Below are 72,089 nucleotides of genomic sequence, written 5' to 3' on the forward strand. Positions count from 1 at the left end.
TGTTCAGTTAAGGAGCTATAGTGCATAGAGTGCCAGGCTTGGAGTCAGGAAGATCCAAGTTCAAATCTGGGTTCAGACACTAGCTAGCTGTGTGAACCTGGGCAAGTCATTTAGCCTCTATTTGCCTCAATTGCCTCATCTATAAAATGGGGATAATAATAACATCTATCTCCCAGGATTGTTGGGAGAATCAAATGAGTTCTTATTTTTAAAACCTTTACTTTTTTGTCTTAGAATCAATACCAAGTATTGGTTCCATGACAGAAGAGTGGTAAGAGCTAGGTGTTTGGGGTCAAGTGAGTTACCCAGAGTCACACAGCTAGAAAGTCTCTGAGGTCAAGTTTGAACCCAGGGCTTCCTGTCTCTAGGCCTGACTCTCTATCCACTGAGCCATCTAGCAACCAAAATAGTAATTATAAAATGCTTAGGAAAATGGCTAGAACAAAACCACTAAAGATGTGAAATTATAATGACCAAGTTTGGTCTAATATTATATATGTGTATATATATATATGTATATATATATATATATATATGCACTCTACTCTTCTCACTTCTTTTCAGAGGTGCAAAACCATAGGTGTGTAATGCTTTTAATCACATCAATCTTTTTCTATAAGTTGATTAATATTAATTCTTCCCTTTTTTGGACCTTACTCTCCTTTATTCTTTTTATAAGAGAGGCATGAAGAGGGGGGAGGATATTGAGAAATGAAGTGACATAAAAGAAAAGATGTCATTAAAATTTTTTAAAATACTTATATTTGACCCATGTGACTAGGTGCCAGAGTACTAGGTCTGGAGTTAAGAAGATTCATCCTTTTGAATTCACATCTAACATTAGACACTTACTAGCTATGGGACTCTGGGAAAATCACTTACCCCTATTTGCCTGAGTTTCCTCAGCTGTAAAATGAGCTAGAGAATGAAATGGCAAACCGCCCCATTATCTTTGCCAGGAAAACTTCATATGGAGTGACACAGAATCAGACACAACTGAAGCAACTAAATAACAATTACAACAACAGCAAAATATCTGAACCTTTTAGGAACCAAAATGGATAGAAATTTTATCTTGAATCCCTCTTATCTTGCTTCCCTTCCTGTAAATATCATGTCAGGCTCTGTGCTGCTGCTTGAGAGAATTGAGACATGATGTAATAAGTCTATTGTCTTTCAGAGTCATCAAAATCCTGTGTAAAGACAAAAGTCAGGATGACTGGTAATGACCCAGGATGCAGTGTGTCCTCTTTAGTATCTGATCAAGCTCTAGGAGCTCCATAACTTCTCCTTCGGTGACCTTCATGGTCATTGGAACAAATGATTCTCACCAAATTCTTCCATTGGTGAAAGTCTTCACTTGCCCTAACTTTTGGACAGGCTTGAAGCCTGTCAGTTACTTTCAACCTGGTTTAGCTCATTTGATGAGAGGGGTTTACCAGAGAGTGAGTAGCCTCTGTGCATGTTGCAGCAGCTTCTTGGAGTCATAAGTGAGAGCTGGATGACAGGTGGGCACCAAAGGTGAATGAGCTGCCCTGAAAAGGACTCAGCAAGCCCTCACACCAGAGGTGCTAGCCTTCCCTGAACACCCCATACTCTCCATAATTCAGAAGGTAGAACTAGATCTAATGACAGAATTTTCAGAAGTATATTTTGACTTGATATAAAGAAAATAAAATAATATCTTTTCTTACCATCTGTGCTCTCCAAAAGTAGAATAAATGGGCTATTTAAGAAGGAAGCCAGAAGTAAAGCTGGTGGAGAAGATGTACATGTCAGGAAGGACAAGGGGAAACAATGGTATATGTAGTCAATGTGAGGTAAGGCAGTGCAGTGTAGAATACTGGCTCAGAAATCAGAAGACAGGCTCAAATCCTACTTCTATCCAGGGTTTACTCTTGAGTGTGTAACCTTGGACAAGTCACTTAACATGTCTTCTTGAGCTTCAATTTTTTATCTGTGAAATGAAGAAGCTGCACTAGAGCAGTTTCTTAATTTTTGTTGTGCCATAGATCCCTTTAACAATTTGGCAAAACCCATGATCCCCTTTTCAGAATAATGTTTTTACATGGATAAAATACATAGGACTACAAAGGAAACCATTTATATCAAAACAAAGATGTATTCTTTTTCCTGTTCAAGGTCATGGACCACCTTAAAATCTGTGTTGTTGTTGAGTCTTTTTTCAGTTATGTCTAACTCTTCATGATCTTATTTGAGATTTTCTAGCAAACATACTGGAATGGTTGCCCATTTTTTTTTCTCCAGCTCATTTTCTGAATGAGAAAACTGAGGAAAACAGGGAAAGTTACTTGTTTGAGGTCAAACAGCAAATAAGTATCTAAGGGTAGATTTGAACTCAGGACCTACTGACTCCAGACCCAGGGTTCTATACATGGTGCCACTCTAGCTGCCCTTTGCAATGTATACACAGACACAGGTTAAGAACTCTTGGACTAGAGGGATTCTTTGTGATTCTAAATCTATTTTCTAATTCCAGTGGTTGGGTCTAGTACTTGTCCAGAAGTAACAGGTTAATTCAATCAAAAGAAAAATCATGACTTGATCATTCAAGTACAATTTCAATCATCCAATTAATCAATACACATTCATTAAGCATTTACTGTGTGCTATGCTACCTGTGGAGGTGATCCATGAGACTTTGGGTCATTCTTTTCTGGATATATTTTTTTAAACCCTTACCTTCTGTCTTGGAGTCAATACTGTGTATTGGCTCCAAGGCAGAAGAGTGGTAAGGGCTAGGCGATGGGGGTCAAGGGACTTGCCCAGGGTCACACAGCTAGGAAGTGGCTGAGGCCAGATTTGAACCTAGAACCTCCCATCTCTAGGCCTGGCTCTCAATCCACTGAGCAACCCAGATGCCCCCCTTTTCTGGATATTTTTAGTAACTTTGATGTTGCATTTCCACTGGTTCTTCTAGAGTTTTGATAATATAACAGTATTCTTTCTGCCTCTCCCTTTCTTTAGCAGTATACAGGTAAAGGAAAAACAATATGGTGTCACTGAAAGGCAGCAGGATTTGGAATTAGAAAATCTGGGTCTCAATTACCACCTGTGCAGCCTTAAGTAAATTGCTTTCATACACTCAGCTTCAGCTTCTTCCTCTAGAAAATGAAGAAATTGGATTGGATGATCTTGAAGGTCTTTTCTAGCTACAAATCCTAGGATGTTGACCTACGGACACAATAGCCTTGGAGGAGGTGGTTGATATTGAATCAATTATCATCTTCGTTTTACTGAGGAGGAAATTGAGGCTCTAGGAGACAAAGGTGATTAGTATAGGATCACATGACTCAGACCCAAGTCTTTTAAAGCTCCATTCTAGCACAATTTGATACCTTGAGCCTCTATAGGAAAATATTTCCTTTAATTCCAGGTCCCAGGTGATGTTCTCAGGCCAAGAGAGACTATGTTTTGAAATCATCAATCTGAACAGGAATTGTAGCTAGGAAAGGTTTGGACAAATATGTTGTTGTTCAGTTGTTTTCAGTCAGGTCCAACTCTTTGTGACCCCATTTGAGTTTTTATGGCAAAGATATTGGAAAGGTTTGTTATTTCCTTCTCCAGCTCATTTGACAGATGAGGAAACTGAGTCAAATAAGGTTAAGTGACTTGCCCAGGGCCATACAGCTGGTAAGTGTCTGAGGCCATATTTGAACTGAGAAAGATGGAGACTTCTTGACTCCAGACCTATCTATCCATTGTGACCATTTTGACCCCTAGCTGACCCCTTGGACAAGTATAGGGTCACAGTAAAGGATCCAGCCCTAAGTGTGTGTGTGTGTGTGTGTGTGTGTGTGTGTGTGTGTGTGTGTGTGTGTATAGTAGTCTCTTGGTAACCGAGGATGACTATTGTCTTTGTGTGTTTTTGTGCACAAAGACACTTGTGCATAAAGATTTAAGTGGAAAAGCCGATCCACAGAGACAGTCCCACTCTCTCGGCATTGGAAGCCTGGGTCCAGTGGCACGAAAAATCATTACGCCTGGAGACTTCCTCAGCTGCATTGGATGGCCGTGTTGTCTTTTGTGCTCCAACATGCCCCAAGCACTCCACAGTGCCTTGCTGCATCGCCATCTCAGCCATTGAACCTTCTTGTTGGTTTCTTCCGTTTGTTCAGCCGAAGCAGTCTTCACATGCTGCACCGAGCAAAGCCCTAGTTCACCAGAGGTCGACGAAAACCCGATGGCTGCCCTCACAAGGTTAAGCTGGCCTGTCGAAGCCATTGCCCGGGGTGTGGCTGCTGCCGCATGCTAGCAGCTACTGGGAGCCACAAGTGAGAGCTGGGTGTCAGGAGGGGGTCAGAGGCTGGAGAGCTGCCCTAGAAGGGTACGACAAGCCCTCCATACCAAAGATACTACCCCTCCCTGAGCACCCCATACACCCCATATATATATATATATATATATATATATATATATATATATATATATATATATATATATTTGTATATATACTGTACATCTAAAGAGCATGGCCAAGTCTAGAGCTGGAGAATTCCAAAAGGAAACAGCATCCTAAGTGGGAGAGAAGAAATCAATGGGGCAGATTCCAGATAGCAAGGCCACAACCATTACCCCAGGGCCATGAAAAAGAGACTACTGACCTTTTTTGAAAAACAAAAACAAAAAGCCTCTTACCTTCTGTCTTAGAATAAACACTAAGTTTTTGCTCCAAGATAGAAAAGGTTTAATCACTGGGAGTTAAGTGACTTGCCCACAGTCACACAGCTAGGAAATATCTGAGGCCAGATTTGAAACCAGGACCTCTCATTTCTGAACCTAGCCCTTGACTAAGTCACCCAGCTACTCTAAGACCTACTGACCTTTGAAGAGAAACTCACATAATGGAATTGCAGAGCAGGGAACTTCAGAAATCATTTAATCTATGGGAGTTGAAATTGCTTCTAAAACATTCCTGATAAGGATCTGAAGACTAACCATGATGGAAAGCTCAGTACTTAAGGAAGCAAAGAATTCTACTGTCGTGCAACATATTAAATTTTCCTTTATATTGAATAAAATATATATTTCCTATGCAACAATCCCCCTGCCTCCTCCCTCAGTATTCCAACTCTACCTTTCTGGAGTCAAGTAGAGTAAATCTAATCTGCCTTCCAAAGAATGGCCCTTTAAATTCCTTGGAGACAGCTATCTTCTCCTCTTGCTAACCTCTGCCCTACCTCCACTCCTTCACTTCCCTTATATCTTTTTTCTAATTCCATTCCCAGTTCCTTCAATTACTTCTCAAACAGCAGCATATCCAGAAAAAAATGGCAGCTCTCCTCCTTAGGCTCTCAATTATCCACCCAGCCAATCCAGTCTTCCCAGCCCTTTTGCCTTATGTATTTGCACACGTTGGGCACTTCATAAATACTTAATAACACCAATTGAATTGTTTTAGCTGAGAGGAATAAATGTAACAAATATTTCCTATAGTCACAATTCTGCATTATGGGAGAGGCAAGGGGAGCAGAAGGAGGAGGGGGAAGAGAAAATTTGTCTCTCTGTCCTTTGGGAAATTCACATAGTGGCTAAGCCAGGGAAGGAAGGAGTTTACCACCTCCCCTGCTCCCCATCACCACCCTAGCCTGACTTCTCATTGCCTTAGGAAGAGACTACTAAAGATGGGAGGCCTGGGTGAGCCATATAACTCGACAGGAAGTAGAAAACCACAGCATTCCAGAAGGAACAGAGTTGCATGTCCGAGATCATTAAGAATGATTTCATTCCCAAGACCTGAGTCTCTTTAAAATCTTTTCTTCTATCCCTCAAAGGAGTAGCTTTTTCTCTGATGATCCATCAATGGGAGTGGAAAGCTCCATAAAGGATGTGGCCCACAGGTGGAGCCCATGCATTAAGTAAGAAAGGTCATTCTATATTTTCCAGCAATTGAGAATTGAAGAATGTCAGAGTTTGAAAGGGGCCTTCTTCCATTGAAAATAGAGGGTCTGATCTGTAAGATGTAACAGAACACAGAAAACCAGAACTGGAAGGGCCTTAGAAAAGTATATTTATATAATGCTTTAGAGGTGGAAAATATACATGATCTCATTTGAGCCTCACAATCCTGTGAGATGGGCATTAAAGGTATGATCACCCATTTACAGATGATAAAACCAAGTTTCAGACTAAGAAACTTGACAAAAGTTGCCCAGCTATGTTATCAGAAGCAGAACATCTCCTGAATTCAGGACTAGGCTTCCATTGGCTATTCCATTCATTTGCCCCTCTAAAATATAGAAGAAACACTATTGATAATGTAAGGAATCTTAGAACATGTAACATACAATGTCAGTTCTAGCAGTGGCAAGATGGAGAGATGTAGGCTAGATTATTAGGGTCAAACTCAAATAAAAACTCATATGTAAGGGACTTCTGTGGGCCATTTAGTGGTATAGTTTTAAAATGTGATATTATCTATGTTTTGTTATATTTTTATAAATCATATTTATTTTGATTTTTGTTCAATAGGCTATCCAGTAGGCATCTAAAACTTAACATGTCCAAAATGGAACTCATTCTCTTTTTTCCAAAACCTCTCCTTCTTACCTTACCTATTACAGTTGAGGACAACATCATCTTCCCAGTTCCTCAGACTTGCACCCGAAGTGTCATCCTCAACCTCTCACTGTCTCTCAATCACCATATCCAATCTTTTTCTAAGTCCTTCCTGTTTCACCTTTGTAACATCTCTTGAAATCGCATCCCTAGGGCACTTATGTTCAATACAGAAAAAACTTCCTCATGATTATAGCTACCTAAGGGTGGAATGGGCTATCTCTAAAGGCATTGGATTCTGGCTTCTTGAAGGACTTCAGCAAGGACTGAATGGTTACTCATCACAGATGTTGGAGAAAAAATTCTTGATTACAAACAAATTGGACTTCATTAACTAAAAAGTCCCTTCTGACTTTAACTATATATCCAAGTAATGTTGATCCCAAATGTAAACTTAGAGTATAGAAAAGAGTGGAAGGGAAAAGTACACTTACTATGCTGTAAAATGATGGGAATGGAACAGATGATTTTTATTAGAAGCAGGTAGGTGGTGGAGTGGATAAAGTGCTGGGCCTGGAATCAGGAAGACTCATCTTCTGAGTTCAAATCTGTTCTTAGACACTTACCAGCTGTGTGATGCTGGGCAACTCACTTAATCCTGTTTGCCTTGGCTTCCTTATCTGCAAAAAGAGCTGGAGAAGGACATGGCAAACCAGTTCTGTATCCTTGTCAAGAAAACCCCAAATGGGATTTGAGCCTGAAAAATAAATAAACCAAAACATAGACCTAGCACTGTGTAATAGAGGAAACATGTAGAATGTCAGCAATGGAAGGTTCAGAAGGGATCATTTTTATTTATCTCCTTGTTTTACAAATGCGAAAACTAAAATCCAGAAGGGAGAACTTGGAAAAATAGAAGACTCATATTAAAAAAAATCCACAAAGAAAATAAAATGAAAAATAGTATACTTCAATCTGTACTCAGACTCCATCAGTTTTCTCTGGAGATAGATAACAGTTTTTTGCTATAAGTCCTTCAGATCTGTTTTTGATCTTGTCATTGCTGAGAACAGCTAAATCATTCACATCTGATCATTGTACAATATTGCTGTTACTGAGTATATTGTTTTCTTGGTTTTGTTTACCTCACTTTGCATCAGATTATGTAAATCTTCCCAAGGTTTTCTGTTGCCATCTTGTTCGTAATTTTCTTTTAGCACAATCGTATTCTATCACAATATACCACAACTTGTTTAGTCATTAATTCCACAAAACGAGCTGCTATAAATATTTTTGTATAACTAGGTCCTTTTCCATTAAAAAAACTCTTTGGGGTATAGAGCTACCAGTGGTATTGCTGGATCAAAAGATATATATATTAAAAGATATATATGTATATATATAGATATAATTCTATAACTCTTTAGACATAGTTTCAAATTGCTCTCCACAATGGTTGGATCAATTTATAACTCTCCCAATAATAGAATTAATTTTCCCACATTCCCTCCAATATTTATCACTTTCTGTTTTTGTCATATAAACCAATCTGATAGGTGTGAGATGGTTCCTCAGTTGTTTTCATTTGAATTTCTCTAATTGATAGTGATTTAGAACATTTTTTTCAAATAACTAAGGTAGCTTTGATTCTATACCTGAAACCTTCCTGTTCATATCCTTTGACCACTTATTAATAGGAGAATGATTTATATTCTTATAAATTTGAGTAAGTTCTCTATATATTTGAGAAATGAGGCTTTTATAGGAGAGGCTGGCAGTAAAAAAAAAAATTCCTACCTGACCCATTTCCTAGAAGAGAGAATTTTCCCAAGTTTAAATCTGAAAGAGACCTTAGAGGGAAAGAAAAGAAAGGGAATACACATTTACACAACACCAAATGTACTCTGGCTACTATACTAAGAATTTTTACAAATATCTCATTTGATCCTCAAGACAATTCTGCAAGATAGGTGCTATTATTATCCCCATTTTATAGTTGAGGAAACTGAGGTAAACAGCGGTTAAATTATTTGTACAGGCTCACACAGTTGGTAAGTATTTAGGGCTGTATTTGAACTCAGGCCTTCTTGACTCTGGTCCCAGTGTTCTATCCACTGTACCGCTATTTGCTTCTAACACAGGTCATCTATTTGGGAGTTTAGAATTTTACCAGATCATAGGTAATAAGAGAAAGATCTAGAATTCAAACCCCTGATCTGCAAGTTCTAAAATGCTTCTAAAATGCCCCAAATTCCACAGGGTTTCAAAAAGAACATGAGGGTCATCAGCAATACCATCTAATTTAATGCAAGCATTTATTAAATACCTGTTATGTACCAGGCATGATACTTCACTCAACAAGTATAGAGTTGGGTAGAGGGAAGGTTGTTCCCAATGACAGACTGGTGGATGCTTCGCCTTCTCAGAAGCCTCTGAAGGTCACAGTTCCAGCAAGGGGATACTTTTGTTCCTGGGGGATAGTGAAATGTTAAAAGGCTTTATGATTATGCAGGAGTGGATTGCCAATTAGAAGTATTAAAAGTTGACAGGCAGCTGGGCTTGATGAATGATATCCTCGGATTTAAAGAGAAATCACACAGGTGGAATGAGAGGCTAGGCTGGGGAGTTTGGGTAGGTCACTCCAGACAAGCATGATAATCAGCCTGAACAGTGTTTAACTGCTATAATTACAGAACATGGAATATGGAGCTAGGAGAGACCTCATAGGCTATGTAGACCAGGCATTCTTAATCTAGAATCCATGAACTTTTTTTTTAATTTGAGAATTTTATTTCAAATATGCAGTATTTGATTTCCTTTGTAAACCATGCATATTTATGCATTTGTTTATTAATTATTCTGAAAAGGAGTCTATAGACTTTCCCAAAGTGTCAAAGGATTCTATGCAAAAAGATTAAGAAATCCTGATTTAATATAATTTCTTTATTTTGCAGAGGGGGACCTGAGACCCAGAACAGGGCAATGACTTGCCCAGAGCTAGAATTTAGAAATCAAATATTCTGAGCTCTGTGTTAGGCAAGAGAAATAGGAGTAAGGAGATGTGTGACATAGTTATTAAACCTAAAGGAGAAGGCTACTGAATCAACGTCCAGAGGAAATGGGCGAGGATGGGGAGATTTCTTTGAGAATCCTCTACCTTTGACCTAATTGTGACTTGAGAAAGGTTGAGGATTGGGGAATAGCCATTATTATTGGAAGAGAAACAATTTCATTGGGTTACTGGCTTTATAATGAGCTTATAGCCATTAAGGTGTGAATAGTTAATGATGGGTTAACAGGTTACCCTTTCAAAGGTGTTTGCTATCACGTGGGACTCCTGCCAAATGTCTTCTCCCAGAGGGATGAAATGTTCATGATGGAATGTCAGGAAGGGTGCCAAGCTACTGGAGGAGAGAGGTTTGGGCAAGGGCCCATTCCTAGAGCCCCTCAAATCACATCTTCCTTGCCAAGAGTACTGTGCTCCACCCAGTCTCACTGACTCAGACTCCCCACTGCCCTGGACCCCCTAATAAAAACTCAGTGACAAGTAGTCTGGGGACAAAGGGGAAGTTGATGGAACATCTGGGGCAGAGAGGGGTAAGGGAACAAATAGTAGGTGGGGGAGATGAGACAATACAAAGAAACCTTGGCATTGGGTATTTGGCAGATCCTTTGCTCACATGGAAGTCCTGCCAATCATCCAGGTCTGTTTTATTTATGGGCTGCACTGATAAGTGATGCATTTCTCCATCATTGAGCATTTCAAAGATGCTGGAAAGCTACTTCTCAGGGATGTTCTGAAGAAGATCCCTGATTCTGGCATTGGTTAGGCTTCTCCCTGGCTCTTCCAAAGCTAAGATCATTTTTCTTCTATTTACATATTTCGAGGTTCTAAGGGACTTTGGTGGTGATTATTAGACACTTATCAGGAACTGAGGTAGCTGGATTTGGAATCAGAACCCCAGGATTCAAGACCTCATTTTGTTGCTTATAATAGTGTGACTCTCACATGCCCCTGGAACTCAGTTTACTCATTCGTAAAATGGAAGCAATACTACCTGCCCTTCTTCCCTCAAAGGATTGCTTTTCAAACTCAAAAATTATATTTATAAAGAAAAGCTTAAGAGAAAGAAATAGTATAGTAGAGTGGACAGAAACCAGCTAGAGCTGGAAGACTTGGGACTTTAGATATAATCTGGCTATACAATCCTGGGTAATTCATCCAAACTTTCAGTATTCTAGGGAAACCTAAATAAATTCTAAATGTTTTAGGAAAGGGAGCAGTTAGAAGTTGTGAGGGCCTGGGTTCAAATCTGACCTCATACACTTCCTAGCTTTTTGGCCCTGGGGAAGTCTTTTAACTTTGATTTTCTAGCCCTTACTGGTCTTCAGTCTTAGAATTGATACTAAGAGTTAAAAAAAAAAAAACTGTCAGGGAAAGTGATGACCTGCAGAGGTAAAAGGAGATTCCTTCTCTAGAGAAGTTCTGCATAGCTATGAAATCATTGTTCCCTATAGAAAGTCATCTATCATTCTCATAACAGGATGATATTTCCAAGACACTCCTCTGGAATGCATTATGGTTTTTAGAATATCCTTCTCAGAACCACCTTGTAAGGCAGATCGTATAAGCGTTTGCAGTCTATCTCTGAAGCTGTTCTCTCAGTGCTCATTCTTATGACAGGCTAGGTTCTTGAGGGCTCGGTTGTCCTGGAGAGTCTAGGGGCAACCCTGACGTGCTGTGGAGTGATTTTATGATGTTACAGCTCACCAATCCTCATTGATTTGGTCCTTTTTGTGATTATTAATTCATTGATTTTACTTAGGCAATTAGCTTTAAGAAGATACTTACTAATATAGTAAGAAAAACTGGCACAATCATACCCTTAAAAAGACTGTGATATATCAAAGAAAGAGGAAAAGGAATCATACCTAGAAAAATATTTATAATAGCTCTTTCACCGGTGGTAAATAACCAGAAATTGATCGGGTGTTCACCAATCAGTGAATGGATGAACAAGTTTTGGTATATGAACATGATGGAATATGTTTATGCTATATGAAATGATGGAGGGAAGGTTTTCTAGAAACCCAGGAAGGTTTGCATGAAACAATATAGAGTGAAGTGAACAGAACAAGGAAAATAACTTATATTATTGCAACAATATTGTAAAAACGAAGAACTCTGAAAGACTTGCTAACTGGTGAACATAATGACCAACCACAATTCCAGATGAATTTTGATGAAACCCGGTACCAACTTCCTAATAGGAAATTGATAGGTTTAGAGTACAGATTGAGACAGAATGTTTTTTGGGCATAGGCAGTAGAGGATTTTCTTTTGCTTGACTCTACATTTGTGCAACAGGGATTTAATTTGCCTTGCTTTCTCAATGGGAGAGGGAAGGGGAAAAGTGGGAAAGGAAAGTAAAATTTATTTTACAAAAATTCTGTGATGCGATCTTAAAATCAGAAAGTAAGAACAAATTGCTTATTAACTCCGAGTGGGAGTTGGGAAGAGAAGGAGAAGGTTTGGATCTTATAATTTTGGAAAATGTGCGTTGAAAATTATTATTACATGTAATCATGAAAATAAAATATCTTTGAATGAAAAATAAATTAAATTTTAAAAAATTAAATAAAATTAGGGAGCCCATGTGGGAAAAGTGTAATTCACATTCCCTGGACTCTTTTTGCTAGATTCTTCCAAATACTTCACTTGGATGTAATGTAAGTAGGTACTTTGTAAAGTTTAGAATCTTCATCTAGTCTGTCCTTGGACTCCATGGTAGACACTGCTGTCAGCTGTTCCATGGCTACTTCTAGGACATAAATAGGAAAGTGGGAAGTCCAAAATCCTTTGGACTCTTCAGAGCTCACAACATCATTCTTCTTTCCACTTCCAGGCATGCAAATGCCCAACTCTAACTAGATTGATAGTCTTGTGCAGGCCTCAGACAGAGGATATGACCAAGTTTCCCAGTCAATCCAAATAGACTTCCTGTCACTTCCAGTGAGGTGTCCAGGCCTTGTTTATGTATCATAAACAATGGAAATTGATAAATGTATCAGGGCTAAGCAGAATGAGGTGATTTCAGCTCTATACCCAGACATTATTATTCTCACTTACTAGAGGAGGAATCTGAAATTCAAAGAAGATTGGCATACCCAGGGACAACTATAGCTAAAATATGGAAGAGTTGGAATTTGAATTTGGGTCTATCCAGACCTCAAGTCTATGATCTTAGGACAAACTGTCCCTAAGGAATGTAGGAGAGCTGTGAGCACTAGATAGTAGATGACATGGCTAATTGAAAGAGGTGGATGAAGGTATTCCACAAGGAGTCATTTTGTCGATCTGCTATTTAGTGGAATTGGTGAGTTAGTGAGTGTTGGGCCTGGAGGCAGAAAGATGAGTTCAAATCAATTTCATATACTTACTAGTTGTGCGATACTGGGCAAGTCACTTAACCCTGCCTCAGTTTCCCCATCTGTAAGATGAGTTAGAGAAGGAAATGACAAACTATTCCAGTATCTTTGCCAAGGAAACCCCAAACAGGGTCATGAAGAGACAGACATGACTGAAAAAAATAAGTAAATAACAAATGTTATTTAAATTGTTATATATAGAATGTTAAATAACAAGGCACTAGAGGCAATAATATCTGGAGTTGAAATCCTGCTTCTGACATTTACTATTTGTGTGATCCTAGGCAAGCCACTTAATCTTTCTTTGCCTGATCTGTAAAATGGGGATAATAAAAGCCCTTACCTTCCAGGGCTATGAGAATGAAATGAGATATTTGTACTATTAATCAGGCACAATGCCTGGCATACAGTAGGGGCTATATAAATGAGTTATTATTATTTTTCATATTTTTTGTATCCTACATAGAATCTCTGTAGCACAATCCCTGTGGGATAGAGCTTTTACCCTAGGAACTAGAAAAATGAAGCCTTAATGATCTCTCCTTTATCCTGAGGGGAAAAGGGAGGGAGGGAAATGAGGCATGAGGGGAAGCTATTTCATACCTCAGAGGCATGGCTTTGTGTGGTTTGCTGGAGTTTCTGTCTTGTTCGGCTCTGCTCTACATTTGTCTCATCAAAAGAGGACTTTGCTAGAAACCAGATGCTCCAGCAGAGCTTTCCTGGAAAACTGAATCATAAAAGAAGAAAAACAAAATCAATGACCTGGCTCGAGGCCCTGGAAAAGTTGACACAGATGATGGCACCATGGAGCCAGCCAAGCAAGAATGGGATCCAAAATGCAGAATGCCTTAGAGGAGCCACTACCGGGGAACTTGACATGTCTTGGGCTTGTCTGTGCAGACTTAATGGGAACAAGTGTTACTGGAAACATGTCTAGTAAGTCAGTGCCAGATGCAAGTGGGACTGCAGCCCATGCTCGATGAAGATCAGTTAAAGGGACTGGGGAGGGAAGATAAGGCAGGAGGGCGGGCATGGTAGTTGTGGCATGGAGTTTCTGGAGGACTGTCAGATGGGAGGAGATTGGATTCTGTTCTCTTTGGACCTGGTGGGAAGGACTTGGCTTTGGTGTCCGAGGATGCTTCAAATCTCAAACTTGGTGTAAATCCCAGTCCTGTTGCCATTTGTGACCCATGTTACCTAGTTGCTTCAGTTGCTTAACCCTTCTGTGCTGCAGTTTCCTCACCTGCAAAATGAGAGATTTGGACTAGACAATAATAGCCATCCTTTGCACAGTATTTGTTATGTTTTGTTATCATCTCATTTGATTCTCTCAACAACCCCAGGTTTGTTGTCATTGAGTCATTTTTCAGTTGTCAGTCTTTTTGTGACCTCATTTGGAGTTTTGTTAGCAAAGATACTGCTTGTTTGCCATTTCCTTCTCCGGCTGATTTTTTTTAAACCCTTATCTTCTGTCTTAGAATCAACACTAAATATCAACTTAAAGGCAGAAAAGTGGTAAGAGCTAAGAAATTGGGGTTCAGTGACTTGCCCAGGGTCACATAGCAAGGACATATCTGAGTCCACATTTGAATCCAGGACCTCTTAGCTCTAGGCTTGGCTCTCCATCCATATAGCCACTTAGCCGCCCCTTACTAGCTCATTTTACAGATGAGGAAACTGAAGAAAGCAGAATTAAGTGACTTGCCTAGAGTCACATAGCTAGTAAATATCTGAGGCTAGATGAAGATGAATCTTTCTGACTTCAGTCCCAGAGCTATATCCACTGTGCCATTGAATTGCTCCTTTATTTCTCCATTACCAAAGACCTTCAAGTAAAGGCTGAATGGCCATATGTCATGGATATTTTAGGGATGAATATTATTCATATATATGATGGTTTAGAAATTCTCTGAAGTTACTTTCAGCTCTGAGATTCTGTGGTTCTTACAGAATATAAAATCAAATCTAGGAAACATCGCCACTGGGACTAGCACCCCCTGTTCCTGATTAAGTGTCTAATCATCACCACCATTAGAAGAGTCAGAGGGAATCATGAATGTTTGAGAAGTGTTATCAAAGGCAGAGGTAGGAAGCAGAGCTGATGCTGGCCCACCTATAAAGAAACTCAAGCTCTGATAGCATCCCAAGATGGGTTCCCTGTTCTCTGACCACCCACAAGAGATTATCCTCTGAACCCCTCATGTTCACTCACTCACTCACTGCCTCTACTAACCATTAATTGTTCCCTAGTTGGGATTCTCTTTCCCAGTTAGACTGTGAGCTGCCTGAGATCAGTATTCATGCCTCTTCCTCCTTCTCTCTAGAATGTGAGTTCTCTGAAGCTGGGGCCTGAAGATTATTTTGCTTCCTTGGTGATATTTCCTGGAAATATTTCGACTTTAAATTCCCTACTAAAATTCCATTGTTTACAAGAAGCTTTCCCAACCCATCTTAATTCCAGTTATTGGTCAGTTGTTTCAGCCTTGTCTGATTTTATGACCCATTTGGCAAAGATACTGGAGTGGTTTGCCATTTTCTTCTTCAGCCCATTTTACAGATAAGGAAACTGAAGCCAATTGTTAACCACATTGGCCTCAGTTTCCTTCACATAGCTAGCAAGTTTCTGAGGCCAGATTTGAACTCAGGGAGTGGGGTCATCATGACTTCAGGTGGGGCACCCTTTCTTCTGCACCTCTTTTCTGCCCACCTTAATTCTAGGACCTTCCCTCTGTTAATTATTTCCTATTTATCCTGTATATATTTCTATATTTATCCTGTCTACATGGCTTTGTATAGGTTTGTATGTTTTCTCCCCAATTAGATTGTGAGTTCCTTGAAGGCAAAGACTTTTACCTCTTTTTTTAAATCCCAAGGGATAGCCCAGTGCTAAGGCTATAGTAGCACTTAGTAGTCACTTAATAAATGTGTATTGCTTGAGTGAATGAACACACAGCTGAGTATGTGTCATCAGAAAAGATCTGATGATAAATGGATGGATTTCACATGGATACCCTGATCTGGCAGAGACAGTGTGGCCTCGGAAACTTTAGGCAATCTCTCTAAGTAAAGAGATGTTTTGTTTTTGTTTCTAAATCTTCAGCCTTGAAGAAATACCAGGATGAAGTGAATAGAGAGCCAGCCTCTGGGATGAGAAGATCTGAGTTGTCTTGCCCCTAACATACTGCTTGTGAGACGCTGGGTAATCATTTAACCTCTCTGAGTCCCTAGACATTGTCTAAGACTGCAAGTTGTAGGGTAGCTTGGGTACTCGGAATATAGAGAGCCATTTCTAGAGACATAAGACTGTTGGGGTTAAAATTTGGCCTGAGACACTTCCTAACTATGTGACCCTGGAAAAGTCACTTCACCCCAGTTGCCTACCCCTTTCGACTCTTCTGCCTTGCAACTGATACTTTATATTGATTCTAAGACAGAAGATAAGGGTTTAAAAAGACTACAAATTATAGAAAAGTTACTGATATGAAATATTGAGGGAATTTTCTCACCAGCAGTTCATTAAGCCAGTGAAATCATGAGTCCAAACAAATCTCCAGTTTTGCAATAAAAAGTCCTTGCTTGCAAAATGCTTGGGAATGAATAAATGAATTCATGGTTTGGGAACATTTGTTCAGTGGGGCTCTGATCCCTCATCTGAACCAAGTGCATTATTTATTAGGGTGTGCCATTAGTCCTGAGGAAGCTGGGTTGGGAATTTGGGGAAGGTTGGGGAAGAAAAGGAACATGGATAAGTAACCATCCAACCACTCTCTGAAGACTCAGATCAGAACCTACATTCACCCAGCACACTGGCACATGGGCACCATCACATGGCAGGTTAAAAGGACACTGGGGATTGAAAGTTATTCTTATCATTTACTATAAAGTGTCCTTTTTCGTACTTTTTGTTTTTGTCCTTTTCTTTTTAAGAGGAGGTTCATCCAGATGCCTTCTCCTGACCCAGCTTACTCACTGGAAAATAGGATGGAGCAAACAGAATTAGGATTTAACCCCATTCAAGGTGCAGAAGAATTCGAAGGTACCTTCATTTTTGCTTTATCATTTTTTTTTAAATTAAATAAAGCTGTGCCTTTAACTTGCTCTAAGAGTCTCACTGGGAGTTCTTCCCAGAGAAGCTTGCAAAATGTGATTTGTGTACAGTGTGACTATCTGAAAATCTTTAATCTTTTAAACCCTACATAAAACACAGCACTGATCCTTCAGCCCTATTAATTTTAATCAGTACTACCTCTGATTTGCTGTTTCAAGCAAGATTCCTTCAAAACTAACAGGGAGCATCAGAGCTGAATAGGCAGGCCAGAACCATAGGTTGTATGTAATCCAGTCCTGAGGTAGGCTGGGGACTCCTCCAGGCTTCAATCTAGTTCCTGGATAGTGTCAAAGGTTAGCACTCTGGGCATTTTTGATCTCCAAAGAGCTTCCCTTTTGCTCAGAAAAATATTTGTATAGGAAAAGCTGTGCCTATCTGCCTTTTATGCCAAGTGAGAAAAAAATAGAAGGAAAAAGAGATGCATTGCCCATCCTTGGGGATTCTTTGAGTCTTGCTGGGGTTGGAAGCAGAGGAATGAATAAAGATGGCAGAAAACCTTTATATTAGATGATGGACTGTCTTTGGGTATTTTTGTAGTGAAGTTATTGCAGTCTATTTTTGAACTTACAGAAGAGGCCACTATTTATTTATTTTTTTAGGCCACTATTTACATTTGGTTATATATAAAACAGCTTGATGACACAGTGAATAGAACATTGGGCTTGGGAAGCTATAGGAAATGTGGAATCTAGGATGTTACTTAACCTCCCTCTGACTCGTTTTCCTTAACTGTAAATTAGAATAATAATAGTACCCACCTTCTAGAATTATTAGGATCAAATGAAATAATATTTGTAAGGTACTTAGTACAGTTCTTAGAATATAATAAGTCCTTAATAAGTATGTTTGTTCCCATTCTTCCTTATATCTCCATAGAAGTTCAGAGTTAGATGGAAAGTAAGAAGTATCACCACAAGACTTTCAGATCCTTGATTTAGTGTAAGCTAGTGTAAGGGCAGTCATTGTTTTATTTTTGTTTTTCTATCTACAATGTGAAGCATAGTGGCTGCCCCAAAGTAGTCACTTACCAAATGTTTACTGATTGGGTGATTATTTGATGGCATGGACTTCTTTGGAAGTATGGGCTACCCCAGTTCCTGGTTGTGACTAATAATCATCACTCTAACCTCAGAGAAGAAATATGATCTCATCATTGGAAGAACAAGAGACAGGTTTCTATTCCCAAGCTTCCCAGAAGGAGGAATCTCCATTATAACATTTCTGACAAGTGGTCTTATAGCATCCTTGAAGGACTTCTGTGATGGGGAGCTCATTGCTCCTCAGTACAGAAGCCCACAGATCAGGATAAATTGATAAGACCTCCATGGGATCTCAAGGCCAAGATCTCTTTGGAGTATCTCATCTCTTCCACCAGCTTAGTCCCTTACTCCTCTTTAACCTAGATCTTCCACTAGTCTGAGACTGAAAATACCATTTTCTCTGACGAGGCATCCTAAACAAGATCATGATAAGGCCAAGATGGGACTAAGGAACTTAGTTAACGATTAACTAAGAATAAAACATTTCTGAAATTCCTCCAGCTCTAACTAGATGATTCTGAGCCTAAATGACAAAACTTAGATGACACTAATTGATACATTTGGTGCTTTCCTCTGGAGTATTAGTTCTGAATTTATATAGTCTCTTTTTCCATCTGAATAAAATCTATAAAGCATGCTCTTGAGATCTGGAGTGAGTATAGAGAGTAAGGCAAAGAGAAAGAGGAAGCAAAACTAGGTTTAGGTATGGGAGCTCTATAAGCCCCGGGACTACCATCAGTACAAGAGCCAGGAAGTCTCAGGAAGCTCAGGGATCCATGTTTGGGGTCCATGGATAAAGTAGATTTGGAAACCAGGAAAAAGTGAAAATTTAGAGTTTGGGGATAAAGAAAGTTCAGAAGTTAGGGAAAGGTGAAAAAAAGGAAAAAAGTCAGTTGGACTGGATCCAAATGGGATAGCTGAGTCCAGAACCTCTTTCCACTGAACAAGGGCTAAGACACCTGGCTGGATCCTTCACACAAGGTCTCATCCTCAGAAAACCCTTTATTTGAAGGTTGGTTTGAATCGATACATTTTATTTATTTATATGGAATTGATTACCTAACTGAGGGACTTCAGAACAGTTAAAATAATAACAATGGCTGATACAGGATACTTTCAAGTTTGCATAAATTTCTACAAAAATATCTCCTGTGGACCTTATAATATCTCAGGTGGGAGCTGTCATCATCTACATTTGCCAGAGAAGGAAACCAAGAAGTTAACTTACTTGCTGAAGGTAACACAGTTTCTGGAGCAGAATTTGAATCCAGATCTTCTTGCTCCAAGTAAATACTGTTTCTTTCATAATATTCTGCCTCTCAAATTAACTTTTTTGTGTATTCCCATTGCCACATTCAAGAACACACACACACACACACACACACACACACACACACAAGTGCGAATGCCTGCACAAAACATGTAACCTTCTTTATACAGATCTACCTTTCCAGATACAGATTTATTTATGTCATTTTGCTGAGCAAGCTAACAGTCTCTCTCCCTGAAGGACAGTATTGTACATAAACCTGAGATTTTATGGAGTCTTCGAGGCCTCTGATAACCTTTTACAATTTTCCCTTGTTAATTAACAGAGCCAATGGCTTTCCCTCAATAGACGCTATGTATTCTTGCTGCGTATCCCCTGTTTGTTGTGTGTATTTGGGGAGTTGGAAGCTGTGCAGGGGATGAAGACATTATTCTTGTCTGAAGTCATGAGCCAGATAGATTCACCACACCTGGGAGGGGAGGAAGAACTAGACTGGGCCAGGCCAGGCCAGGCCAGGCCAGGCCAGGTCAGGCCAAGTCAGGTCACGCCTTTAGCTAAGGATTAGATAAGAAAGCTTTGTGGACCATTAATCTGAGACTGGGTAGTTGTCTGGTCTACATACTTCTAATCATTTTAGCCTGATGTGTTATTTCTGGATTGTTTATTCTCTTTTCCCTTGTGAATTAGCTTTGGAAAACACTCTCTTATGAACTAGAATATATGGTGATGGAGTGAAAAGGGAAATGAGTGTTGGGAAAGAACCACAAGATCTATAGAGGGGGAAGAGATAATTAAGGGAGTTGGATAACAGATCTCCCAAGTCCAGAGAAACAAATCAGGGCCAAAGAATGAGAAAATAATGGGCTACGGGGCTTTAAGGATGGGACTGAAGGATCAAGAATGAGTTAGTAAGAGATGAAAAGTGAAAGTTCTGGTGGAGGGATCCTAAGACAATTCTCTGAGTGGTCTCTAAGAAGAGGAGAAGCAAGAAATTGGCTATAACTCTGGAAAGACTGAAGTCCAGGGCCAAAACCTGGGGTCTTTGTAGAGACAGAAAAAAAAAAAAACTCTTCAGCTCCTCTGACTTACAGGAATGAGTAGGTAGGAAGGAGTTCCAGAACTTTATAGGAATTTTCTTTCACCTGGGGGATAAAATATGGTAAATGATGGAGCCTCACAACAAGAAGAATACTTTTGTGGTAGCAGGTTTTAGCATTAGAGCAGCTAGGTGTCAGAGTAGAGTGCCAGGCCTGGAGTCAGAAAGACCCATCTTCCTGAGTTAAAATCTGCTACTAGCTGTGTGACCCTGGGAAGCCACTTAACCCTGTTAGCCTCAGTTTCATCATCTGTAAAATGAGCTGGAGAAGGAAAAGGCCAACCACTCTAGTACCTTTGCCAAGAAAACTACAAATGGGGTCATGAAGAGTCAGACATGACTAAAATAACTGAATGGCAACAACAACTAACAACAACAGGATCAGGAATTAGTAACATTAATATTAGTTCTCCCAGTGACTAAAATAAATGTCAGGGTGGGATTTGAACTCACATTACTTGACCCCAGTACCATGGCTTATTTCCATTGTTCTATATCACTGATAACCTCATGCAAACTCTTCCCTTATTTAGCTATTTCTGGGAAGATCTATGTATCCCCAGACTATAGAGAATCACTACTGAGAACAACAGTGATGGGAGCCACCAATGATAACTGCCATTGGAAACTTTTTTATACAAGAGCCATTGATGGAAGCCATTTGCAAATGGTGGATGTTTACCTACGAAAGATGCCAACAACAGGAAAAGTCTTCCTGGCCTTGCATCTCCACTATTTTCTGCCATCCTAGAGTGGGCTACTCCTATTCTTTACTTATCATCTAAGGAAGAGTACAGAGGTTTGATTTTTCATTATACTAGACATAGAAGAAATAGAATGATACTTTTCTCCCAGTTGGAAAATTGATGGGATAAGTTTCCTAGAAAAAGCTTGAGCCTTCATAGTATAAGGATGATATTTGAAATTAAGTTTGTAATATTAGTTTAGTGATAGGAAGTAGAGAAGCTGACTTGAGAAAGAATTGAAGTTTCAAACAGAGCTGAGACAGAGTTTCAATTTCAAGTCTAATGGTTTTCTGTGACAGTTGCTCTTTGGCAGTTGGTAGAGTCAGAGACTCTCTGAGTGCTTGGAGGAGGTAACATCTTTTCTCTCTCTCCTGTCTGAGGTAGAAGGAAAGGAGGGAAAGATCTGAAGTAGCTAAATGTTTTCTTTTCCCAACTTAGGAAACACTAGTGACTATCAATTGCTGTTTTTATAGATTGTTTTAATTCTGAGAAGACCAAAGAAATACCTGGTCTTTGTTTTGGACTCTGAGTCTGCTAAGGCTCAGAGTCCTAACTTGGTTCTTGCTGAGGCTCAGCCAGATAGCCTTTGTTCTTTTTATAACTTGGAGACAAAGTTAAGAATTATAAGGATAATATTGTTAGTTTTTTTAGAATAATAAAAATTTGGGTTAGTCAGATCAGGAAGGATCAGTGTAGCCTGTGGAAATAGGAGAAGCAGTTCCTTGTGGAACCAGGGAGTTTTATTTGAATGGAGTTAGAATCCCTTAGAGTTAGAAATCCTTTTTTATACTTATATATTTTATTTTTATCCTTATTTATTTTCAATAAATAGTTAATTATTATATAACAAAAGTCTCCTTAGCATCCTCATGCCTGGCCCTGAAGAGAAGTTCATTTATGATCTTCACTTCACTGATATAAACTGAAGATACTTTGTAAGCACAGAAAGCAGAGTATCTAAATCATTTTTTTAAATCCCTTAGCTTCTGTCTTGGAATCAATACTGTGTATTGATTCCAAGGCAGAAGAGTGGCAAGGGCTAGGCAATGGGGGTTAAGTGACTTGCCCAGGGGCACACAGCTGGTAAGTGTCTGAGGCCAGATTTGAACCTAGGACCTCCCGTCTCTAGGCCTGGCTCTCAATCCACTGAGCTACCCAGCTGTCCCCACTAAATTACTTTATAATCAATAATCAATTCATTGATTATTAGTTTTACAGTTCACTTTTTATTTTTACAATGGAAAAAATGGTTTTTAGCATGAAGATTCCTTTCTAATGTCAAAAACATTTAGACCCTCCCCCTCAATATGACAGTTGTTATACCATTTGTAGTTGGTGCTTAAGGAAACACTTATTTTATATGTTGCTGGATCCCATCTATGTAGGTATTATGTCCAATAATGTCAATATACAGATTATCACCAGCTTACACATGCTCTCCATGTTTGTCTTTTATTTATATCTTCTCGTAAATCTTCCACAAAAGTTGTACCTGTTCTTGGGGGTGGGGGTGGGTGGGAATGGGTGAGTGGGAAGACCTACCTCTAGGTCTCCACATTATTTGGATGAATAGAAGATTTATTAAGCAGTTACTAAGTGTCAGGGGGTGTATGAGGTGTACACCTCTGGTATAAGGACTTGCTGAGTCCTTGTCAGGACTTCTCATTTAACTTTGGTGTTCACCTTTCACCTAGCTCTCACCTGTGACTCCAATTGTATGTGGTGGTCATACTCCATTAAAACTGCCTTGGTTAAATTAAAAAAAAAAACTGTCTTGGCAGGCTAAACTAGGTTGAAGGTAACTGTAAGTGGGTTGGGGAGATGTCTACTCCAAGCATATAAAGGCTCCCCCTGGCTGAATGGGTGGATGAGAACAATTTGTTCCATGATGGCCCTGTGGAGAACTGAGAGCATAATTAGACATCAAAGATGCCAAGTTCCTCCACTCTGACCCAGACCAATGCTAGTCATCCTGACTTTGACTTGCCGCTGGACTTTAATGGCTCTGAAAGAAAAAGTGAAGCTGATAACTTTATGTGAATCTACTACACTTAAATCCAGTTTATCCACCAGACAATTTGTTATTGGTTCACTTTCAAGCAAAGGACAAATAATAATAACTTTGTGTCATATACTTTTCTAAATGTGGGAGATACAAATTCAAACAAAAATATGTGATAATGAAACATGTGATGATGGGGAAGACAATATGGAAAAAGAAACTGAAGAGTGGGGTTAAGGCTACTTCAGTAAGACAAGATAAAAAGTCCAGAGTCAAGAGAGGATCTAAGAGGGAAGTGAGCATGAATGTCCTGAGTGATTGATGAACTAGTGGTCTTCAGTATAAATGGTGGAACTCACCAATAAAATGAAAGGACTCCAGGAGTAGCAACACCTCCAAGCTGTTGGCAAGTAAGTGGAAGAGTCAAGAGAGCTAAGATTTGAGCCCAGAGCAAAGTATAATGAAGAATGGATAACAATAGAGTATACAGGCTCTGGTTTTCAGTTATCCTTTGCTATCACTATCACCTGCCCATATGTCTTTCCAATCAGACATTTCTTAGATGACATTCTTTACACTACTTCAGCCGTATGAGTCCTCACTTTGAACATGTTGCAACCTGCTCATCACAACTATTTCCATCAATCTTTAAGTGATCCTCAAATTCAACACTAGAGACAAGAATTTTGTGATATTTAACCAAAAATCATCATCAGAAGAAAAGCACTGTTTAAAAAAAAGAGCCCTTCAGGGAGAAGCTCAGAACCTTTAAAAGGATGGTGAAATTTCACAAAGGCAGCTTGAACAACTAATTAGATTTTTAAATCTTTGAAAACAGGGTCTGTTTTTACTTTTCTTTGTATCTCTATCACTTAGCACAGTGTCTAACATTTAATAAATATTGTATTTACTTGTTGACTTAGTAGTTTTCCTTTTCTTGCTCATTTCTGATTCTAAATCATTGACCTCCATTGATGATTTGCAATCAATCAGTTGCCTGAATAATAGATATTCTTCATCCACTTGATTTTTCCTGTGTGGATGGTTGGGCAATTTTTTTTAGTGATTATGGATCTTATAGAAGAGGCTTTTCAGGGCAGCAGGACTTGGTGCAATAAGAAAAAATGCAACAAATGAGAGCAACTGGATGACATTTCCACCTCCTACTGCTAGTATTGTGTGACAGAGAGCACTGGTTTCATACTTGGGTCTGAAAATTAGTTTTGATGTTTAAGGTCACTTAACCACTTTGGACTTCAATTTCCTGATCTGTAAAGTGACGGTGTTGGATTTGACTTTGGAAATCCCATTCCGTTCTAAATCTATGTTCTCCAGGGAACTTCTTTTTGATTTTGATTTTATGATGGGTATTTCCATTGACAGTGACAAACACCTTCAGTGAGAACATTCACATTATTGTTTACTTGCTGGATGTTCAATTTCATTAGGCTGTTGAACAAAGTTATCTCTATTGTTAGATATCTCAAGGAAGCATTTATGATTTTGACACATACCTGGAAGACCCCTTGCCTGAGGAGAGTCTTTGAGAAAGGGTTTTGTCCTATGGAGATAAATCCTTTTTAAATAGTCTACAAACAAGGACAATGGGATCTTGTTGTGTAAACCTTTCACTTAGTTGCCAAAAGTGTGGGCTGCTGTACAATATCATTTACATAAACCTTCCCTCTTTCCCATTTCCTTCTTCATCAAAGAAACCTTTGAAGTATATGTAGATTGTTCTCATAAACATTTTGGAGAAGTGGAAATATAGGTAGGCAGATAGATCACTAGTTATTGACAGCTCTTGGCTGACTTTTGGGCTATGACAATGATTGAAAGGCTTTATATTTTTCCTTTATTTTTTTATAAGCCTTTGGTATCATCCCCTCCTTCAGGTATCCTGTGGGTGGATGCCTCACCACACTAAAAGTTGTTTTGCCTCCTGCATGATCCTCCATTGAGAGTCTGATCTAACCTATCTTCCTATCTTCCTTTGTTGACTTACTTCAATGGCATTCTTTGTTCCCCATGTGGTACCTTGAGGATTTCAATGTTAGAATAAAAATGTGGTGGCAAATGTAATGACTAAAATGTTCAATGAATTCTCCAGTTTTTTAAAATGGTTTTTCATTTTATTAGCCCCAATGGCATCTACTTGCTTTTTAAAAGGGTAATGCATGTATATTCTAGATGTATTGTTTATTCATTCTGCAGAAGGCATGTTTGCTTACTTAGTATATGCAGTCACTTAAGATTTGCAACAATTCCATAACCCTCCAGGGTCTGTGGACCATAGGTTTTACTGTTCATTATTTGGTAGAACTAGCACAAAGCTTAGAATGAAACAGTCTGGTTTGGGGTCTTGTCTTTCTACTTTTACCTTTGTTTCTTCTTTCTGGGTCTTCATTTCCTAATCTGTTCAAGAGAGATTTAGATTATAAGGTGTTTTAGGGCACTTTACCAACATTCTAGAAGGGTATAAGACAATTATAGTCTATAAGAGACTGTGTGGTGGTAGTCCAGTGGATTGATATCTAATCTTGGAACCAGGAAGACCTGGATTCAAATTCTGCTTCTGATACATACTGACTGTAACTCTGGGCAAATCTCTTAATCTCTCAGTGCTCTGGTAACCCACTAAGAGATAAGCTGCAAAAAGGTGTGGATATGGGGCAGCGAGGTGACTCTGTGGATAGAGAGCCAGGCTTAGAGAGGGGAGATCCTGACTTCATATTTGACTTCAGACACTCTGCCCAGCTCTGTGACCTGGGCAAATCACCTAATTCCTTGCCCTTGCTGCTCTTCTACCTTGGAACAAATAGTATTGATACCAAGATGGAGAGTAAGGGTGTATAGGAAAAAAGAAAGAAAAGAAAAAGAAAAAGTGCAGACTTGCATTGGATGGATTTTCTTACTCAAGAATTTCCTTTATCAATGAAACACAGGTCTGGTTTCTATCATTATGAATCACTTAAAGACAATAAACAGCAACCCTTCGAGTACTGTATAGAAGAAGCCCCTCAGGAAAGGGCTACAGAGATTTTGGTTGAGTTGAAAGCACACCATACACAGACATGCCTGTAATTGCTGGGGTTTTCTTGACATAGGAGGTTTAGAGAGAACACTGAGCCCTGGAGAGGTTAAGGGAATTTGTAGAAGGTCCCATAGAACCACATGCTGAATTCAGGGCTATCAGTGCTACAACATGCTGCTACAGAGTGGGTTGAATCCTTGGGTGGCCTGAGAAGTTGTCTTAGTGTGGGAAGTTAAAGGGTGGGAGAAGGGGAGGAGAAGATACATCCTTAAACAGGTTGTGAGAACTGCTTCCAGGGGATCAGGCACAGAGAAATAGGACTTAAAATTGCCTAATCTTGGCTACTTTCCACCAAAAGGGCCCCATGGCTCATCTTTGTGGCAATCAGGTATCTGCATTGCCAAGTTGATGAACCCTGAGGACATCTGCATAGCCTGATATTCCTTAAAGGAAGTCAGAGAATCACTGAACATATGACAAATCTACATCCCTAACTATATTCCTACAACACATAGGTTATATTCTACATACACCTTCCTTTCTGCCTCTGGATAATGTGCCTCTAATAGTCATAGGATGAGATCCTAGATTTATAGTTAGAGTCCAAACCCTTCATTTTACATGTGAAGAAATCAAGGCATAGAAATGTTAAGTGACTTATCCAGGTGGACACACAGCTTTTACATGCCCAAGGCAGGATTTAAACTCAAATTTTCCTGAATTTACTGTCCATTACACTATATCTATTATGTCAACGTACAGCCCCATGTCTTTTGCTAATATCTAGGAATAGTCAGTGTCCTCCATGAAGAGGGCACGATTGAGGTAAGAGGACTGGGTCTTCTATCATTTCCTGTCCAGAATCTCCTAAATTTAGAGATCCAGAAGGTCACTCAGGGGTTGTTTAGTCCAACTCCATCTCCATTTAATGGATGAGGAAACTGAGGTTCAAAGACATTAGATGAATTGTCCAAGATCAAGTTTTTCTGACTCCCCTTTTCTCCTTAACCCCTGGAGAACAGAGTATGGGACTTGGTAGGGCTACCTATGGGCAGCAGTATTGGAGAGGCCAGGGGATTTTGCTTAGGAGTCTCTGGCTTCTAGTTTCTGCCTAGGACTCAGCTCCATATTTTAAACACAGCTGAAGTTTCTGAGCAAAAGTATAGTTTTTCCCCATAACCCTTTGATGGAAATTTGGTATCCTGGCCTCTCTTCTCCTCCTTCATCCAAGACGGTCCAGTCTCTAGGACTATAAGTCATTTAGACATTTAGACAATAAATGGTATCCATTAGAATCCTGGATAGAAGAATATGGCCCAGGAAAGGGGCTACATAAATGTTGGTTGAGTGAAAAACACATAATCATGGTATTTGCAGGTAATGGTTGGGGTTTTCTTGACATGAGAATTTTTAAAAGAATACTGAGCCCCATATTAAAGGCTGAGATGATTGCAAAAACCACATGGGGGAGGTTTTGTGGGTAGTCTGGCTTTAATCAATTCAACCCTTCACAGAACCTAAAGTAGATCATTGTCTTGGGGGAGATGGGAAGGAGACCAAAGTAGATTGATGAGAAAACTGGCTCTGGTCTTATCTAGAGGAGTACCTTTCAAATCCTATCTGGATCTGGATTCCCCTCATCCTGATAGTCATCTGACCCCAAGAAGATTCACTTCATCCAGGGAGACTTCTGTAAGCACATTGGACCAGACAACCTCTGGATTTGTCAAAGATGTCAGGCAATATAAAGATAAAGAATTCACAGACCCAATCCTCAATGAACTTACAAGTTGATCATGAGGAAGATATCAATGGGAATAGCAATAACATAAGGGAGAACTGAGATAAAGAAGGGTAAAAGAGAGAAAGGCCAGGCAAGGATAGTTTTAAAAAAGCTGATGAAACTGGGATCATTTTCAATTGGGGAGGCCAAGGAAAGCTTTATGGAAGACTTAGCATTCCAGTTGGAGCTTCAAAAGAGAGACTCAATAGCGATTGAAGGAAAATCCATTCTAGGCATGGGGTGGGATGTGAGAGACCATGTGGGATGACGTGGCAAAGACTTGGAAATACAAGAGGGTTGCATGAGAATGAAGGACATAATGTAATTCAGTTTGACTGAAAGGTAGAATGAAGTAGTGTGAGAGGAAGTGAGAAAGTCAGGTTAGAATAAAGCTGGATTCCCCTGGAATATCAGGATCAATTTAATCTTTGTTCAGTAAACAATAAGGCATCACTAATGTTTTTTAAATGAGGGAGTGGTGTGGTCTTTTGGGAGATTCCTCAGGTAGTATGTTCAGGCTGGAATAGGTATTTAGGAGAGATGGGGAAGAGAAGTAAATCTCATCCAAGACTATTATTGCAGTAGCCAGAGGCTCATAAATTTAGGACTAGAAGAGACTTTAGAGATGATCTAGTCCAACTCCTTCATTTTCGAGGTGAGGAAACTGAGATCCAGGAAGGCTAATTGATTTTATCAAGATCATACCATAAAGTGGCAGAGACTGGATTTCAGCCTAGGTCTTTTGATTTCAAATCCAGTGCTCTTTAACAGTCTAGATGAGGGGAGATGACAGCTTGAATTAGGGTTCAATGGAATTAAGGAGGAAGCATTGGGATATAAGAGATGCTGGAGATGTAGTTGCCATAGTATGGCACAAGTGATTGACTAAAGGGAAGTGAGAGAGGGAAGTCAAAGATGATTTGAAAGTTATAAACTCAAGTGACAGAGAATATGCTTGCCCTTCCCAGATCCGAGAGTCAGTGTCTCTATGATTCTTATCTCTAGGAGATGCTACAACTGGGCCATATAGCAAATCATCTAGACAACATGTGGAAGGTTGGCTACCCTTTGGAGCTTGATACATAGGTATGTGCAATAGACCCACTACAGACACTAACTAATCACAGATACATATCTTGTCCCTTTAAATAGGTGATGAAAATGGCCCCACCTCCCTTTGCCTTCTGGCCAACTCTCCTCTTACCCCTCAAAGGATTCTTAAAAAATGTTCATAAGGGGGGCAGCTGGGTGCCTCAGTGGATTGGGAGTCATGCCTAGAGATGGGAGGTCCTGGGTTCAAATTTGACCTCAGACACTTCCCAACTGTGTGACCCTGGGCAAGTCACTTAACCCCCATTGCCTAGCCCTTACCACTCTTCTGCCTTGCAGCCAGTACACAGTATTGACTCCAAGATGGAAGGTAAGGGTTTAAAAAAAATGTTCATAAGTTAGTTTGTCATTCTATTTCTTCTTGCATATACCCTACTAACACTCCCAAGGACGAAGACCAAGTGTTTGCTTCACCCTCTTGTTTCTATGAGTCAATGAGCTTCCTGAAGATCAAATATAGATCTGATCCTACTCTGTTTCCCATAGACTGGGAGTTTCCCAAGGGTATTACCCATATTCACTTCTCTCTACCTTTATTCTCCACCCTCCAAGAATAGTCCATCTCCTACAGACTTTGGGTTACCTAAGAACAGGTTTTATGCCTGCTCCTCCCTTTTCCTCACCCATAAAATGGCACTACTGCAAAACTATGCATGTAGAGGGTATTAGTTCATTGCAATTAATTTAATAATTAGAAATATGGTAGGATGATGCTATTATAAGCAGTTACTTTACCTTCGTGGGCCTCAGTTTTGGTATCTTTAAAATGAGTATGTTATAGTAGACCAGAGATCTCCAACCTTTTAACATAGAGATAGTAACTTCTTTCTAGAGATAACTTTTCAATATTACAACTTTTAAAATTCCATTATTATTAGTAGCAGTAGCAGTAGCAGCAGCAGCAGCAGCAGCAGCAGCAGTAGTTCTGGTAGTAAATTAGTATTAATTTCATTGTCTTGGAAATGTGGACAAAGCACCAGATTTGGAATTCAGCCTCACTTTACTAAACTGGTAACTGAGCAAGTCATGAAGTGCCTCAAAGCTTCAAAGCCTCCAAGTTTCCTTTTCTATAGAATGGGGATGACAATAATAGCAACTGCCTCACAGAGTTATTATGAGGATCAAATGAAATAATATATAAAAACCATTTGTAAGCCTTAAAGTGCTACAAAAATATGTGATTATCTTGATATTATGATGATTGTAATATTTTTGTGAGTAAACATACACATCTGTTAAATTTATACCAGTAATTTTACTTCAACTTCATCTAACCTAGTGAACAGACTTTTATTATTTTATTTAATTTACACAAGCTAATAAAGTATAATAGAAAGATGAACTTACATTTATTTACCATCTCCAGAAGGCCTCTGCTCTAACCTCTTAGAGTTGGGGAAATTGAAAGTCATTCAGGAGGAGTTCCTAGACCTCTCTCCTTTTGGCCCATTAGCAGAATGAGATTATATCAGATTAGTTCATTATCACCTTGGAAGGCAAGAAAAGGCTGGCACCCCAGTGCAGGATTTGTACGTGTCTGAGATCTCTGGACCTGAAAACGATTCCCCTTAAGCTTCTGATTCATATTGTTCTTAGAAAGGAGTTGTCTTTTTAATGAGGCACATTTTATTTATTTTATTCCAGATTACATTTCAGCATAATATTCAAAATTGTTTTCTGACATTTTGTGATCCCTATTCTCTCTCAACTCTCTCCCCTCCCCAAGAAGGCAGGTAATATGATATAGGTTGAACATGTGTAATTAATTATACAATACATATTTCCCTGTTCATCATGTTGTAAAAGAAGATACTTATCATCTACTCTAGAGAAAAATTTATGGAGGAAATAAAGTTTCTTTTTTTCTTTAAACCCTTACCTTCCATCTTATAATAAATACTGTGTTTTGGTTCCAAGGCAGAAGAGCAGTAAGGGCTAGGCAATGGGGGTTAAGTGACTTGCCCAGGGTCACGCAGCTAGGAAGTGTCTGAGGTCAAATTTGAACCCAGGACCTCCCATCTCTAGGCCTGGCTCTCAATCCACTGAGCCACTTAGCTGTCCCCTAGCATTTTTTTAGAATAGCATATTTCAATCTTCATTGAGACGTTGTTAGTTCCTTCAAGAGCAGAGGATAGTCTTTTTCATTATGAATCCCTTGGAGTTGTCCTGGATCCTTGTATTGCTGATGATAGTTAAGTCATTCACAACCGATCATCATACTTTATTGCTGTTGTTAATGTTCTCCTAGTTCTGTTCATTTCTCTCTGCATCATTTCATATAAGTCTTTTCAGCTTTTTTTCTGATCTTCTTGTTCATCATTTCTTATTGTGTACTAGTATTTCATTACAATCATATAGACTACAACTTGTTCAGCCATTTCCCAACTGATGGATATCCCTTTAGTTTCCAATTCTTTGACACCACAATAAGAGATGCTATAAATATTTTTGTTTAAGTAAGTCCTTTTCCCCTATCTTTGATCTCTTATAGACTTAGTAGAAGTATTGCTGGATCAAAAGTTTTATGGCCCTTTGGACATGATTCCAAATTATTTTCTAGAATGGTTGTATCAGTTCATAGCTCCACCAACAATGTATCAGTGTCTCAATTTTCAATATCCCCTCCAACATTTATCATTTTCCTTTACTGTTATATTAATCAGTATTGTGGATATGAGGTAGCACCTCAGAGTTGTTTTAATTTGTATTTCTCTAATCAATAATGATTTGGAGCTTTTTCCATATGACTAAAGATAATTTTAAATTCTTCATCTGAGAACTGTCGGTTCATAATCCCTTGACTATTTGTCAACTGAGGAATGTTTTAGGCTTTTTTTTTTAACTTAAAAAGCTCAAATGTACATTTAAAATGCAGAGGGGTGGCTAGGCCTAGCAGTTGAAAACTTCAAACTAGATTTTCTGCATTTTGTGTTATTAGACTCCTTCCAAGCTTGGCATTCCATGTTCTGTATTCTATCAATGAAAAATCAATCAACAAATAGCTATTTATAAACTTCTAATATGTGCCTGGTACCACACTAGGAACTAAGGGATACAAACATTAAAATGAAAGTATGTCTGCCTTCAAGGAAATTATATATTCTTTTGGGAGAGATGATTTCATAGTTATTGGTAGATCCTTCTATCTGTACTGAGTGTTGTCCTTTCTGCAATTTAGAGTTTTGGAAAGTTGTCTAAGGCACTGATAGGTTATGAGTTACTCAGGGTCATGTAGCCAGAAAGTGGATCCATGACTTCTTGGTTCAGAGGCTAGCTCTTCATCTTTATCTTTATCCTTTACACCATTCACCATCTCGGCCTCTTTGTGTCTCTGTCTATCTTTCTATAACTTTATCGCTTTCTATGTCTTTCCATCTGGCTGTCTCTGTTTCTCTTTGTCTCTATCTCTGGTTTTCTCTCTCTGTCTCTCTCATGCTACATATGTGTGTTTGAGTATGTATGCAGTGTCCACTCCTACTATAAATGGTAGGTTGGGTCCCAAGAAACAGCTACTATTCCAACACTGCATTTTCTAATAATGTCTTTCAAAATCTCCATCCAGTGTTCCCTCTACATAAGGATTAACCAGTTAATATCAATTAGCTTTTACCAAGGGATATTTATCTAGAAGGTATAGAAAGGACAGATTATTTTTTAAAATCTCAAATGGGGGCATTTTCAGTCCTTTGGGAGCAAGAGTTGAAACTTAAAGTGTAAAAATAATAAGGCATATTTGTAGGGAAGATATGGGGTATTTCTTGGCTCTATTATCCATCTGAGTTAACTCCTTGAAGGAAGGGGTGTTTTGACTGCCAGCTTGATATACTGTTTGACAGGGTCCTCAGATCTGGCTCCTCATTCACCAGACTCAGCTGCTATCTCTACTGGCTCCAGAGATCTCCACCACTGAGGGTGTTGAGGAATCCTTGCATATTTTTTCTGACCTTTTGAAACTCACAAGGTCATAACCTGGTCAACTTCATCTCCAGATACTCACTCACCTAGGATCAGGAATGAATAAACACAAAGAGATCAAAGAAAACAGAGCTACCATTCCTTCAGGACCACATCAAAGCAGGGTGGGAGACAGGGCCTGCTGCCCCTCCCCTTTCTGCATGTCCTAAGCAATCCTTCTCCCTCAGAAGTTGCCAGGGAAAAGAGAAGTACAAAAAGGGCTGATGGAAAGGCATATTGATCTTCTGAATTTAAATTCTTTTATAACTGCCATTAGTCCTTCCAGCTCTGAGCCAATTAGAAAACTCCTTGTTATCAACTCTACTAGCTCCCTATTACATATATATATATATATATATATATTTGGCTATATGAAATAAATGCTAATTTTTGGGGAGTGGGGGGAGATGGCCCTACAATAGTGATGACAAACCTTTTAGTGGGATGGGTGACATCCTCAAGCATGTGTGGAGAGGAGGAGAGGAGCAGCCTGGTCCCACATCCCTCTAGCTTTCTAGTAACTCTGACAAACTCTGTGTTGGGGCAACAACACATGTGCCCACAGAGAGGGCTCTGAGTGCCCCCTTAGGCATGTGGGCCATAGATTTGCCACTATGGCAGTTGGAACTAGATGGAGGGGTTGTGTAAAATTATCAGTAAAGGCCTCATATAGAAGATAGAACTTTGAAGGACAACAGAAATTCTAAGAAGCAGAGATAATAAGGCCAGAGTGCATTGAAGACCTGAGGCCCAGTCTGTGCAAAAGAGTATGAAGGAGAATCAAGTATCATAAGACTAGAAAGGCTGCAGAGGGATTGAAATACTTCTTACAATGTTGACTTACCATGTTTTTTTATTCTATGGCTCCATTACTGTGTCTGGAAAAAAGGAAATATTCATACTGGACTCAACCCAAGCCCTAGCTGGTGGAGATCAATGAACCAATTTTTATTAAGCATCTACTGTATTCTAGGCACTCTGTTGGGGGCTGGAGATACAAAACAATGAATGAAACAATCCCTTCTCTCAAAATAGCTCACATGCTCCTCTATCCTCTGTTCTGGTTCAGTTTATATCTGGGCCAATGCTCCCTGGTCACTGGCTGAGGCATGTTTTCAAGTCACAAACCCAAGGAAGGGCTTCTGTTTTCCACTTGTATCTAGGTGGATCCATTAGATGCTAATGAGACTAATTTTTGAAGAGAGAAAGAAAAGGGTGTTTCACTGGGAAGTTCACCAGTCTCCATCTCAGTCCCCCCCACCCCCCCCACTCAGAATAGGCACCAAATAGTTTTTGGCTTACGCTAAATAAGACACACCTGGAAACTTTTACTAATCCAAGCTAATGTCTTCCCAAAGCCCTTTAATCCCTCTGGTCTATAGGATTTCCAAGTGTAAGGACAGGTACTCCAACCCCATTGGGTCTTCAGGGAGCAGGGAACCCAGGTCCTAAAAATCCCTTTGAGAACGTGATCTATTATTCCCAATTGAGACTCTAGTAACCTCTTTACCTGGCAAAGAAGGATATATTCCCACTAGACTTCAGCCAGGTGGATCTGGTCACTGAACTGAAGAGTGGGAGGACTAAAGATTGTTTCATACAACAGAGGTTTTCAAATATTTCTATATCAGGACTCTTAAAAATTATTGAGGATCCTCCCTCCAAGAGTCTTGGTTTATATGGTTTATAGTCTATTGTTGTCTGCCATATTAGAAATTAAGATGCCCCAGTTTTATTATGAAAATTATTTTGATCTCACAGGCTCCCCCTGAAAAGGTCTTGAGGACCCCCATATTTCCATAGGAGTCACTGGCATATAAGAATCATTTAAAGAATCTGTAAATATTCAGTCTAGAAAAAAATATTCTGGAAAAAAAGGAAAAATAATAGATTTATTTTGGCCCTAGAAGGCAGAACTAGGAGCATGAGTGACAGTTGCTGAAAGACTTTCATTTGATATAAGGAAAATATTTCTCACAATTAGAAGTGTTAAGAAGAAGTAAGGCTCTCCCATCACTGGAGGTCTTAGAATAGATCCTGAATGACTGCTTGTCAGTGATATATATTAGACACAATTCCTGCTCAGTTCTAGGTTACACTAGATGACTCCTGAGGCCCTTTGGTCTCTAAGAACCAATGATTCTTTGGCTCAATTCTCTGATAGTGAGGGGACAGAAGGATTAAAGAAGATTAAGTCTTTATTAAATGCTTGATATGTGCTAAGCTCTGGGGAAGAGGAGACAGGAGAGATAGAAATATAAGCAAAACAAAAGTCTCCTTGCTCTTAAGGAGTTTACCTAATGAAGGAAAACTAAACACAAAAAGGACCTAAAGGAAAGAAGGGGAAGAGGATGAGGATACATATAGGGGCATGGTGCTGAAGTCCAGAAAGTCAGAATCTCAACTGGAAGGGGGAAGGATGGTTGGTCAACCTCTGAAAAATGGTGGTCCTGAGAGGAATTCAACAATGAGAAAAGGAGACTGGAAGAGAAGATGAACCTCTCCAGGGCGAGGAGATCTCAACCCTAGGGGAGGTTCCAGAGTGAGATTGCATCAGAGGCATGGGAAGTCAGAGCACAGTTAGGAGGAGAATTCTAGAGATATTTAAAAATGCGATTAAAAAGAAGGGGAAGATCATTTGTAGACATTCCTATAAAGCTTATGTTTGATATAATATCTTATTGTAGTCTTTGATTTTGATTATGAACCTAACCCAAATATGTAGGGTTCACTGCTTATATTTCTGTATTAGTTTGTATTTTAGCAATACTCACTGGGGTAAGTCCATCATCTTTTCAACCCAGGATTGTGTTTCATTCTGGTCTATGGAGGGAAGGTTTAAGAGAGGCCTCATGGATTGGGCACGTGCCTATGCATCCCTAGTTTCCCATAGAAACTCATTAGTGGAGGCAGCTAGATAGTTCAGGGGTTAAGAGCTAGGCCTAGAGATGGGAGGTTCTGAGTTCAAATTTGACCTTAGAACGTCTTAGCTGTGTGTCCCTGGGCAAGTTACTTAACCCTGTTGCCTAACTCTTACTGCTTTTCTTCCTTGGAACCAATTATACAGTGTTGATTTTAAGATGGGAGATAAGAGTCTAGAAAAATAAAACTCGTTATAGTGCTATTGGCATTTTCTGACTATACTACTTCTCTGGGGATGAGAAGACCATTGATTAAAAGATATGAAATATCTCTTAGATTCCAGAATGTCAAATCCAGAGCTGCAAAGGCTCTTTAGAAAGACCAAACAGCTGAATACTCTCATTTTATAGAAGGGGAAGCAGGCTTGGAAAGAAATTATTTATTCAAAGTCAACTACTGAATTGCTGTCCCAGTTAGAATTAGAATGTATCCAGATTTCCAACCTAAGACTCTTTCTGTTATAGAACATCATGGCATGCTTTATTTAATGGGGAGGAGGGGGAATCACTTTTGAAATAAGAACACCTAAACTGCAATACCTATTGATATGTGCTATGCTCTGGGGAGGAGGAGACAGGAGAGATAGAAATATAAACAAAACAAAAGTATCTGTTTACTGCTATTTACTACTGCTGTATAATTTTTGTAAAATTAAAAATTAAATTTTTTTTCTTTCTGAGAATAATTTCAGGAGAGGAGACTCACTAACTCCCCAAGTTGAGAAAGTGAACTGTTTGGAGAAGGCACCATAAAGAAGCCTACAAAAACCATACACTGCATCAAGTGATCCAGAGTGAAAGTTGGGATGTAATGAATTGAACTGAAAGGGGTTGAACACACTTATTTTGATTGTAAACTTTTATGCCAGAGGAGATTGCCCCCCTAATTATCTTTTTGTCAATGAGCCTACCAATCATTGGTTTTGTTCTCTTTCTCTTTTATTTCTCTCATATCTCCGATTATTGTAATTTTCTCTTAGATAGTACAATATTTTATGTATCTGAGGTTATTTAAAATAATTCATTGTGGAGATTAGGTATGTAAATCTGGGAGATTTCAACAGACTCATCTCCCAATAGAATCACAGGGTGGATTGGATAGATAGAAAACCACTCCCTAAATTTGTCCTACCCTGCATCCTATTTTATGTGTGTACTTTGCGTGATGGCTGGGGAACAGGAATAAAAAGATATGGTGTGTGAGGAGAGGTCTCTTTCTCTCTCTGGGTTGGTGTGGTGCTAGAAGATGGTCTATAGCAATAGCTTTGGTGCCTGCTGTGTGCTTGAGTGTTTTGGGGGGACTTTGGTGGCTTTGGATTGGGGCTTCCTGATTTGGCTCAGGATATTATTTTATATAGGTGATATTTTCTGACCCTTTCCTACATTTCCCTTTTTTCTTTTTTTCCATTTTCATTACAAACTTAATTGTTAAGAACTACTAACAGATTCCTGACTGGAGATTTATTTTTATAATTGGTGATCACACTCTTTTTAAAAATTAATATTACATTTAATAATTTTACTTTCATTATTACACTGCATGACCTTGGACAAGTCAGTTAGGCCTAAAGAAAGGGATTAGATAACTCCTAAAATCCTTCCGGATCTAAATCTCCTAATAAGTAGAGCCAATAATCACCATGTATTTCCACATTAAATCCATGCTTCTAATAGTTAGCCAGACAGATGTTGAGTTTTCTTTCTCTCTGATTCTTTGGTAGAAATCCTTGTCATTTAATGAGTGAAAGAGCCAGATAACAGATAATCCCTCAGATGAGCTGGATAGTTTAGAAATTTGTCTTTATATCTTGACTTTTTTCCTTGCCTTTGAACTTCTATGGCTCTGGAAGAGAGAGTTAGGCTGATGACTGTGCAAATCTGCCTCACTTCAGTCTTATTCATGCAAAAGTCAAGATCTCAGCCCATGATGTCATCGATCCTCTTCAAAAATGAAGGAAGAACTATTACAGCATAGCTCTAGAGCCTACCATAGTGCCTCTCACAGACTAGGTGATTAATAAATGCTTTACAAATGAATGAATGAATGAATGAATAAAAATGAAATGAAATGAATGTTATACCCCATTGTGTCCAAAGTAGGAAGGACCTTCATGTCTCTGAAATTTACCTCTCTGGTTAATAAGTAAGTCTGTGTTTTCCCTTCATTGCCTTTAAGTTTGAGAAACTGGTCTGACTCACTGAGTCTGTGTAAACTCCCAGTGGAGAAGAGAGACAGTTAATTGTATTAGTCAGTCCTCAGAGTTACTTAATTAACACATCTTTCCTGAGCTCCCCAGAGGGCTCAGCCCTGTGGTCCCCTGTTATCTGAGGGACAAAGTAAAGACAAGTCATTCCTTCAAAGCCTGGGAGAACCAGAGGAGGATTGAGACCCAGGTCTTGCATTCAGAGACCTCCCACTCTTACTAGTAATGGAGAACTGAAACCTAAAAAAGAGAATAATGCAAGGCAGCATATAGGAGTGAAGGAGAGGTTCATAGGCTTAGAGCTGGAAGGGATCTTTGAAGTCATCTTTTCCAACTCCTCATTTTACAAATCAGGCAGTGGACTCTTTCATCATATAGCTAGCAAATGTTTAAAGCAACATTTGAATTCAGGTCTACCTAGTTCAAATGCAAAGCCCTATCATTGTCTCTCAGAGACATCTAGTTTTGAGAAAGACCAATGACCATAGAATGATCATGGAAAGTTTTGTGAAGGAGATGAGACCTGAGTTAATGGGGAAGCAATTTTGTTGTTCAGTTGCTTCAGTTGTGCCTAATTCTTTATGACCTCCTTTGGGATTTTCTTGGCAAAGATATATTTCTTTCTCTGGTTCATGAGAAAACTGAGGCAAACAAGATTAAGTGATTTTCCCAGGGTCATACAACTAGTAAGAGTCTGAGGACAGACATATTTGAACTCTTTGTGATCTCACTTTTTTTTTTTCAGAGACATTGGAGTAGTTTGCTATACCTTCTGCAGTTCATTTTATAGATGAGAAAATTGAGGCAAGCAGGGTTAAATGACTCGCCCAGGGTAACATAGCTAGTATGTGTCTGAGGCCAGATTGGAATTCTTCATGATCCCATTTGGGACTTACTCAGTGTCACACAGCTAGAAAGTGTCTGAGATCAGATTTGAATTCAGGAAAATGCTCCAGGCCAGGTGCTCTATTCACTGGACCACCTGGGAAAGAGGAGTGGATTTAGAGTCAGAATATCTGGGCTCAAATCCTGAATTTCTGAATCATTTGAATGATTTTGGGAAGTCATTTAATTTCTCTAAGCCTCAATTTCCCCATTTATAAAATGTCAGGGTAACGGTAAGTGGGCCATAAGATCTCTTCTGGTTCTAAATCTTATGAGAATTTCAAGGGATGGAGAGGTGGAAGGAGAATTATAATAAACATGCCCCAAAGCAGAGAAGAGAGAGAAATCATGTTGTTGAAGGATGTGTCCCTAATGATTCATAAGGGTTGTCAAATTACCTAGACAACTGCTCTACTTGGCCTCTTCGGTTTGCCTGTGTAGACACAGGCTTGCTGTAGGCTGGCCCAATAGAACATATCTCTGGGCTCCCAGCAACATCCTGCCTGGATGAGGACGGGTGGGGCTCACAAGCAGTGAAAAGATTGGCTTCATGTAGCAGGTATGTGAAGAAAGATGATGTCTCAGATAGAGGATCTGAGTGAAATTAAATTAATTCTTGCCTTCATCAGAACTTCCTGCCAAGATCTCCTGGATTTGTCCACACCTGATGCTTGAGATGTTTTTCGCTGTAGGACTGTGCCAGAGATGTTATTTAATCACTGTAAAAGGGATCATACAAAGCCAAGAAGACATTGCCTGACTTGGGGTCAATGTGTAGAGCCAGGCTGGAGAGGTTCACATAGGCAAAAGTCAGTCTACATTGATCCATCTCTACTGCCTTTCCAACAATCACTGACTTGCTGAACAGGAAACTGTAATTTGTGATTGGCTTTTTCTTCATCTTTTAGACAAGTTTAGTATTTGGAAATTTATGCCCAGGGGAAATAAGAGAATCATAGTGTCTAGAGTAAGAAGAGTGGCTGTATCACTCTCTCTTCGTCCCTCAGCAAAGCACACTGATCACATTGGAAAGTTGGAATAGGGCAACAACCACAGTGGTGAGGGGACTGGAAATCTGCCTGGCTTCCTTTCTCCAATGTACCCTGCACACACTAACCAAACAATCTTCCTGAAACACCTATAATATCCACTCCTTAAATTCTGTAATTTCTTCACCTGGACTGTAGTGATAATAGTAAAAATTAGCATTTGCACAACACTTCAGTATTTGCAAAGCATGTTGAAATTTACAAAATGCTCATTTTTTTCCTCATGACAATCCTGAGAAGTTGGTCCTGTTATTATCCCCATGTTTTGGGTGAGGAAACTGAGGTAGGGAGCAATTCAGTGACTGGCCCAATATTTCCCTTCTAGGTCTAGCCTAGCTGCCTCTGTATGCATCCTGTCTTCCATTCTCATGCCCTCTTCTTTACCTCTGCCCACCCTTATGTTCTTTGTCTGTTATAGACTCACCCCCAGCCTTCTCAGTCTAAAAGCTACATCGTCTTCTATAATGATTTCCTTGTTTGACTCTCTCCCTCCTAGATGTAAGTCATATCTCCCTCTTCAAATTTTCTTACATTTTCCCTGGATTTCTGCTTTCCTCATCATATGCTACAGTACTTATTTATGTGAGATCAAATACCATTTTATTTGAAGATGAAGTTTCTGTGGGCAAAGAGCTTGTTTACCTCAGTCAGTTCTCAATATGTTTGTTTCTTAATTGAGTTGGGACCCTTTAACTTGAAAAAGGGAAGCTCTGGGGGATGGGTGGGAAAAACTCTGCCCTATCTCTAAGCCTTAGTTTCCTGACTTGTAGGATAAAAAGTTCAAATTAGATGACTTCCAAGGTCCTTTCAGTCTCTAAATTCTGAGTCCAAGGTCTGAAGAAGGATGTAATCAATGGAATTCTCTGGAGACGGTATATGTTTAAGTTAATTTATCAATTGGCCACTCAAGAAAATCTAACTAGCCAATGGACTCCCTCCATTGTCAGAACAGATATACCCAAAGAACAGGAACAGCTAGGCAGGAGAACTAGGCCAGAGAAAGAGGTACAAATAAGCACAGGCAGCTGGGCTGGGTGAGAAAGAGCAAGAATGTGGCCAGAAAAGAGGGACAAAAGAAGGAGTGAACTCCTCTGGGTCCATATCTTATATACCCGTGGTGACATCATCATCCAGTCCCACCCCAGGACATCTCTGATTGAAAAGCAGTCACTGAGAAGGTGGGCTCAGAAACCTCAACCCCTCTTTCAGGACTTCATTATAGGAAGAGGATGGTCTCAGGAGTTTGCCAACACACCCTTTCCTCTTTGTCTTGTGTCTGGACCACCATCCTTTCCAACTTGACCTTTAAAGCTGACTGACTTCTTCATCTTAGAAAGTTCTAAGAATCAAGTCTCTATCCTGCCAGTAACAAAAGCCAGCCCATTGAGATGCTCTTAACCCTGCTATCTTTAACAAAGACAAAAGATCTAGACTAAGGAAGAGAGGAGCCCACCCAGTTTCATAGCCTGGAGGAGAGACTATATAGCTTTAAAATCAAACTATTCTTGGGGACCAAAAGGGCAAACCATTTCACAATTCAATATCCCAATTCAATGTTAATTTTCCACAGGTATAAACTTAATTCAGTTTTGTCTCCAAAGGGCAGAATTAAGAGCAATGAATAGAAATAGCAAGGAGGAAAATTTTGGCTTGATGGCAGAAAAATTTCCCAACAATTTGAGCTAGTTATCCCAAAGTAGAATGGGCTGCTGGGGGGAGTGAGTTTGACATCACTGGACATCTCTAAGCAGAAGCTGAATGAACAGTTATAGTGAATTTGGTAAATAATAGGGAGCTAGGGAAGATTTGGATGGGAGAAATGTGTTCTTTCTTTTGTTAGAGATCCTGGAGAGTTTCCTTGATTTTTCTTCTCTTTCCCCACACTTCCTAGCACTGTTCCCATAGTCTGTACAAGGCTTACATGAATAATTCATCTTTTCAGACTTATTTCCTACACTAGCCTCATTAAGTATTTTAAAAATCTATTTACCTAAATAGTAATAATAGCTAATACTTATTCAGTGTTTTAATGTTTGCAAAGCACTTTTTCAAATATCATCTCATTTTATCCTTGAAACAACTTTCCCACTGACTCTCACTACAGTTTGGCCACTGTGTGGAAGACAAATTAGAGAGGAGAGATTAGATTTAGGGAGACCAATTAAAATGCTATTGAAATGACTCAACACTGGTGAGAAGTAATAAAGACTCAAATTAGGATGATGTGGCTGGTGTGAATAGAAAGAAGGAACAGAGGGATTGTGGAGTTAGAGCTCACAAGACTTGACTCCTGGATGTGGAGGAAGGAGATTGTGAATGAGAGTCAAGGATGATGATGCCTAGGGTGTGAACCTGGACAACTGGAAGAATTTTGGTGACCTCAATAGAAATAGGGAAGTTAAGGGGGAGGTGGCACAATCTATAGGGAAAGGTAATGAGTTCAATTTTGAACATGTTGAGTTTGGGATGTCCAGGTAGAAATTTCCAACAAGTAGTTGGCAAGGTGAGAGACTAGAGCTCAGGAGAGTGTTGAGGAATGGATATGGAAATTTATTTGAGAGACATTGGTATAGAAATGCAAAGAAGTATAAAAAGAATTGGTAGGAGGTAGGAGAGTTATGTCAAAATAGAGTCACCTAAGGGAGAAGAAAAAATGGAGAGAATGGTCAGCTGCTGCAGGAAGGTGAAGAAGAATGTGGACTGTCCAGAAATCACAAAACAATGGCCTTTAGCAATAAAGAGATAGCTAATGGTCAATAAAAGTCATAAAATCAAAGACAGAATTGGATGTGAATAGAGAGATTATTGAGACCAATCCCTTCATTTTACAGATGAGGAAACTGAAACAAAGATTAAATAACTTGGGCCTTACAGATAGTGAATATCTAAAACAGGTTTTGAATTCATGTCTTCTTGATTCCAAATCCAGTGTTTTATTTATTCTTGTCTCTTAGATGATGTAGAGAGCAGTTTTAATTAAGTGGTGGGGTTGGAAGTCAGATTACGAGGGGCTGAGAAATTAGAGGATGGAAATAAAGTGTGGACAAATATAGGAAACTTTTTCTGGGAGTTTGGTTGTAAAATCAAAGTGAGAGATATGATTATAACTTGAAGAGTTGCGTTGGGTCAAGGAAAGGTTTTGTAAGGATAGAGGAGAGTTGAAATGTTTTTAAGCAAAAACAAAAAGAGCCAGTATACACAGCAAGAAAATTAGAGATATGAATAATCAAAGGAAAAATCTCACAGAAGAAACAGAAAGGGTTGGGATCCAGACTACACATAAATGTTTTCATATTGGCCAAAGGGACCATCTTTTCCTAAAAACGGAGTCTGTCAACATATATTTATTAAGTGCTTACTACATTTCAGGCACTGTGCTGAGTCCCAAAGGTACAAAGTAAGGTAAAAACAAACTAACAAACAAAAAAACAAGCACAGGAACAAAAGAGAAAGAATGGAGCATAACACTGAAATAATTAGAACTATAGAATTTTGTCTCTATTGTTTCAACAATATCAACAGTAACTCCACCTTTGAATCCCATTCTCCTATATCCTATGGGATAATGGACAATGGATTCATCCTTTTTATAAGTGCCAACCCAGGATTACTCTCTCCACCTACCTTCTCCACTCTTACTTACATGATGTTGACCATCAGTACAAACACCAAGGAAAAGAAAAGGGGAAAATGAATTATGGGAGGGATAAACTTAATTTTTTCAATGAAATATGAGTTGGTGAAAGGGAGAGTTGATAGTTTGGAAAGAGAAAAGAAGGTATGGGAGATATGTTGGAGGAATTGTGTAGAGAAAGACAAAAAAGATTGTTTGCTGCTGCAAGGACCTACCTGAGATTATATTATATATATATACATATATATAATATAAGTCCCGTATCAGCATGGTAGTATGACTTTACTGGTGTTTAGCAGCATCTAAGTAGGAGTGGAGAAGTTGGGTGTTGGGGGTAATCCCAGGGTTGAAAAGATAGGGACAAAATTTTGAAGGAAAGAAAATGAGCCAGGAACAGGGGTGATGACCTAGTCAGGGAGTGGAATTATTGGTGGTAACAGTAAGGATGGGGGGACATAGAAGGCTAGGTTAGAATCATATGGGACATTTCAGAGCTACAGATTGTCCAGGTGGAATCCTGGTGTGTAATGAGATCAAAGATATTGCTATCCCTGTGTAGCCTAGGTGAAACAAAGATGCAGAGAGGAGGATCTGAGGATGGGGTTGATGGTTTGACAATGGACAGGGGAAGATGGAGAGGGGTTTATAGGGAGGGTGTATTTGAGATGAAGGGGCTCAGGACCAGTAACCTGGTTTTTCTCAGTAAAGAGGAAATGAGGTTATCTGCTTCAAGAAAGGTGACAGAAGGCAAAGGTGAGAATTTGATGAAAGAAGAGAAGGCTTGGCATGGCCAATGTAAAGAGCACAATAGAAGCCACTAGGGAAGAATCACAGGAATGCTAATGTCTTAGCACCAGCTAAGACCCAGCAGAGATCACTGTACACAGTTTGGTGACTTCCTTCCAAGGCACTGAGGAAGACCTCAGGAGGGTGGCACTTGAGTTTGATCTTAAATGATAAGATTTGGAAAGGCACAGTGGAGTGGATGAGGAAAAGCAATGCCTCTTTTGTCCAATACATTCTCTTGACTGTTGCGCATTCTCAGCCTGAATATCCCTGGAGAGAGAAAAGCTGAAGCATCCTGGGTTGTGGATCATTTTTCCAGGATGTGTGGGAGGACCCAGACTGTTTGTACATTGGGCTCTAGTCCCAATAGCAGAAGAGTCAGCAGAATCTCAGAACACATGCTGGTCAGACCAGACACATCCTGGCTTGTGCCCTGATCTCGGAGGCAGGAGGGCTGGGCTCAAACTTTCTTCTAAATCAGAACAATTGTCCAATTTGAGGGACTGGCGCTTCTAAGGCCAGGTTCCAGAGAGGTTGGGAAATAGTTTGGCATAGTGAAAAGATCAGCTGACTTGGATGGAGTACAGTCAAGAGGAGGAAGAGAACTGAGTTCAAATCCTAGCATTTTCAGTTTATTATCTTAATTGGAGGAAACTCTAATCTGATGGATGTCATTGAAATGGGAAAGAATATGGTAATCCTGACAATCCTAGCATATTGGCTAACAGACAGGAGATTCAGGAATACCAATGGCCTTCAAAAAAGCCATACCTCCATGTACCTTCCTAGTACTTCATTCAGTTTGCTTCCTTTTTTAAAATGAATTTGTTCATCTACATTGAAACTCTGGCCACATAATTCCTCACCTCACCCCACCCCAACCCTTTATATTTCAGACCTATGTCGATACCATAGAATAACTCATTTTGGCTTTTTAATATATAGTGACTCTCTTCCCAATTCAAATCCCATTTTCTCTGTTATAAAAAGGGACGACTTCTGCCCAGGGTCATTACTTGGGTAGGGCACAAGAATTTATGACTTTGAGTTAGCCTCTTACCCACCTATGGGGCTTCAGACACTTACTAGCTGTGTGACCTTGGGCAAGTCATTTAACTCCAAATTGTCTAGACTTAACCACTCTTCTGCCCTGGAACCAATACTTAGTATCAGTTCTTAGAGAGAAAGTAAGGGACTTTAAAAAAAAAAAGGAAGAAAGATTTCTCTAAATCATTGACAAGGAGAGAAAAGCCACTTAAAGCAACTTTGAGCTTTCCTCCTAGAGGCAGTGCTGGGCCTAGAGCTGGGAAGAACTGAGTTCAAATGCAGCTTCAAATATAGTTTTCCTAGCTGTGTGATCCTGGGCTTTGTCACCTCTGTTTGTCTCAGTTTCTTCAACTGTAAAATTAGTAGGAAAAAAATAGTGCCTATTTCCCAGGCCTATTGTGAGGATTAAAAAAAAAAAAAGATAATATTGTAAATCACTTATGTGCCTGGCACATAGTAGGTGCTCAATAAGTGCTTGTTTCCTTCCTTTATCAATCCCCTCAAAATGGCAAAGATGATAAAAGATGGATATATTGAATATTGGAGTGACTATCAGAAGACACATACAAATAAACGACAGGCAGAACTATCAATTAGCCTGTTTTGGAAACTAAATTGGAAAAATGAGTCATTTAACCATTCATACCTTTTGACCTAGTAATTCCATTCTGGGGACTTTTCCCCAAGTATATAAAAAACCGAGAGAAGCATCCCATGCCAAAACTTTCATGGCAGTACTTTTTGTGGTGACAAAAAAAACTGGAAGCAATAAACAGTCTCTTAATGGAGAAGGAGCTGAGGAACAGACATACATGAATAGGATGGAAAGCGATGCGTGTCTCAATGTCCTTGAAGAAAGGACAAATAGGAAGATGAGCCAATTCAATTTAATAGCTTTTATTAAATATTTATAAAGGGCCAGATCTTGTGGTAAATGTTAGGGATATGAAGATTAAAAAACAACATATTCCCTGCTCTCAAGGAGCTCACATTCCACTGGGAGAGACTTTTCATACTTTCACAGAGAAGCAAATGCAAAATGACAGAGTGAATAAAGTGTCAGTCCTGGAATCGGGAGGACTTGAGTTCAAATCTGGCCTCAGACACTTGTTGGGTGACCCTGGGGAAATTATTTAGCCGAATTTGTGTCAATTTTCTCCTCTGTAAAATGAGCAGGAAAAGGAAATAGCAAACCACTCTAGTATCTTTGTCAAGAAAACCCCAAATGGACTCATGAAGAGTTGGACAGGACTAATCAATTCTATGTATGTATGTATGTATGTATGTATGTATGTATCTTTCCATCTGTCTAAGTGTATACATATATTTATTTGTACAAAGTAAATAAAACGTAATTTCCAGGTGGAGAACACTTGCAACAAGTCTTGAGTCAAGAAGAATTTCTTATCAAAAGAGGCATGAGCTGAGGCTTGACTGAACCTAGGGCTTCTCAGGGATTGAGGTAAGCAGAGAGCTGCCTTCCAGTGGGAGGGAAGGACAAACAGCTTATGTCTGGAAAGTGCAATGTCTGGTAGGGAGAATAAAAAGGAATTCATGAATAACTCAGAGAAATAGGGGGAAAGATTTGTAGGAACTGATGTAGAGTGAAGTAAGAACAATCAGAAAAACCGTATACACATTGACTATAAACAAAAACAACCCTAAAGGCATATTTGCCAGTCAGTGGGACATTATGGTTAACGTGCTGGATTTGGAGTCAGGAACGCCTGGTTTCTAAATTTCCCTCTTGTTTACTGTGGTTATCAGCAAATCACTTTTATTCTCTGGGTCTTTCCTCAGTCTCCTCACCTGTAAAAATGGGTTTAATAATAGAATCAATCCATCTTGCAGTTTATTGGAAGGATCAAATGGAATATTTGTAAGATGTTTTGCAAAGCTTAAAGTACTATCTCTGATAGCTATTGTTATCTATAAAATGATCTCTAAACCCATGATATTATGAAATCATAATGACTAATCTCTGTTCTAGAGAAATGATAATGAAATCCTTTCCCTTCTCTTAGAAAGATGGAGGCTTGTCTGACTTGGGAAACTTGTCTGTTGGTTTTGCTTAAGTGTTTTTTATCTTTTTTTTGAGAGAGGGTTCAGTTGGGGGAAGAGAGATAGCAGTAAATGATGATTGTATAAAAACTAAAGGCATGAATTAAATAATACATTAAATTAACTGAATGTGCCAGACTGGATCTCTAAGGAATTTTCAGTGCATAGGCCATTAAGTGAACATGGGAGCAGGAACATGCTAGGACAGGTCCAGATCTAGACCTAGACCCAGAGGTCAAGCTAACGGAGGGTCTCCTGACTGGATCCTCATGGGGTGAGCAGAAAAGGGGAGGTTGCTGGAGGGAAAAGCTGGTGCTCTCTTATTCGCCTTTCATTTTCTATTATCACTTTTTAATTACTCTCTGACTGGCCTAGGGAAGCCTATAGCACCTCAGAAGTGAAGACTACACAAAGGACCCTGCTATTAGTCCCTCTAGGTTTGTATGGTGGTCTGGTGCCTCCCATAATGTCATTTTCATTAAGTCTCAGTTATATAGACACATTCCACTAGACAGGAGTTCTCTGATCTGAGTATTTGAATATTTCTCATGGCCTTATCATACAAGCCCTGTCTGTGAGCTCCATAGGAACAAGGACTAAAATGTATACCTTTCTGTCTTCCCCCCACAAATCACCTTCTTCCTTGATCCTAACCCAAGATATTGCACATGGGGGAATTTAGGTCATGTTGGTTGGACTGAACAGTGAATCATTAGGCAGGAGAAAACAGAGTATAGAGGTTAGTATTGAGAAGGAAGAGATTTCTTCCACATGGAGCATTCAAGAAGCACTATTTGAGATGGGGCTTGAAACATGGGCAGAAATCATTGGTGGAGCTTGGAGGGAGAATGTCTGATGTGAAAGAAAGATCATTTGATTATACATGAAATTGTGAATATCTACAAAGATGGATTGCAGTTTTTAAAAGAATATAATAAATTTTGAGGGAAAATTGGGGCACTAATACTCTTTGTTGAGTTGTGATCTGATCAAACCATTCTGGAAAGCAATTTGGAATTAAGCTCAAAGGACTCTAAAAACCATGCATAGCTTTTGATCCATGAATACCATCACTAGGTCTGTATCCCAAAGAGATTTTTTGTTAAAGAGGAGGAAATGACTTATTTGTGCAAAAATATTTATTGCAGCTCTTTTTGTGGTAGCAAAGAACTGCAACTGAGGGGTTATTCATCAATTTGAGAATGACTGAACAAGTTGCAGTATATAATAGTTATGGAATACTATTTTGCTATAAATGAGAAGCAATATGATTTTAGAAAAATATGGAAATATTTACATGAATTGATGCAAAGTGAAGTAACCAGAATCAGAACGTGTATGCTGTGAATTTTATTTTTACTCCACTCTGCTTAGACTTTAGAATTCTAGGAACCAGGAATGTACACACCCCCACTTAAGGATTAACTGTGAGGAGGATGGCCTGTGACCAACATGTGCTAGCAAGTGACAAATCAGAAACAACTGACAGATCCCCTGGGCTGTCCTAAGTCAAGCTTAGGCTACCATTGGTACATGTGAGACACAGGAAGTGATAAAAAGAACAGTCTATATATTTCACATCATTTCTCTACGGCCTCTCTCTCTTGGAGACATTGGGCTCTCTTGGTTCAGTTTTGGGAGCTCATGGCGGTATTCTTGGCATGCTTGTGGGTTTTTGCTCTGTCGCATGGTTTAGGTGAGGCATCTTCCCTGAAAGAGTCTGGTGAGTGGTTAGGCTGATTCCTCCTTTCCTTTACTTCCTAAAGCACTATCATCCTAGGAGGAACCTCATCTCCAAGGAGACCTCATGGCTGGAAGCCAAGCTAGATTTAATCTTCTGAGGAGGCTTCATGGCTGAGGCCTCTGAACTTCCTTTGGCTTAGGCTAGGCCTGAGAAATCTTATACCATTTCCTCTCTCTCTTATTCTCAATTTCTTCCTACAATTATAATTAAACCACCATAAAAATCCCAAACTGACAAGTATTTTATTGGGATTGAATTTAAATCCCTGGTGACCATTAAAATAATATATTACATCAACAACCCCTAATTTTGCCCTTAACAATACAATGACAATATTTCTTGATGAACAATGACCTAGTGGATGACAATTATTCTCAGAAACATAGAGATCCAAGATAATCCCAGAGACTCATGATGAAAAATTCCACCTGTCTTCCAAAAAAGAACTGGAGTCTGAAAGCAGTCTGAAACATACTATATTTCATTTTCTTTATTTCTCTTCTTTTTTCCATTTGGGAATTCTACCACAGAATGACTACTATGGAAAAGGTTTTATATGATTTTATATTTTATATGATTTCATATGATTACATATAAAATCTATATCAGATTGGTGTCTCAGGAAGCAGGGAGGGCTGAGAGGGAGTGAGGTTCAGAAAAAATGAGTTTTGGAACTCAAAAGTTTTAAAAAAGGAATGTTAAAATTGTTTTTTACATGTAAAGGGGAAAATAAAACAAAAAGAAAATATAAATTCAACATTTTGATGTTGAATTTTTAAAAAGAAAGAAAAGGAACATGCTTTTGAGGTGAGGGAAATGCACATACAGAGATGTGGAGGTGGAAAAGCAGTGAATATTTTGGGGGCATGGTGAGTCCCAATTTATCTAGAACATATTCTCTAAGCTTATCTTGGCTCACTTAACTTCTCTTGACTCAGTTTCCTTATTTGTAAAATGAGGATGATACCTCTCTCAGGTTTTTTTGTGAAAATCAAATGAGATATTTAATGTAAAGTGCTTTGCAAATCTTAAAGCACCAAATATTGGGTATCATTATTATTATTATTGCTATTGTTAAAAGGGGAAGTAAGATTTCTGGGTAAACATGGCAGCAGTCTACATGCAAGACCCTTCCTCTCCTCAGCACCCACTGACATAGACTACCTCAAAAGACCAAAAAACCCAAATTCATGAGAACTAAGGGACACTACAGTAGGGTGCAGCATTGAAGGTATGTGGGATTTGGGCACTTCCACACTATAAGGGGGTAAAAAATCTCCCACCAAAACACAAGCTGATCTACCCTCGTCCACCCCACCTACGGAGCCAGAGTCAGAGCCAGCGTGTGCCAGAATCAGCAAGTGAGCCAGGGGGCACCTCTAGAGTGAGTAAGGGACACCTCTAGGTCCTTGGGAGCTGACTAAGACCACCAAAGACCTACCCCTGAGAGCAGCTACACCTGAAACCCCAGCAGGCTGAAGAGCACAGACAGTGGATGCTCGCAGAGCACAGAGAAGGGCAACAAACAGCAGAAGTTGTGGAGATTTGAGAGCTTGCCTCAGGCAAAATCTTTGCTTCTTAACTCCATACACAGAAAGGCTGCCCATCTCCCTCAGATTTCTGACTAAAAAGGGGAGGAAACACCTCCACAGTGATGGAAAATTGTGCCCAGGAACAACAACCTCCCTCCACCAAGAAAAGCAAGAAAGAGGGGGTTGACCCTGGAAAATTTTTTACATGGGAAAAACCCAGGCTACAGAGGAAATAGAGGAGGAAATTCAAATAAATGCACCAAAACCTTCCCCCCCAAAATGGAAATTGTCCACAAGCTCTTGAAGAATTTAAATTGGAGCTTATCAAAAAGATGGAAGCCTTCTGGCAAGAAAAGTGGGAAATAGTTCAAAGAGAAAATAACAGTTTAAAGGACAAGTACTCCCAATTAGAGAAATAGCTGGAAGCCACGAGACCAAACCAAAAAGGAAAACCAGTCTTTAATGACCAGAATTAGGCAACTGGAAGACAATGATCTTGAAAAACAGCAAGAATTAATAAAACAAAGTCAAAAGACTGACAAAGTAGAAGGAAACATAAAATATCTCACTGACAAGATGATAGACCATGAAAACCAGTATCAAAGAGACAATTTGAGAATCATTGGTCTATCCGAGAAGCCAGAAATAAACAGAAATCTTGACATCATACTACAAGAAATCATCCAAGAAAACTGCCCTGATGTTCTTGAACAAGGGGACAAAATAGACATTGAAAGAGTTCATAGAACACTCTCTACACTAAATCCTCAAAAGACAACTCCCAGGAATGTAATTGTCAAATTCAAGAGCTTTCAAGCTAAGGAGAAAATTCAGCAAAAAGCCAAAAAGAGACAATTCAGACACCAAGAAGCACCAATCAGGATCACACAAGATCTGGCAGCTTCCACACTAAAGGACTACAAGGCTTGGAACATGATATTCAGAAAGGCAAGAGAATTAGGTCTTCAACCAAGGATCACCTATCCATCAAAACTGACTATATACTTCCAGGGGAAAGTATGGACATTCAACAAAATAGAAGATTTCCAAGTATTTGTAAAGAAAAGACCAGAACTAAGTGGAAAGTTTGATATCCAAACACAAAGATCAAGAAAAATATGAAAAGATAAATAAGAAAAATAGGGAAAAGGGGGAAATTTTTTTTATTCAAACTCTCTTCTTTAAGGGCTACAATTAGATAAAATTATATATATATATATGGGGAAATATTTGTAACTCTCAAAAATTATATTCACTATTATAGTAATTAGAAGAATCATTCACAGGAAGAGATTGGGGTATTAAGTACTATAAGATGATATGCAAAAAAAGAAAAGGAGGGGAATTGAAGATGGCACCAAGAGATACTTGAAGAAATAAAATAAATAGGATAATCTTTGTCACACAAAGATACGCATGGGAAGGGGAGGGGAAGAATAATACTCTTATAAGAAGGAGAGGAAGAGAGTACTAATAAGTAATACTTAAACCTTACACTCAGTGAAATCAATTCTGAAAGGGAAGAGCATCTAGATCCATTGGGGTCTTGAATTCTATCTTATCCTACAGGGAAAGTGAGAAGGGAAAACTAAGGGTATAGGGGAGAGGAAGTACAAAAAGGGAGGGGAAAAGAGGGGAAAGGGAACTTAACAGACCCTAAAAAAAAAAGAAGGGAACAAAAAAGGAGGGACCAAAATAGGAAGCAAATTAATGGAGGGGATTAGGGGGATTGATTAAAAGTAAATCACTGGTTTAAAAGGATATAGCAAAAGAAGAAATGACAGAACTAGGAGAGGATATCAAAATGCTGGGGAATACACAACTGACAATCATAACTTTGAATGTGAATGGGGATGAACTCACCATAAAACGTAGACGAATAGGAGAGTGGATTAGAATCCAAAATCCTACCATATTTTGTCTACAAGAAACACACCTGAGGCAGGTAGATATTCACAAGGTTAGAATTAAAGGTTGAAGCAAAACCTATTGGGTCTCAACTGATAGAAAGAAGACAGGAGTTGCACTGCTGGGTTTGTACCCCAAAGATATAATAAGGAAAAAGGCTTGTACAAGAATATTCATAGTTGTGCTCTTTGTGGTGGCCAAAAATTGGAAAATGAGAGGATGCCCTTCAATTGGGGAATGGCAGAACAAATTGTGGTATATGTTGGTGATGGAATACTATTGTGCTCAAAGGAATAATAAAGTGGAGGAGTTCCATGGAGACTGGAACAACCTCCAGGAAGTGATGCAGAGTGAGAGGAGCAGAACCAGGAAAATATTGTACACAGAGACTGATACACTGTGGTACAATTGAATGAATTGGACTTCTCCAATAGTGTCAATGCATTGTCCCTGAACAATCTGCAGGGATCTAGGAGAAAAAACACTATCCACAAGCAGAGGACAAACTGCGGAAGTAAAAACATCAAGACAAAGCAACTGATTGATTACCAGGATTGAGGGGATATGATTGAGGAGAGACTCTAAATAGGAAGAGAACCATAGGGCTCTGATACCTATGGTTCTCTTCCTATCAAAACTTGTATTTCCTTTGTCGTATCTCCTCTTCCCTTTTCCTCCCATTTTGCCCAGGCCAAGGAGTTGTGATGAAATATCAATCAATCAATATGACACCCAGGGTCACACAGTTAGGTAATACTTGAGGTTAGATTTGAATTTAGGTCTTCCTGATTCCAAACACAGGGTTCCAACCACTGTGATACTAGTGCAAAGAGCTTAGAGTCATAGAGTAACCTGGATCAAGTCCCAAATGTCTGGGTGAGGGTCTTCATTTCTCTGAGCCTGAGTTTTCTCATCTGTGAAATGGAGATAATAATGCTTGCCTACGTCCCTGAACTGATGAGAGGATCAGGGATAATAATGAATGGAGGGAACCTTTAAAAGTATAAAGTACACTATGAATATAGGATTGTAAATCGATGAAGATATCAATAACTTATCAAAGGCATTTTGGTTTAACAAAAACAGCAAAAAAAAAAAATCCACTGTAGTGTAGTAGTTCAAGGATTCCAAAGGCCAGGGTTCTAACCCGTCCACCTCTGGCTAAGTTGCTGTGCTCTTCTCACTGAAGTACCCCTAGGGAAAAGAGTCCTGGGTTTGGAATCAGAATTCTACCACTTACTGTGTGACCTTAGGCAAGTCTCCTCACCTCTCTGGGTTTCTGTTTCCTCTTGTAATAAAATGAGGATTTAGGGCTAGATGGCCTCTTTGGTTCTTTCCCGTCCTAACTCAATGACCTCATCAACCTCATTTCCCACAAAATAGGGATAACAATAAATATATTACCCACCTCCTTGGTGTCTAGTGAAGACAATGATCATTATACCTTAAAACACTTATTGGAATGGAATTGAAGATGGGAATGGGGATAAGATTTTTTTGAGCACCTACTCTGTGCCAGACATTGTGCAAAGCTCTTAATAAATTATTTCATTAAAAAAAATATTTCATTGGAATTATCCCTTCCATTTCTGAATCTTGTGATCCTTCCATGTATATGTGTGTCTATATGAAGGATCAAGTAATCATTTAGCCTAAATTTGTCCTCATTACCTCTTAAAGTGTTAACCTCCTTCCCCGCATCTGGAGATTTGTTAACTCCTATACCTGTCACTATGTGCATCCATCCCATGCTCTGCTCCATTGAATCCCAGCTAGCCTTCTTTCCTTTATTGAGGTTGTTCAACCCTTAGTCCAAGGGGTAATTGTTTCAGGAAGTACCATCATTACAATTGATTTCTTCTTCAGGGAAGCACCATCTGTCAAAAGCAATACCATCAACAAGCTCTTAATTGCATTACATTAATATCATACTAATCTGGATTGATAGGATATTAATATATATCCATAATAATAATAGCACATATTTACATAGTGCTCATGTATGGGTTGGATTGGCATCTCTCTGAGGTTCTTTCCTACTCTCTCATTCTGTGGAGGTAGATTTTAATTAGATACATCTAACAATCAGATCAGTGCTGTCCAAAAAGCAAAGTAAGTTAAATGCCTCAGGGGGTGGTGGAGATATTTAATCAGAGGAAGGAAATAAGTATTTATTAAACATCTACTATGTGCCAGGCATTGTGCTGAGCAGTTTACAAATATTATTTCATTAGATTCTCACAATAACCCGAGAAGTTAGGTGTTATTATGATCTCCATTTTATAACTGAGCAAACAGAGGACAAAGGTTAAGTGACTTGTGTTGAAAATCACACTGCTAGTAAGGGACCGAGGCTAGATTTGAACTCAAGCCTTTCAGATTCTAGACCCAGTACATTACTCATTGTACCATCTAGCTACTTCACAACCCCCATGACCAGTTGTCAGGAAATAAACTACATGCCCCAAGTTCACAGATTCATAAAATCAAATGAAGAGATGTAGGTTAGGGCCCCTGAGTTGAGCCTTGGAGGGTAAATAGGATTCTAACCCTAGATCAGATAGATATTGAGAGGAGGAGGCATTCCAAGTGTCTTGGTCCTGTGTGATCAAAGGAATGTATAAGGAATAGACAGATAGACTGATCATGTATGGTAGGAATAGTTTGATTTGGGCAGTGGACTAGAGGGCAGTGTCTTATGGTTACTGCTCACAGTTTGAGAATGTCTTAGAAATGCTTGTGGGTGAGCTGACGGATTTGGAATCTTGCCTTTGGATTCTCATACCTCAGCAACAGGGGTTCTTATCTCTATTTTTTTAAACCTTGGCTAATATGACAGAAAAGGAAAATAATAAATGCTGGAGGTTATGTAGCAAAATTGGGAACTAATGTATTGTTGGTGGAGCTGTACTGATCTAACCAGAGTGATTTGGAACTATGCCCAAAGAACTTTAAAACTAATGGGGGTTAAGTGACTTGCCCAGGGTCACACAGCTGGGAAGTGTATGAGTTCAGATTTGAACCCAGGACCTCCCATCTCTGGGCCTGGCTCTCAATCTACTGAACTACCCAGCTACTCCCTGGAGCTCTTATCTCTAATTGCATTTTGTCTTCCCTCTCCCAACAGAAGAGGACCACAGTCAGAAAAACTAAAATAAACAGATAATGACCATAAACAACTGTGAATTAGAATCATGGGATGATAAAATCTTACTTGGAAAGGAAACCCAAGGCCATCTTATCTTAACCTTGTGTCATTCCCTACTGAACTAGGCCATCTGATTTCCAAAGTCCTTTACTATAATTTGCCTTGTGTGTAATTAGAATTTTATACCCCAAGACTCCATTTCCCAGAATCCCACTTTTGTCCTCATGCTATATCCTTACATTTTGGAGATAAAGTTTCTGTAACCCCACCCCCTCTTTACTCTTTTCTCCTGCTACTATGGTTGGGGAGAAACTTTTCTTTACTCAGCTTTGCTTTTGTCTTTTTATTTTCTCTACTTCAAGTGATTATTAATACATTTTATAAAATATAATACTTGGAGTTATTGGATATTAATTTTAATCTTACACTTGTAACTTAATACCTTCACTTCCCATATGGAGCATTCTTGACTCCCTATGGTTGGTGCTCTCCATGCAAGTCAATCTCATATATGTCTTCTTAATTGAACTGGTCTCCTCAACTTTCACTTGTATTCATCAGAGATGGGTGTTGATCTTGGCTCTGTCATGTATTCTGTGACATTGGGCAAATCCCTTTCTCACCTTCAAGATCCAGTTTTTCTCAGTAAAACTGAATAAAAGTCATTAAATCATGATTCCATCTGTCACAACCAAAGAGGCAGTAAGGGCATAGTGATGTAGGGTTAAAAGCCCTGGGTTCAAGTAGCTCTTTTCTCCTTCCTTCTCCTCTCTCCCACTGTCCTCCCTCCCCTTCCATCTTCTTTCTCTCCCTTTCCTTCCCCCCTCTCTTTCTCTCTTCTCTCTTTCTCTCAACTTTCTCTTTTCTTTTCCCCTCCTCTCTGTTCTTTCCCCTTTCCCTGTCTCTGTCTCAGTCACACACACACACACACACACACACACACACACACACACACACTTAAACTCTCATTGTAAATTGCAGATAAAAGGTTCAATTTCCTTCGGAAGAGAGAATTTCCTAACTAGAAGTTCCCCATACCAAGGAAATCACAGGTCCAGGAGGAGAAAAAAAGTCTAAGATTCACTAACCACCTCATGGGGTACAGTAGCTATTTTGAGAGACAAGATATCAATCAGTCTCGGAATAAGTAAAGGGCTGATTCATGGAATATGTATTCAATTTTTTTTTTCTGTTTGACTCTAGAGGGCAGAACCTAAAGCAATGGGTTCAGTGTCACAAGGGAGTCAATTTAGGTTTGAAGTAAGGGGAAAAAACAAACTGGCTAAGAAGTAGAGCTAGCCAAAAGTAGAATGGGCTGCTTCCAGAAGTGATGGGTTCCTGCACCTTGGCAGTCTCAATCTGAGTCTCAGCAATCACCTGTCAGGTAGGATGTTATGAAAATTCCTCTTGGGTATGGACTGCCGGAAGTCTCCTACAAGACTAAAAGTCTGCAAGTCTGTGTATGTAGAGTACTTTGTAAAGGTGGAAACCTACAGCAGTGAGTCATTATTCTCTTACTGGTCTGAGGCACCCACTCAGATTCCAAATGTGTAGCTGTTACAAAGCTGGTGAGTGGGTTTGTTTGTTTGCTTTTCCCTAATGGCAGGCAAACAAAGCTGCTACCTCCTTGGGAGCAGCTGGGAGTTCTGCATTGAGACGGCTCAGGCAGATGGTCCATTGTCTGGTGGGAGGGTGGGCTGGGAGAAAAGTCTCCTGCTGAAATGGTACTAGGGATTTTACTTGGACAGTCATTTGGCTTCTCAGAGGAACGATGGGTTCCATGCACAGAGGCCAGCTGGGGAGGTCCCAGTGAAGGAAAAACCCATTCAAGGGAACAGAGAGTGTTCAAAGTTGAGAGAGGGCATATCTATACATGGGCAATGGGATACAGGTCTACAGGTGTTTCCCCATGATCATAGCATGTGTTGGGGTGGGGGAGGGTAGGAGGAGATTGAAGTCTGACCTAAGAGTGATGAATTCTTCTCACTGACCACTTCTGAGGATTCAGCTTGAACCAGAAGGGCTTGTGATAACTAATCCTGCTCAGTGGCCAACAAGGGGAAGGCTTTACTATCTCAAAGGATCCAGGTTCTTTAGGGTAGAGCTGAATGCACAGAATTATTTAGGGTACAGGCTTAGCATTCCTGGATGTTCTCCAATCCAATCCAGTCTAAACTAGGATCACAGGGCCTGGAAGATGGAAGAGACTTTAGAGGCTATCGTACCTGGTCCATATCTGGGGATACATTTTCTTTACACCAAGAGTTTTTGTTCCCCCTCATTTTGTTTTTGGACTATGGACCCCTTTGGGAGGCTATATTGGCTATATATTAGGCTATTGTGAAGCCTATAGCTCCTTTCTCAAAATAATGTTTTAAAATGAATAAAATAAAGTACAAAGTGTTATAAGGAAAACCACTTATATTAAAATAAAATTATCATAATAAAAAGTTCACAGACTCTTGGTTAAGAATCCCTCCTGCACAATATCCCTGACAAATAGTTATCTAGACTCTCACAAAATCCTCCACTATGGGCTGAGGCAGCCCATTTAACTTTTTTGTCATCTCTAATCCTAACAAAGTTTGCATTTTATCAATTAATCAACAAAATATTATTGAGCACCTACTATGTTTCAGACACTGTAACTAGGAATTGAGGAAACATTTAGTCAATCAAAAGTATAAACAAGGTCTAAACAAGTTCTAAGTCAATCTGAGAAGAAGAAAATGTTTTGATCATTGGACAGAAACATAGGGAAAATCTTGTGATTAGCTGAAATAAATAGAAATACCTTTAGGCTACATATGAATCTGAATAGTAAGCCAGCCTCTGACACTTCTAGTTGTGCAACTTAGGGTAAATTTCTTAGCTTCTGTCTGTCTTAGTTTCCTCATCTGTAGAATGGGTATAATAATGGCACCTAGCTCCCAGTATTGTGGTGAGAACAAAATGAAATTAATATTTGTAAGATGCTTTGCAAAGTTTAAAGAACTGAATAAAGGTTAGGTAGTCATTTGATTATATGAAAATAGTAAGCTAGTTCAGAGTTATTCTTTTTAGCATCAGTTAATCTAGAGGGAAAGACTCCTGAAGGGAATTTCCTAAGGGGTAGGGTAGAGAGAAGAAAAGAGTTTCTCTCTCTTGAACTACCCCCTCACTCTAAAGTAGTGGCAGAAGTCACTGGAATGATAGTGGCCAATGAGAAAGGAAACACTTGAATGCAACTCATTATGATCTCTTGTGGCTAAGTGAAATACTGGATGTGGATCCCATGAAGGTAACGGCTCTTAGGAGCTAATTTGAAAGTTATTCCCAAAGGGACCTGCATGAGGATTCTATGTAGCGAGAAAAGGTCTTCCTATAACCAAGAGTTATGAATTTCCCCCCTTTGTTCCTTTGGTTTTCTTCATGCATATCCCTCTATGTTCATGTCTTAAGCTTGAGCCCACTATCCAAGTCTCTAGTGTGGGGGGTTTGTTTTTGTAACAATTATCTTTGTAGAAGAAACTGATGGAATCTGATTGCAGATCAAGCACACCATTCTTAACTTTATTTCCTTCCTGATTTTTTTCATTGTATATGGAATATGTTTCTTTAGTCAGGACATGGGGAATATGGGAATGTGTATTGCATGAAAGCATTGATATAGACTATATTAGACTTAGGAGTAATGAATCTTGCTCAGTGGTCAGTAAGAGGAAGGCTTTACCATCTCAAAGGACCCAGGTTTTTCAGAGGAATCTTGACAGTGGGCGATGGGAGGGGCTCAAAGGGAGGGAGAAAAGCTGAATTGCAAAATGTCAGAAAACAATTGTCAAAAATTGTTTCTACCTGTAATTGAAAAAAAATTAATTAAAAAAAACAAGAAAACAATTATCATTGTAATGCCTGTTCTTTCTAAAAGCTAATTAAGTTTCCCTAAAAATCAAGACAAAGCATACCTGTGGGGATCATGAGTTAAATGATTCTAAAATGATACTAAAAATTCCAGTTATAATCAGGGTTACCCCGAGGACCTTGAGAGAGTAGTAATAATTGCCCTCTGGAGACTCAGACCAACAGCTCAGATATGACTGGAAGAAGTAGGGAAGGGAAGGAAAAAAGAAGGAAATAAATATTTACACAGTGCCTACTGTGTGCCAGGTACTGCACTAAACATTTTTTCTTTATAAATATTATCTCATTTGCCATAGGAACTCAGCCAATAGGAAGTGATTCAGTCTCCACACTGGATGTTAGGCTCTCTGGTCATAATCCTTATCCTCCTTCCACCAAAAATCTTAGGTTCTACCCAGGGTTACCTGGCTATAATATATGGGCTTTCTCATTTTGTTTTGCTAGCCTCAGATTGCCATAATCCTCATTCCTTTTGATCAGTTGTGTCAGACTCTCTTTGATCCCATTTCAAGTCTTCTTGGCACAGATAAGGGAATGGTTTGCCATTTCCTTCTCTGGTTCATTTATTTTTTTTATTTTGAAAACCCCTATCTTCCATCTTAGAAGCAACACCTTGTATTGGTTTTAAGGCAGAAGAGTGATAAGGGACAGGCAATGGGGGTTAAGTGACTTGCCCAAGGTCACATAGCAAAGAAATGTCTGAAACCAGATTTGAATCCATTGAGCCACCTACCTGCCCCTGTCCAGTTAATTTTACAGATGAGGAACCCAAGGCAAACAAAGTCAAATGACTTGCCCAGGGTGACACAGCTAGTACATGTCTGAGATTAGAATTGAACTTAGATTTTCTGGATTCTAGACCTGATTCTCTATCCACTGTACCACTTAGCTATCCTGACTTCCTATTCCCTCTTTTTCATGAGCCCTCCCTTATCCCTCAACTAACTGCCTACTACCTCCATTAGAATGTAAGGTCTTTGGCTGGTGGGACCTTTCTTGCTTGATTGTATTTGTATTCCTAAGTGCTTAGCACAATGTCCGACTCATAATAAAAACCTAACTAGAAAATAAATATAATTTTTCTTTCTTGAGAGAGTATTAGTAATGAGGGTATAAGGGAAAACACCAAGGATAATGCTTGAGTAGAACTGTGAAGGAAAAGGAGAGAAGGCATTAGAGCCAGTTTGAAGGGGCAGAGATAAGCGATGAAATATCTTGGATGAGGAATACTAAGAAGGTCAGTTTGGCTTGCTTGTAAAATATGGAAAAGGCAGTGCTATATAATGAAGTTGGACAGGTATTTTGGGGCAGGTAGTGAAGGGCTTTAAAAGCTAGACAGAAGAGATTAGAGTTGCTCCTAGAAGCAATAACTGGGAATTTATGGAGTGGGGGAGTGACATGGTCATCTTTGCCTTTTAGGAAAATCATTATGGCAGCTGAATGGGTCAATTAGAGAGTGAAGACTATTAGCAAGAAGACCAGTTAGATTATCACAATGGCCCCAGTAAGAAGTGATGAGAGCCTGCAGTAGGATTTATGAGTAAAGAGAAAGGAATAGATAGGAGAAATATTATGGAAACATCAAGATTGGCTATATGAGGTGAGGGAGATGGAAGAGTCTAGGACTTTGAGATCGCAACCCTGGGTGATTGGAAAGCTGATGGTATCCTTAATGGAAATAGGGAATTTTGAAAGAGAGGATAATGAGTACAGGCTAACGTAGAGATGTTGAATTATAGGCAGCTAGGTGGTATAGCTGGTAGGGTACTAGCCCTGGAGTCAAGAAGATCCAAGTTCAAATCTGGCTTCAGAGTAGCTCTGTGACCATGGGTAAATCATTTAATTTCTGCCTTAGTTTCCTTAGCCATAAAAAAAATGAGAACAATAATAGTGCCCACCTCCCAAAAGCTTTTGTGACAGTCAAATGAGATAATATTTGTAAAGTGTTTAGCAAATGTCTGATAAAGAGTAGGTGTTGTTCCATTATTGTTGTTCCATTCAGTTGAAATGGGACTCACTTTCGCTTCTCCCACTGCTCCAAGTTTCACACTCTGGGGCCTTCTTTTACAGGATAATGCTTCTATAACTTGAAGAGAATAGTAGGTTCCTTCACTCTTCCCCACCAACCAGGCACATTTTCTCCAGGCTAAACAACTCAATTTCCTTCAACTGGACACCTGGCATGCCAACAGTTCCCTGGGTTCCCCTTTGTCTAATCTGCTCCTCTTTGTCAATGTCCACCCTAAAACATGGTGCCCAGAACTGAACAGGGCAAATACATGGGGCTCTCCAATCACTTGTTCAGGACGTTATGCTTGTATGAATGCAACCTGAGATCAGGCTAAGTTATGCATATGTGTGCTTTTTTTAATGTTATGTCATATATTGAACCATGTCAAAATAATGCATTAATACCTCCCAATTTGAAAACAAAACGTTAACTATTGTTTGGTTATACAAACTCCAATGATACATGTACAGTACATTTTTTGAACTTGTGAAAGACTTTCCATTCCTATTTATATGTTAATGCATTTATTTAGTATGTAAGACCCCATGAATTAGATTTAGCCTTTGCCCTCAAGCAGCTCACAGTTTCATAAGTGTATAGACAGGTAGAGAAGCACTGAGGAGTAATGAATGGAGGGACAGCCTGGAATTAGGAAGACCCAGGTTCAAATCCAACCTCTCGCACATACTAGCTGTGTGACCCTAGACAAGTCATCCTGGAACCTCTCAGTACCCTCAAGCAACTCTAAGACTACAAGGTGCAGAAGAAATGCTGGCTGACATTGGTGGAGGGAATTTCCTCACTGGGAATTTCCCACATCATTGAAATCACAGATGAGGACCCAAAATAAAGAAACTAATGAATGAATAAGTAAATAGTGAAGTCATGTAAAAATAATGGTCATACAAAAAAGAATATGATAATTCTTTCTAGCTGGAAGAGGACTTTGTGGAAAAGGTAGTCCTGGGGCTAGGCTTTATACAGGTCGAAATGGGAATAGAGATCTGGAGGATTCTGGGAGTTGGGACTAAAATGAACAAAGGAATGGAAGGAAAGAAAGTATATGATTTATATTGGGTCTAATGTGTACAAAGGAATTACATACTTTATTTCATTTGAACCTTGCCATATTAATCCCCATTTTACTAAAGAGGAACCTGAAGATGACAGCTAACTTACTTGTCCATGACCACACAGTTTATAAGTGATAAAAATAGAGCTTGAACCCAGGTCTTTCTAACTAGAAGTGCAGCACTATATCCACTACTGATCTTGCTTATAGAATAATCTCATATGCATCTTTTCTGAAGCAGGCTATTTAGTCTTAGTGTGGATACCCCCAGTGACAGGGGGTTTACCACCTTTAGAAGATGTCCACTCCTTTGCTGGAAGTTCTTTATATTAAGCTACATTATTGTGTTCTGCAATTATGGAGAGAGAACTGAAAAAGCAGGGGCACCATCTGCAACCCCTCCAGCAAAAGAGGAAATAAAATGAAACGGCTTCATTGTCTGGAAAGACTTGCCTGACATCTTGCCCCGTGACCTCATTAAAGCCTTCTTCTCTTGCACTCTGATGATGTGCCTCAGCAATTTGATAAGACCTTTAATATGTTAGTACTTTAAGGGCCCCTGAGTTCTTCAGGATGGGGGCTTCTTTCCCTAACACAGTTCACAACCCCTTCATGCCTTATTAGATCCTTTCATGAGCTTCTGTGGCTGAAAAAAAGTCTTTCTCCCCTTCATATCAATCCTTTAGCAAAGAATTTGTGAGCACACAGATGGACCAGTCCTTGGAGAGCAGACTCACATTTTGTCTCCAGGCCTTTCTTTGGTTGATCAGGTTGGTAGAACCTGTATAGCAGATGATATCCTACTGGGAGTGAATTGAGAGCCAGGCCTAGAGATGGGAGGTCCTAGGTTCAAATCTGGCCTCAGACACTTCCCAGCTGCGTGACCCTGGGCAAGTCACTTAACCCCCATTGCATAGCCCTTACCGCTCTTCTGCCTTGGAGCCAATACACAGTATTGACTCCAAGACGGATAAGTAAGGGTTTAAAAAAAATGATATCCTACTGGGGGAAAAAAAGGTTGAGGTAGCTACATATCACAATGAATAGAGTGCCAGCCCTGGAGTTGGGAGGACCAGTGTTCAAATCTAGCCTCAGGCACTTTCTAGATGTGTAACTGCTGGGCAAGTTCGCTTAACCTCAATTGCCTGACCCTTACTGCTCTTCTGTCTTGAAAATGATCCCCAATATGATGACTCTAAATGATCACCCTGGTGCAAATATCAATAATATGGAAATAGGCCTTGCTCAATGACACAAGTAGAACCTAGTGGAATTGCATGTCAGCTATGGGATGGGGGGAGGGGAGGGAAAGAACATGAATCATGTAACCATGGAAACATATTCTAAATTAATTCATTAAATAAAAATTTTCAATAAAAAGCAAAAACAAAAAAATCAATAATACTAAAAAAATGAAATTATAATTCTTTATGCAGCTCAACTCTAGGAGGAAAAGGCAAACAGAAGTGATTTACTGGGGAGGAGCGGAGAAGCAGCTCTGATCCTGCCCTGGCTAAATGAGGAGGAGATGGAACTGATGGTTTACCCAAAGCAAGTCATCTCCACCGAATGCGGGCACCTCCAATTGATTTCTATGGGAACGATTGACAGGGGCAGAAGGCATTTGCACTGTTATTTATAATGACTTGACATTCTTGCTTCCCTGAAAGAGTTGAGACACAAGTTGAGGTTTTAGAAAAGGATGGGGATTTGGTTTCCTTTTCCTAATCTGAGGTCTGACAATACCAATGTGGCCTCTTACCCCTGAGTTCTTACAACAAGAAGCCCAGCGATTAGACTGAATAAAGACTGCTTCACCCACATTTATTATTATTTTCAGAAGCATGTACATGTATGATTAATAACAAACAAGTTTACTTACCAGGAAAAAAAGATAAAAAAGAAGGTGCCATGTTTGGTCTTCATTCAACTTAACTATTCCTTTTTTCTCCTCCTTTCTCTGAGTTTCTCTCACTTATAATTTCATTATTGTAGTATCTTTATGTACTGGTTTGAGGAGCCAGATAGAGATTTTGCTGTCCTGGGGCTAAAATTCAGGGTTAGACCTGGAAGAGACTTGAGATTATCCAGCCCAGAGGTGTCGAGCTAGGTGTCACACCAGTTCTAAAATTTTCCAGGCAAACCAGATAATGTAATTGGGGAATGCTTGACAAAATAAATAAAAATATGATATGATATAAATAATGTTAATTTGTGGTTGTCTAAGTCAACAAATCAGGGCAGCTAGGTAGAGTTCTGGATAGAATGCTGGCCCTGGAGTTAGGAAAACTCATCTTTCTGAGTTTATATTTGGCCTCTGATACTTACTAGCTGTGTGACCCTGGGCAAGTCACTTAACTTTGTCTGCTTCAGTTTCCTCAGCTGTAATATGAGCTGGAGAAGGAAATGGTGAACTAGACCACTCCAATATCTTTGTCAAGAAAACCCCTAATGCTGTGTGACCCTGGGCAAGTCACTTAATTCCCATTGCCTAGCCCCTACTACTCTACTGCTTTGGAACCAACACATAGCTTTGATTCTAAGGTGAAAGGTAAGAGTTTAAAAAACAAACAAACAAAAAATCCAAATGGGGTCATAAAGATTTGGATATGTCTAGCAACAATGACAACATAAGCCAACAAGTAGCCTGGAGGGATCCATTTCTTTCTCTCTCTCTTTTTTTTAAACCCTCACCTTCTGTCTTATTGATTTTAAGACAGGAGATAGAAAAGGGGTAGGCAATGGGGGTTAAGTGACTTGCCCATGGTCACATAGCTAGGAAATGTCTGAGGTCAAATTTGAACCCAGGACTTCATGTCAATTAGCTTGCCTGTCTATCTCCTGAGCCACCTAGCTGCCCCTCCCCTATCCATTTTTTTTTTTAGTTTGATACCACCGAATATTCTAGCCCCTAACAGCTTATTTTACAGATGAGGAAACTGAGATTCAGAGAGACCAAGTAAAACATCTCTTGCCACATTCTTAGCACCAGCACAGATCCAAGGGAGATTTACCAGCAGGGATGTGCTTGTAAATATTTAATGACTAGCTGTTAGAAAACAAAATGTTTACACAAGACACACTTTAGGTTTAATCTTATGGCTATTTTCTTCATCACTTTCTTAATTCCAGATAATCAACAAATCAATTCATCAAGCCCTGGTTTGTTGATTTCCAGGGCATAAATGCATATGCCAAAATTTTAACAGTTAGCTCCCATGAGGAAGTCAGAGCTGGCTCTAGCACAATCTCTCTATCCACAGGTAGAAGTTCCAATTCAATACAACATTAGAAAAATACAACCTCTCTCCAAATGCAGCCCAAGAGTCTACAAAAATGTTGCATTTCTTCCCAGAACCCACTGCCTTTGAGTAGCCCATTGTGTCTGGCAGTCCAGCCAATGGGGCCTCTTTAGCTTGGCTGTGATTTATTCCTCTTTGCCCCCACTAGCCTTACTCCTGAGTCACAGCAAACATTAGGGGCCTGGGTTTCCATTCCATCAATCCAAAAAATGTTTGCTGCCATCACTAGCTATTAGCAATTAAGTAATCATATTGGATTCTGACGAGCCTTTCGACAGCAGTATAATGTGATCACTTAGAAGAACTCGAAATTTCCGGACTCTTTCCTGGGCATAATTTCTTTCCAGAGAATTGTTCCACTTCAAAGAACCATACAAAGCGGCAATTAAGTCTTTCCCAGCTTACAGAAAAGCTCTATGTCCCTGGCAGATAGAGTTGAGGCCCTCGTTGGTAATAAATCTTTTAATTTGGGAGAGTCAGAACCAAGGAAAATTTCCTAGTGTTTCTGGGTAAGCATTTGAGGAGGTCTGGGAGGCCTCTGCTCTCAGGGAGGAGAACAGATTTAAAGGGAATCTGACAAATCCAGCCAAAAAGAGGTACAGAGCTGGTCCTGGGGGTGGGTCTGTCCCAGTCCACTTGGAGGTGTCTAAAGTCACACAGTAACAGCCTTAAGTGACTGGTGTGGGAATCAGATAGGCCTCACCTGAGATTTATGGGGTGGGGATTTTAAGGCATCCAGACAGCTTGATGTGATAAGAAAAGGAGTAATAAGTAGAAGCCTCAGGCCACAGCCTAGAAGAAGATACTAATATCTTTCCAAGGCTGGCTGCCTGTAGGCAGTAGATGAAAGCTGACCTGGCTGGTGTTTGTTCTAGGCTAACCCATTATACTCTAAATTCAGGGCTATTTTTCTTGGGAAAAGCAGGAGAGAAAAAGAGGTAAATGGAACCTTTTTGAGGCACCCTAAAGTAGGGTTGGGTATCTAAGTGGTTTGGGTGATTTCCTTGTATTTCTACATAGATGACAGCACAAAGAGGAGACAGTTTTGAACCTCAAGTCACGTATTGTTGAGTCATTTCAGTTGTGTCTGAATCTTCATGACCCTCATTTGGGGTTTTCCTGGCAGAGATATTGGAGTGTTTTGACATTTCCTTCTCCAGCTCATTTTACAGATGGGGAAACTGAGGCAAACAGGATTAAGAAATTTGCCCAGGATCACACAGACAGTGTCTGGAGCCATGCTGTTTATTTTTTTAAACCCTTACCTTCCATTTTAGAATCAATACTGTGTATTGGTTCCAAGGCAGAAGAGTGGTAAGGGCTAGGCAATGGGGGTCCAGTGACTTGCCCAGGGTTGCACAGCTGGGAAGTTCTGAGGCCATATTTGAACCTAGGACCTCCCGTCTCTAGGCCTGGCTCTCAATCCACTGAGCCACCCAGCTGCCCCCTCTGGAGCCATATTTGAACTCAGGGAGATGAGTCTTCCTGACTCCAGACCTGGCAGTCTATTCATAATGCCTACCTGTCCACGTAACAAGTCCTGAATCTATATCCCAGTTCTAACCCTCATTAGCAATATGATTCTGGCCAGTGGTTTTCCTTCTGTAAGACTTGATTTCTGTAGCTATAAAATGCATTGATCACTTCCCACTAAGGGGTACTGAGGCAGATATCTATGACCTGACATTAATAGTAGAGAAGTCTATTGCTTTCCTGGAATAGTTACTGCTACTGGTGATTTATATAGCAACAAACGATGTCAGGAAATCTAGAAAACATTGATTAGGATTGCTAAGTGCTGGAGAAGAAACTAAGGGACTTAAGGTCACAGTAGCTTTTTTATCTCTCACTTCTGACTACAGGTATCAAAAACCTGCTTGCTAATAGAGAAATGATGAGAATCGTGGTAGGGGGCATGATTTCCACTTTAAAATTTATGTTATAAAATGAGAGTAATCTTAATCTGACATGTATATTAGATTTTGGAAGAAAAGATTTCTAAAAGCTAAGAGAAAGAATGCATAGAATCCTTCAGTCTATGTTTCTATAAAGAATGTCCTCCTCCAGGACAGATATAATTTCAGTGAGCAGGAATTAAGGGAGTTGTCATAAGAGATCATATCAGCAATTAAGTGATCGTATTTGATTCTGACATCTAGACAATCAATCAACTAACATTTATTAAGCATCTGCTATGTGTCAGAGAAGCTAATGTGATCATCTAACTCACTGGCCAATCTAGATATTAAACAAGATATGCAGAGCATGGAAGTAAGGGCAGGTGGTAGAATAGGATTACAGAAATGCAATCTGGTTGGATGCAACAGACTGCAGTTGGAAGACTAGTATTAAGAACACAGTATTAAGCACAGGCTGACTGAGGGTTGGGGAAGAATGTTAAGTATGACAAAAAGGAAATTTAAAAGATTATAATAGGAGAAGGAGAAGAATGAAAGAAATATTAAGATTGCTGCTCAGGTAAAAAGATAATTATAACAACTTATGGAAAAAAAGGACATGGCTATTTTTTTTTCTTCTGTTTTCTTGGCCAAGGAGAATAATCTTTGAATTTAAAAAGATATAATAGAATCGACTAAGAGGGAGAAAACTGATCAAAAAGAGATTCTAGGAGACTCTGTATTGGTGCTGATGGGCAACTCTATGCAGTTCCAGGACAGAGAAGAGCACTTGTTGTCAATCACATAGGAGCAAGGAACCTGGTCACCATTCCAAGGCAGAGGGAAGCAAAAGCACTTGTAGCTACAGGGGAACAGTGACCTAGTCATAGAACCGACCACTATCAAATTTAGATAAATCAAATAAAAAATAAATAAGAAAAAGTTAAAGAGGTGAATGAAATCTTAGAAAAATTAGAGTTAATAGACATATGGAGAAAAACAAATAGGGACAAAAAGGAATACACCTTCTTTTCAGCAACACATAGTACATTCACAAAGACTGCCCATGTACGAGGTCATAAAAACATGGCATACAAATGCAGAAGAGCAGATATAATAAATGCAACCTTTTCAGATCAAAGGGCAATAAAAATAATGATCAGTAAGGGTACCTTGGAGAGTGAAATTAAAAATTAGTTGGAAATTAAACAATATGATTCTCCAAAATCAGATAGTTAGGGAACAAATCATAGAAACAATTAATAATTTCATTGAAGAAAATGACAATGATGAGACATCCTTTCAAACTCTATGGGATCCAGCCAAAGCAGTACTCAGAGGAAAATTTATATCCTTGAGTTCATATATTAACAAATTAGGGAGGGCAGAGGTCAATGATTTGGATATGCAAATCAAAAAACTTGAAAATGAACAAATTAAAAATCCCCAGAAGAAAACCAAAGTAGAGATCCTAAAAATAAAGAGAGAAATTAATAAAATCAAAAGTGAAAGAATTATTGAGCTAATAAATAAGACTAGAAGCTGGTACTTTGAAAAAAACAAACAAAATAGACACAGAACTGGTTAATCTAATAAATAAAAGGTAAGAAGAAAAGCAAATTAACAGTATCATAGATGAAAAGGGAGACCTCACCTCCAATGAAGAGGAAATTAAAGCAATCATTAAAAACTATTTTGCCCAATTATATGGCAATAAATATGCCAATCTATGTGATATGGATGAATATCTACAAAAATATAAATTGCCTAGACTAACAGAAGAAGAAATAGAATTCTTAAATAATCCATATCAGAAAAAGAAATCAAGCAGGCCATCAAAGAAATCCCTAAGAAAAAATCCCCAGGGCCTGATGGATTCACAGTGAATTCTATCAAACATTCAAAGAACAGCAAATCCCAATTCTATACAAACTATTTGACATAATAAGCAAAGAGGGAGTTCTACCAAATTCCTTTTGTGACACTAATATGAGACTGATTCCAAAGCCAGGCAGGTTAAAAACAGAGAAAAAACTACAGATCAATCTCCCTAATGAATATAGATGCAAAAATCTTAAATAGGATACTAACAAAAAGACTCCAGCAAGTGATCAGGAGGGTTATTCACTATGATCAAGTAGGATTTATAACAGGAATGCAAGGATGGTTCAATATTAGGAAAACCATTGTGGAAAGGAAACTAGACTAACAGTTGGTGGGGGAAGGGGCAACTGGGAGTGGCAGTTGGATCTTGTGACTAGCACTTCCTTCCTGCTGGGTGGGACTTGCTTCCTGGTATTGGAGGAGAGAGGAGCTTGTTCAGCCAGTCTGGAGTGGCATGCTCCTATTGATTCAGCATGAAGATTTAGGTCCAATTACTTCTGAAGGTTAGAACTGTTCTTGTTTGCTTTCTGTCTACAGCTAAGATTCTGAATTAGACAAAACAGGACTGATATAGAGTAGATGGGAGTGGGAGCACCCTCCACCAGCCTCTGGGCCTGGCCTCAACTCTGAAGCTAAGGGAAAAAATAACTCCAAGCCCAACTGGTTATTAAACTTTATATCAATGGAATTCATAGTCAGATAAGTGGACTATCTTTTCTGGTCATAAAGGAAGCTGAACTTCACTTCAGTCATTCAAGACAAACAGACCTTATTGGACCACTGCTGCTTCCTCTCAGCAGGGGGCATCTCTCTCCTTTGCTTCACCGAGCAATATTCCCTCTCTCCCCTCAACTCCTCCATAACCCCATACAAACCTCCCATTATCTCCCATTTTCCCCCAATCTTCCATTTCCTTTCCCAATAAATATTACACCATCCACATAATTGACCATATCAACAAGCAAACCAACAAAAATCACATGATTATCTCAAGAGACACAGAAAAAGCCTTTGGCAAAATACAACACTCATTCCTATTGAAAACACTAGAAAGTAGAGGAATAGAAGGGCCTTTCCTAAAAATAATAAACAGTGTCTATCTAAAACCATCAGCCAACATCATCTGTAATGTGGATGAACTAGAAATCTTCCCAGTAAGATCAAGAGTGAAACAAAGATGCCCATTATCACCTCTATTATTTAATATTGTACTAGAAACACTAGCAGTAGCAATTAGAGAAGAAACAGAAATTGAAGGTATTAAAATTGGCAATGAGGAGACCAAGTTATCACTCTTTGTGGATGATATGATAGTCTACTTAAAGAATCCTAAAGAATCAACTAAAAAGCTAGTGGAAATAATCAACAACTTTAGCAAAGTTGCAGGATACAAAATAAACCCACATAAGTCATCAGCATTTCTATTTATCTCCATCAGATCTCAGCTGCAGGAATTAGAAAGAGAAATTCTATTCAAAATCACCCTAGACAATATAAAGTACTTAGGAATCTATCTGCTGAGACAAACACAGGAATTATATGAACACAACTACAAAACACTTTCCACACAACTAAAACTAGAGCTAAACAATTGTAAAAACATTAATTGCTCATGGATAGGACAAGCTAACATAATATAAATGACCATCTTACCCATACTTATCTATTTATTTAGTGCCATACCCATCGAACTACCAAAAAACTTCTTTACTGAATGAGAAAAAAAAAACATTACAAAATTCATTTGGGAGACTAAAAAAATCAAGGAAATCCAGGGAAACAATGAAAAAAAAAATACAAAGGAAGGTGGCCTTGCAGTACCAGATCTCAAACTATACTATAAAGGAGTGGTCATCAAAACAATTTGGTACTGGCTAAGAGACAGAAAAGAGGATCAGTGGAATAGACTTAGGGTAAGTGACCTTAGCAAGACAGTCTATGACAAGTTCAGAGATTCCAGCTTTGGGGACAAAAATCCACTATTTGATAAAAACTGCTGGAAAAATTGGAAG

At 39.3% G+C, this 72,089-nt stretch overlaps 1 long non-coding RNA gene across 1 annotated transcript; it reads left to right on the forward strand.

Annotated features, from left to right (window-relative positions):
* Positions 1–16,881: 16,881 nt before the first annotated feature.
* LOC103096885 (uncharacterized) lies at positions 16,882–38,976 on the forward strand. Its single transcript, XR_001626963.2, has 3 exons — positions 16,882–16,984; positions 29,033–29,113; positions 36,694–38,976. It is a non-coding gene; the product is annotated as an uncharacterized LOC103096885 (long non-coding RNA).
* The last annotated feature ends 33,113 nt before the right edge of the window (positions 38,977–72,089 follow it).

This window comes from Monodelphis domestica, chromosome 1 (genome assembly GCF_027887165.1).
Source record: "Monodelphis domestica isolate mMonDom1 chromosome 1, mMonDom1.pri, whole genome shotgun sequence".
Lineage (NCBI taxonomy): Eukaryota > Metazoa > Chordata > Mammalia > Didelphimorphia > Didelphidae > Monodelphis > Monodelphis domestica.